This window comes from Canis lupus, chromosome 6, assembly GCF_048164855.1.
Source record: "Canis lupus baileyi chromosome 6, mCanLup2.hap1, whole genome shotgun sequence".
In the NCBI taxonomy this organism is placed as follows: Eukaryota; Metazoa; Chordata; class Mammalia; order Carnivora; family Canidae; genus Canis; species Canis lupus.
The window spans coordinates 22,989,931-23,051,606 of record NC_132843.1 but is presented as its reverse complement, the minus strand read 5'-3'; the positions used below and the strand labels follow the sequence as shown (position 1 = coordinate 23,051,606).

The window sequence follows — 61,676 nt, the reverse complement described above, 5'->3', positions numbered from 1 at the left end:
CCAGCTACACGACACTGAAATATAGCCTTTGATTGTTCTTTTTGTTTTGTTCACTGTTTTTTGTTTTGTTTTTTGTTTTGTTTTGTTTTGTTTTAAGTAATATCTTTGCCCAACTTGGGCCACAACCTCACAACCCTGAAGTCAAGAGTCACATGCTCTACTGACTAATCCAGTCAGGCACCCTTTGAATTCTTGTTATTTTTGAAGTGGTGTTCTTCATTTTACTCATATTGTATTGCTGCCAAAACAATCTCTTTCATTTTGCCTCCACAATAGCCAAGTACAAAGATTTATTGTGAATTTAAGAACATTGTCCCCATTTGTTCAACATTAAAAAAGGAAATTAAGGGAAAGAATGAACCAGAGGCCTTTGGTCAAACTTGGGGAAAAAGCCTTAGCATATTCCTGGCCAATTGCCACAATACTTTCTTCTGTGAATAGATGAATTTGGAAAACTGTCACAGGAGAGCCTGGTAGAGCAAGGCTCAGACCACCTTATCCTCAGGGAATCATTTATATGTTACAACAAAGGAATAGGGCAGAAAGTAAAATGTCCTATGTCTTCCATTATGTCATAAGAATTTGTGTGTGCTTATCACTTTCCAGTATCTCTGTAGAGAGAAAACCTGACTCTCTATTCACTGAGTGAGAAAGGAAAAGCTGAGATTGGGTAACATTGGTGTCCATTATCTTGGAAATGTTACAGAAAGGAAGGTCACAATAAAGGAGAAAAGATGGCATAGCCACATGCATAGTGCTTGTCCCTTCCCAACTTTTTTTTTTGTCCACCCATCCTGGATGAGAGGAGCGTGGGAGACAGTGATGTCCAGTCTCTGCCTAGACCTTTGGAACATTACAGCAGTTGAGATCAGATAATTCATTATTAGATGGTTGAAAAGCTGCCCCAGATAATTCATCATTAGATGGTTGAAAAGCTGCCCCAGATAATACCCAATTGCTACTTAATGTTCTCTTGAAGAGGAAATAAAGAAGTTCTTATGGATGCCTCTGAGTTTGGAATCACTTATTCTGACACTAATCAATAATATTTATTACTTTGGGAGCCTGGCAAGAAGATTTTGGCCCAAGATTCTCATTTTAAAAGTAAAGTATTATAGTTAAGATTAGACCTTCCTCTGACCACCATCTGAACAGAACTTGGAACCTGTGAGAAACAGTCACTTTTATTGAACATGTTGAGAACACTAACTACAAAGTTAGTAGAAAGTGGGGGGGTGCTTAGATGGCTCGGTTGGAAGACCATGTGACCCTTCATCTTGGAATCCTGAGTTTAAGCCCCACGTTGGGTGTAGAGCCTACATAAATGAATGAATGAATGAATGAATGAATTAATTAATTAATTTAAAAAACAAAGTTCGTAGAAAGTGACAACAAAATAGCTTTCCTGGTACCTGACTATATGCCTACTATGAATATTACTAGTTCTTCAGTTTCTGTGTTTTTGTTCTTGTAAATGTTCAGGTGGGATCCTTGCATTAGAGTTGTTTAGAGGAGTAAGAATCTGGCATAACCTTATGTGCAAGTTAAGACTACAGCTTACCAGTTAGGAAAGTGAGTAGCTTGTAACAGTGAAGGACAAACACAAATATGACACTTGAAAAAGTGCAGGAAAAGAACCAATTATTGTTGTGGCATTGGCTAAATAATTTAGTAAACACAAAATAACTTATTGATGGAAAACGTTGTCTAGTGACAGAAAGGCTTGGGAAACTGGGCAGCCTGAAAAGAAAAGACAAATCAAGAATAATAAATTGTGAGTAAGTAAAAATAATGAATAGGTAATTGATAATCAATAAAAAGAGTTAATAGCAATACATCAATAAAGGTTGAAGTAAATAATTTACTGCCTACAGGGAACTGGTGGGAAAAGCTACTTTTCTAGTCCTGAGCTAGTTGACAGGCATCTGATCTGGGGGATATGCTGCTTCCCCAAGCTGGTGTTGAGGGACAGTCCTCCTAAACACGTGGGAGAAAAGAAGGCTGATGGGCCAGTGAATCAGAGGATGACGTGGAGATAAATGACACATGGGATCTGGAAGTCAGCCCACTCACACCTGTAAACCTTCATGCTTGAGCAATGGCCTTTGAACAGACAGATGCATACAATGAGCTCCCGGGGACATGAGAATGTCCAGGAGAAACTACAGCCTCGCCCAGTGGGAGGAGATTTCCATTCTGAAAGAGCCTGAAGCGAAGAATTATGGGATAATTCCACAATGAGAGGGACTAATATTTCACCCTGTGTCAGGGCTTTGTTATACTGCTTTGGGCCGGTTCCTGGGAGAAGTTATCAGCCATACAATGGCATTTTGTTTTCCGTGTAGAAATCACCATTCTTTCCAGTCCAGTGAGAAGTCACTAGAAGACCACTTGCCTGCCTTAAAAAGGACTGTTTGTAAAAGAAATTTGTAAGGGTGTCTGAAGATTTTAGTGGAAGAAGAGTAAATCCATTATACTAGTTCTTGAATCATTAATTAATAAGGAAAGATTACAAGGAGTCTTTCTGAGCCTGGCACATTCTATTTGGATTGGATGATTGTTATGGTGTTACTTATATTGGATAATTCGGAATTGGGGAAATGTACAAATGTCTGAATTTTGTACGATTGCTGCTGAGATTATAGTGAGAAGCCACACCTCTGTGGACAGGAGTGAGTTTTCTCCTGAAGGGAATGTACAGTCCCTCTGTCAATCACTCTGGGTAGAAATTAATCCTAGAGTATCAACCAAGGACCTGACAGACGCAACATAGAAAAGAGGAAGTGGACACTTCTTTGCCCTGTAAGGCCAGAGTCATTTTGATCTAGACTTGAGGTTCTCTTAGTTGCCTGGAGCATTTCCATGGGGAGGGAGAGATTGCTGGGAGGTGTACTTGCCAGGGGAAGACAGGAAGGGAGGGAGGCAGACAGGGATTCTGGGATGGCTCTTATCCTGGGCAGCAGTGCAGCATTAGAGGTTCTTCTTCTCCTTCTCTGCCTCCCTCCCCCCTCTCACCCCGTCCTCTTCCTCCTCCTTCTCCTTCTTCAATTTTATAGGTTATTCTTAACTTCAGTTGTCTATTATCCTCAAGTCTCTAGTAGTTTTTTGAAATGACCCAAAAGTCAAGGCTGTTCTCAGTGGTGTTCTGGGAAATTAGTGGGGAGCCCTAGTCACACTTTGGAAAGATGATACAGAAAAAGCAGTGTCTTCTCTTGGAACCTGAGTGGCTGTAGCAGAGATGGTTACTCTTGGAGGAAAAAGACCACTTGTTTCCCAAGTATGAGGAGGGAGTCTCTCTGAAAGAGTAAGTGGATAGATGAAGGAGGGCTAACTCCCAAAAATAAAGTCTGCGAGAGCTCCTGGCATTTGAGTACACATTTAACACAGTATCCCTCACAGCTGATCCAACAAGTCATTTGTTCAATTACTGTTTATTACTATGACCATTTATTTTAAGCAGTATTCTCAAAGTGCTTCTGAGCTACTGTATCATGCAGAATTGATTTTATGTCTTAAGAAGGACTGTTCAAGATTAATCTTTTACTTGGTTTTAATTTAAGCTTTTCACCATTTCTCTTTCCCTACTAGCAAGTTCATTCCAAACATCATATAGTGGCCTTGGTTGTATTTTATAGGCAGGTTTGAGGAGACCCACACTGGCTATGTCACCGCCTATGTAAGCCACAGAGGTGAGTAGGTGTGTGAGACCAGCACCTGTTGGCATGGAGTTGTTGCAAGGCAGGCTTCTCAGTGGGCCAGGGGTCAGCTCCCACCTCTTAAGGTCATTACCCTTTCTGTGGCCAGAGATTCCTCCTAAGTATACACAACGCTTCTTAATAATCTTAAATTTGCTTTCTTCTGAAAATTTTAGAATTTACTGAAAATTGTAGAAGATAGAATTTACCAGAATGGATTCTTGAAGTTTTGTATTTCAGCCTAAAATCACTTCCCTTTTTGATTCTTTATTATTCCTGCTCTTACCCTTCAAACTGAGAAAGTAACAAGGGAAAATAATACATTTCTTTTCCATTTTTGTACATTATCCTTTTAGGAGTGGCTTCCAACTGTTTTGGTAGTTTGGGAAATGGGATATTAAAATAAAGACATTTCAGAATCACTCTTTATGCTTCATGATGTCTCATGATGACTTAAAGTTAACTTCATCATAGAAGATCCAGTTCTCACTATATTCAAACCAAGGCTCGTATTTTAAATAGATTTTCAACAAACTCATTTTATATTCTAATTTACATAGGAAAAATAAAAGCAATTTTAATTTATCCTCAAGTCACATCTATGTTTTAATTATAACTGCCTACAATGATTCTTCCAATCTATAAAAATATATTTTTCATTAGAACTTAGTCTAATCTACTTATGATGGACAAGCACATGCTAGAGCAAAACAGGACTCCAGTTATAAAGTACTCTTATTGCACCTCAAATTTGCCACATAAATTGAAAACATCCCCAATATGCTTTCTTGCAGTATTTCTGGAACAGACGCCTATGACTTTTATTTTGTAGAAGCTAAAAATGGAAGCTCAGAGTAACTGTTCCATAGTCAGGAGGCTTAGCAATCTCCTCAACTACACAGTATAGCTGAAACAACCAGTTAATAGCTATCTTATGGTTTTAGTCGTTTGGATGACAGTAAAAAAACGGTTAGATTCATTCTAGACGACAAAATCAAAATCATTGAAAAGTAGGGCTACTTAGAATAAAGAAAAACATTTCAAAGACTTTTATTCTGTATGAATTAAGGGAAAGCTATAGGAAGACACAACAGATTACAGATGAAGTTAACCAGTTCATTCACTCACCAAAAATGATGATTCCATAATTGTAGTTAGTAACCATTTTGCAGATTGTGTCCTTCATCTTTTCCAGGATGAGATTCAACTCCTCAGCCTGGTTTGTTTTAAGCCTATCTTTCTAACCTAATTCCCGGTCATAGGACTTCTTCTGAAATCCAGGGGTTCTGAAAAAACTCCCTTTTGGTTTCCATGCTGGAGAAGGCTGTTTAGAAGGGCTTAGAAGATTCTTCTAGTGCTGCAACATGCTCCTGCCCTCTCCTTTTCTCTGTTGATTCTTATCTCAAGCATTAGTTCTCAGTTCTGGAGGCTGAAGGTCCAAAATTAAAGTGCTGGCCTATTTGATTTTTTTTTTCCTATTTGATTTCTAATGAGAACTCTCTGGTTTGTAGACAGCCACCTTCTCACTGTGTCACACATAGAGAGAGATAGAGAGAGACAGAGAGATAGAGACGGAGATGGAGAGAGATAGAGAAAGGGAGCTCTTCTCATAGGGACCCTAATTCCATCGGATCGGGGCCCCACCATCAGAACCTTGTTAATGTTACTTCCTTATAGGCTCTATCTCGAAATGCAGTCATACAGAGGTTAGATCTTCAACACATGAATTTTGAAGGGACACAGTTCAATCCATGGCATCATCTACATTACAGGAAAGCCATGATTCATGTGTTTCTAAAGGCTGGCTGGGGCCAGAGGAATCTCCCATAGACCTTCCCTGAGGACTTGGGTGGGGTGAAAATGACTGAAGCAGAGAGAAGTTTGGAGACCTTTCTTTGAGACAGAGGCCTCTCTGTCATACAGAGGCTTCCAGAGGTGAGACAGGATTTCTGATGTGTGCCCTGGATGCCTCAGAGATGGGACTGGATGCTGAAGTAACCGTCTAAATCCTAAGAGCCTATGAGTTTCAGGGAAGCCCCAGACTTCAGTCCACAAGCCTACTGGGAAGACCAGAGCCGGATGAATGAAGGTGGTGGCATTTTCCATGATTAATCTGGACTATCTGAGGATTCTGATGTTGGAACTCGGTACATCGATCTAAGAAGTTCTTTCTGAATCTTCTAAGGCTGAATCAGCAAGGGGCTTCAAGAACATAAAATTTCATCTAGAGAGAAAGCAACGTGCCTATGTGTTATAAGTGACCTCTCTATTAAAACATTTACCATTTTGGGCTAGGATGCTTGCCTTTACTCTCTTCTAGAATTTGGGTTACTCTGGGCAGGAACTGGGTTTTCTATATTCTCTTCCTCTAGCCCTTCACTCAATGCCTGACCAGTCTTGAGCCCTGATACATGTTTGTCGAGTGATACTGCATTGCAAGCCTCATTTTAGAACAGAGGGTTCCTGTGATACTTTCCTTTTACTGCAAACTGAAAAATGGCACCTTAGTACAACTACCACATAATCACTAAATCAAATATTTACATATAAGCACAAATTCTTTCTTAGAAGGTTCATGTAAGGTCACAAAATTGGCAATAAAGCAAGCTCTGGGGGCCCCTGGGTGGCTCAGTGGTTCAGCGGCTGCCTTCAGCTCAGGTCCTGATCCCCGGGGTGCTGGGACCAAGACTCACATCAGGCTCCCCACAGGGAGCCTAACCTGCCTCTCTCTCTCATTCTCTCTCTCTCTGTTGCTCATGAATATATATATATATTTAAAACAATTTTTTTTTTCTTTAAAGAAGGCTCTGAATGCAATCACTCGAATTTTAGGTACTTAAAACGGTCAGATATCAGAGTTTCTTCTACTTGGTTTTAATTTCTGGTATACCACATGCCAGTTTACTCGCGCCACTTGGGATACCCCCCAACTCCCCCCCCCCCCCCCCCGCCCTTGTTTATCTTCCCAGGGTAGTCCAATTCGGAAAGGGTATATAAATGCTGTATTAACCAGGAGACACTGCCCGGCATTTGATGGGCGCTCCAGGGAGGATCCGGTGATCGGATCACAGAAGCGTTCCCGCCCCCCGGGGCGCCCGCGATTCGGGTCCCGCAGCGGGACTGCGCGCGGAGCAACCTGGCGGCCGAGGCGCGCGGAGGGCGGGGCGGGGCGGGGCGGGGCGGGGCGCGGCGCCGCGGGCGGGCGGGGGGCGTGGGAAAGCCGGCGGGCGGGGAGGGGGGCGGGGGCGGGGGCGGGGGCGGGGGCTGGGAGCGCTTTCTCGCGAGCCAGCGTTCGGCGCGGCCGCCGGGGAGCGGAGGGCAGGCTCGGGCAGCTCCCCGGCTCCCCGCGTGATAAAACTTGGGCAATAAGCAGGAGGGGCGGCTCGGCGTCTCCCGGGTCCAATCCCGTCCGGGGAGCGCACACGCTCCCGGGCAGGCGAGCGCGACAGAGGCCCAGGGAGACTTAAAGAGGAGTGGCGGCGAGGCACCCCGCACCCGCGCGCGCCGCCGCACCCCGTGGGCTCCCGCCTCCCGCCTCCCGCCTCCCGCCTCCCGCCTCCCGCGCGGCGCCCCGATGGCCACGGCCGAGCCCCGGGTCCCCGGGCGCCGAGCGCTGCGCGCGCTGCTGCTGACCGTCGCGGTGAGTGGGCGCCCGCGGGGCGGACCCACAGCTGGGGGCCGCGGCTCCGCTCAGTCCTCCGGGCGGGACCAGCCACATTCGGGCCCGGGCGGGTGAGGGCGGAAAACCAGCCTTGGAGGGACGACTCGGGACTGCGGTTTGCGTTTGGGACGCCGCGTCCGAGTGCTGGAGGCACGGGGGGCGCCGCGGCGTGGCTGCGCCCTCTGAGCCTCCGCGGGCGCCCGGGGCCGTGATGGCATCTGGGGCGCGGCGGGGTGGAGGGGGACGAGCAGTACCGGGGCAGGTATTTCGGGATCCCCGAGTGAGAGTGAGCAAAACAGACGTGAGATGAGGTTCTAGAGGCTGCTCCACCCCAGGGTCGCCTGGGATGGGGACCTTAGTGCGTGGAGGGGCTGGAGCGGTGCCCCAGGGTCCCCGCGTGGAATTCACTCTGAAAACCGGCTTCCAGATTTTGCCTCTGCTGAAGGTTATTCAGAGCCCCCCGCGCGAGCCTCCTGGCCCCGGGGCGACGTGGGCCTCGAGCACGAGGGCGTGCGAAGGCTGGATCGGGGCTGGGGTTGGGGTTACCGGTGTGATGCGGGGAGGGGGGCTGCAGGGGTGGGGCACCCTGTGGGTGGAGGGGGGTAGGCGTGGGTTTGGGGGGTAGATTGTCCGGCCCCGGGAAGGACCACGCGAGCCCGGGGCCCAGGGAAACCCGCGATTCAGGACGAGATTCTCCTGGAGAGGAGACTGGGGACAGTTCTCCGAGAATTTGGGGAGACATTCGGCGAAAAATCCGGAACTCTGATGGCGCGATTAGGCGCGGAGCTTCAGACTGCACCAGGGTTGCTCTCGGGAAGAGGAGAGGAGCCGCAGACCGCGTGCCCGCAGCCAGGCATGGGCGTGGGGTCGGCCGGGGCCCAGCGGACCCAAGTCGGGAGGAGCTTGGCTCTGGCCGCCCGGGTCCCTGCTCCTCCTCTGCCCCAGCAGGACGAGCCGATCAAAACTTTGCCTTGTCCTTGAATCAGCGAGTTATCCGTATTGGGTGGGTATTTATGGACGATGAATGGTACGGAGGAGCGCGGTGATCTGCAGGGCAGCTGTTCCAATCCAGCTGATGAAACGACTCTTGACTAGTGGGAACTGCCCTCAAAGTGTGCCCTTTTGTGATGAATTTGGAAGAGTTTCCAGTTTTTATGTTTAAAAGCGTGGCTTTCCTGTTTTGTGTCGTCTCTGCGAAAGGGATTGGGGAATGGGGGGAAGAAACTGCAGAGGGCCTGTGTTCCCAAGACTTCCTGTGCATTCGCTGGAGGGGAGGGTGTGGAATTCAAGGAGCTGTCTGGGGGACGGGAATGGTGCAGGTGTTAGGGTGTGGCAAGGCAAGAAAGTGCGTGTTAATCTAAATGGAGATCGCGTCACCTCTACTATTTGACATATTCATTTAGGATTATTTTAAAAAGGAATTGCCTAAAGGTTAGACCAACTGGGATATCTGGAGACTTGAGTACTGGAGAGTGTACGTAGAATAATTACTTTCATCCAAAATCCCCAGTCTACAAATACCTTCAGTTTTCTGCCTCCGTAGACCTCTATTGACCATCTTCTGTTTGCATTTCCTTTTGACTCATAGGGCTCTCGGCTTTCTCAGCATAGTATTAATGGCATAACACTTTAGAGACACTTTTCTCATTTTATAGATACTTTCATGGATCTCTGAAAAACAATTCCTTGTTTGAAGTGAGACCTCTTCAAAGCAGGTCTTTAACACAAAATTGAGGCTTTTAACAGGTTAGCCTTCCCATTCGGATGTCCCATAAGCTGAGGAATCTTCTCATTCGTACCCTCCTCCTGCATCTCCTGCATCCCTCTCTATCCTTACACTCTAAACTACTGCTACAAAATACATTCCTAATGACTGCTCCCACCATACACACAAGAAGAAAAAAAAAAAAAAAAGGAAGAAAAAAAGAAGAGGTGTGGGGCCAGGACTAGAAAATAAACATGTCAGTCTGTCCCACAACAGTTGAAAATACTGAATATCTCTTAAAATGTTTATCCTCTGAATGTAACAAAAATTGAAATGAATTTCCATTAGCTCAGTTGTTCAGCTGTCCTGCCACACTACAGATACCGAGTTCCTTTCAAATATGTGTCTAATATTGTTCACTGTATCAAATCCACTTTGGGAATTGTTATTTATTATGTATTTTAAATGGTACATTCTTAGGCATAGTGAACCTTTCATTTTGCTATAAGGACTCTTGAAAAAGAATGAAAAATGTTTTCCTTTCTAGCATAGCATAGTTTTCCCTACCTGCCACCTATGCTGACAAATAGGCATCCTATCTTTTCAGATTTTATAGCATTAATTAACAAGAATAACGTGCCTCCTTTAGCAGACTTCTTTGTTGTTGTTCTTGATAACATTTGACATATTCGTCTTCTAAAATAAGAGTACAAGAATTTCTATTAACTTTTGCATTAGTGACAAAAAGGCTAAGGCCAACAAAGGGAATAAATGAGAACTAGTTTATTTTAAAACCACGATTCTAAGAGAGTCAGAGTTTTGATATATATTTGATGGGTGCATTGACACCTAGCTTTTTAAAAGGAAATCGTTGATGTTCATATTGAGATACAGCTAGATCCTGAAACACTTTCTGAATCACTAAATATATGTAAGCCTATGCACATTTTTTGGTCCTATTGTAATCCCCTTGGCAGCTAGCATTCCATATATGGAATCTGTGGTCACCTGCAGTTAATCATGCTTTCTATTTAACTAGAATTCCTGTCTTACAAAGAGGTTAGAAAGAAATTTATTAGTGTGATCTAAGTACTGAGAGTACAGAGAAGTCAATCTTTTGATTTACCTTTGAGCTGGTAAGAATTTTCAATTCTTTGATTAACACAAAAATCAGCCATTAACGATTATCTGTGTTATAGGGGTAGTGGGAAGGAAGAAAATGCACCTGAGGAGAAGTGTATAGAAACTTTGAAAATAGTGGTAATTTTTTATTTCTTAACTTTGAAGGTGAGCATGTTAGTGTTCATTTTATTATTTTTAAAACATGCTTATATGCTATATATATAGCCTTTTGTATTTATATCTTACAAAGAACGTTAAAAGAAACAAGCAACACAGAGGATCAACAAACCAAAAGCTATTCTTTGAAACAATACATAAACTCTGCTGTGGTTGAACAAGTAAAAAATAGAGAAGGCAAAGATAAAGCAATATTAGGAATAAAAGGAGGCATAGTCAGAGAGGGGACAGATGTTTTAGATAAATAATTTAAATGTGTTATTTCAATTAATTTGAACAGACAGAATGAGAAATTTCCTGCAAAAAAGAAATTACTAACTGACTCAAGGAGATATACAAAACCTAAATAGACTCAAAACCGTTAAAGACAATTGAACTGAAAGTTCAATATCTTGAAACACAGACACCTTCATATCCATCAAGCTCAGTACTGTGATAGGTAAATTCTTCCATAATTATATGGAACAGATAATCTCTACCGTATATAAATTGTTTCCAAGAACAGAAAAAAGTAGAATTGTCTTTAACATTTTACAGGGATTGTATGATATTGAAAAGTAGTAGCCTGATTTCACTTATGGACATATATTTGAAATAATAAAATAAATAGCAAACCAAACCAATAGTGTATTTAAAAAGCTATCGTGTCCATGTAAGATTTGTCTCAGGAATGGGAAGATGGTTTCATATTACAAAATCTATTGATTTTTTTTGTTTTTTGTTTATTTTTGAGAGAGAGAGAGAGAGAGAGAGAGACCAATCATGTGTGTGTGTGCACATATGAGTGGGAGGAGGGGTAGAGAGGGAGAGAGAGAATCCTAAGCAGGTGACATGCCCAGCATAGAGCCCAGTGCATCTCCATCTCGCCACCCTGAGATCATGAGCTGAGTGGAAATCGAGTCGGTCACTTAACTGACTGATCCACCAGGTGCCTTAGAAAACCATTGTTGTATTTTAACATAACATATTCAGAGAGAAAAACTATGTTTCAAAAAAGTGGGAAACTATATTAATTGCTATAAAATATTCTTAGCAGACTGGGAATGTAAGGGAATGAACTTTTTTTTAACACATTAAAGTATGCCTAACAAAAATTAATTAATGAAAAAAGACAGGAAGAAAGAATGGAAAAGAAGAGGAAAGGGAAGGAAGGTTAGAAGGAAGGAAGTCATAATGAATAGTGAAATGGTAAAAGCATTATCTTTAATGTTAGAAAAAAATCCACAATGCCCATTATAGCTGTTCCTATTCAGTATTCTACTGGAGGTCCTGATAAGCACATATATCAGATAAAATATGTAATAGTAATAATGAAAGAGGTTAAGGATTTAAAGAAAGAAATCTGATTGCCATCTTGCCAGCTATAGGATTGGCTACATGGGAGATCCTACACTATCTTGACAGACTACTGGAATTAGTAAAAGTAAACAAGTTTCCTGGATAAAAAACATAGAAAGATTTTTTATGGAATTAGCTGATCATAAGAAATTTTTTAAAGAGTAGGAGGCTAACAAAAGCAAACATAATTTAAAGGAGATAATAGGGATTGGGGTCACCATAACAAACACTAAAGTTTATAATAAAGCTATATTAATGAAAACTATATAGATAGTTGATGTAGAGATAAACATATATATTGATGAAATAATTCAGAGGGTACAGAAAAAGATTCTGTAATTGATGTCCATGCATATGATGTATGCAGCATTATTATTGTGAGTTAAGAACGAAAGAATTGCTCAGTGATGGTTCTAGATAGTTGTCTACCATATGGCAAAAGAGAAGATTAGATATCTACAGTGCATCACACTCTTGATGAGTAAAATATTAAAATGTTGGAAGTAACTTTAAAAATTTTTAAAGAAAATACTAGATAATATATTTATGACAGGGTAGGGGGGAGATATTAATACAAAAAGTATAAGCTAGGAGAAGTGTTTAATAAAATTGACTACTTTAAAAAACTAAAGGAGGGGTGCTGGGTGTCTCAGTGGGTTGAATGTCCCAACTCTTGGTTTTGGCACAGATGATGATCTCATGGGTTTTGAGCTCAAGCTCCGAGTTGGGCTCAGTGGGGCTCAGCAGGGAGGTGGGGATAGGGGGGCATGTATGTGTCTGCTTGAAGATTCTCTCCCTCTACCCCTCTTGTGCTCTCTCTCTCTCTTTCTCAAATAAATAAATAAAATCTTAAAAAAACTGAAGGAAATACTTAATAAATTTGACTACCTTAAAAGTGAAGCACTGTTTATCAGAAAGATACCACTAAAAGAATAAAAAAGCAACCTACATATCTTACAAGTAAAGTGTAATAAAAATAGACGAATAATACATGAAATGATTAAATGAGAGGATTGGATAATTTACAGAAGGTAAAAGGCAAATTAACACAGGAAATTATAATCTCACTAGAAATTAAGAAAGTGCACATTAAATTGATACCTATAGAATGGGCAAAAAATAGAAAAGCCAAGTATAATTAATTGTAGTGGAGGATGTGAGAAATAGAAGGGTCTAATATTCTGGGGGATAGTAATATAAATTGATGTTAGTGATTTGGACAGCAATTTGGCAATAGTTAATGGAATTGTAGTAATATATTTCTAATTTAATATTCTGTACCTGCAAAGCTGTTTATTGCAGTGTCATTTGTAATAGAGAAAATGGAAAATAAGAATACAATCTAAATGACTGTCATAGGGGAATGAGCACAATAAACTGGTATAGTCACAGAAAAATCTTAAATACATTGTTGAGTGAGTATTCATTGTTGAGTGAACAAATTCATTGTTGAGTGAAAAATGCAAGTTGCAAAAGGATGCATAAAGACACTTATCACCTTATATTTTATAAGCACACATATATATAATAATAAGTACAAAAACTTACAGAGGAAGTATAAATGCCAAATTAGAAAAAACTCTTCCTTAAGAGAGAGAAATGGAAATGGAGTAGAACATAGCCATATGTGTACATTTTAATTTAAAAAATGAAGCAAAAAGGCACCTGGATGGCTCTGTTGGAAGAGCATGAAACACTTGATCTCGGGGTCATGAGTTTGAGCCCCATGTTGGATGTAGAGTTTACTAAAAACAACAAACAAAAACAAAAAAAAAATGAAGCAAAAATTGCAAAATATTAATTAAAAAATCTAAATAAATACATGCACATTTATTATAGTATGTTCTATTTGACTTAAATATTTCATATTTAACTTCAAATTCCTTTTTTTAAAAGATTTTATTTTATTTATTCATGAGAGACACAGAGAAGAGAGGCAGAGAGATAGGCAGAGGGAGAAGCAGGCTTCCCATGGGGAGCCTGATGCAGGACTCAATCCCAGGACCCCGGGATCATGACCTGAGCCTAAGGCAGACACTCAACCACTGAGCCACCCAGGTGTCCCTCAAATACTTTTTAAAGAGTTGTGATTAAAATATATTGAACATGGCTTTCTTTTGATAGTCTGAAATACCAACTATAGAGTTCACACATAGTTGGATCAATAGGTGCATTATTAAATAAAACCATTTTTCACCTATGGTGACAACTATATTCTTAGGGATAATATTCAATTGAACATTTATAATATGTTTGAGTTATTTTTAACAGCATATAACTTACTGCTTTATTTTCCCAGCAATCTGATTATGACTCTGTGAAGGTGACTTTTTTGTTATATTTAAATTAAATGACACTGTTATATGTTGAATCTATTTTTGAGTTGTTTTCCTTAACTAATTCAAGCAGGAATAAGATAGATCTTACATTGCAGTAACATTTAGAGCACATATTAGTAAAGATTTGGTTATGCGTATGTATATGCATATATATTTACAGTTTGTTACCACCATGACTTAAAGTCTTTTAATTTTGAAAAGGAATTTGTTTTATATTTGATTATATCAGAAATGAAATAATTTGTAGTTATTATCCAATTTTGTCTTGCTGAAATTATGCAAATTTGTAAATTTGAAAGTGCTTCTCACTGCCAATTTGTAGAGGTGGGCGTGCAAAGAATGCTTTTTATATCAATGACAATGTAATCCATTTTTTAAAACTGTTTTTGATGCTATACTTTATATTCCAAAGGACTTACCTATATTGTAAACAGTTTAATAGCTTTTCACAAATTTACAAACTGTGCAATCATTACCACAATCTAATTTTAGAATATTTCTATCACCTTAAAAAGAAACTTCATGCTCATGTACAGTCACTTGCCAGTCCTACCCCAGCGCTATGCAACTACTCTAGTCTGTTTCTATATATTTGCTTTTTTTGGACATTTAATATAAACAAAATCATACAATATGTACTCGTTTGTGTCATTTCTTTCAATGAGCACGTTTTTAAGGTTTATTTGTGTTGTAGCATTGCATCAGTTCCTTTTCTCTTTTTATGGCTAAATAATATTGCATTTGAATGTGCACATTCTATCTATTTGTAAAAAGATAGCCCCGTGCATTGTTTTCACTCTTTTGCTACTGTAAATAATGTTACTGTGAATATTCATGTCTTAGTTTTTGTGTAGATGTAGGTTTTCATTTCCTGTCAGTAGGAGTGAAATTTCTGGATTATATGTTAATTATGTGATTAGCTTTTTAAGAAACTGCCCAACTATGTTCCAAATTTGCTGCACCATTTTATGTTTCCACTAGTAGTGCATGAAGGTTCCAGTTTTCTTACATCCTTGGCAACACTTGTTATTTTTCTATCTTGTTTATTTTGGCCATCCTAGTGGGTATCTCATTGTGATTTAAGTTTGCATGACTATAGTGCCTAATGATGTTTGGCATCTTTTCATCCACTTATTGACTATTTATGTATTTTCTTTGGATAACATCTATTCAAATCCTTTGCCCCCTTTTTTTTCTGGTGTTTGTCTTTTTATTATTGAGTTTTAAATGTTTTTAATTTTTTTTGGTATAAGTCCTTATTATGTGATTAGAAAATATTTTCTCTCATTATGTAGGCTGTAATTTCATTTTCTGTATGGTATTTTTTAAAGAGCAAAAGTTTTAAATTTGATTAGTAAGTTACATTAATTTTTCTTTCATCATTTATGCTTTTGGTGTTAGAAGACATCATTGCCTGACCCAAGATCATGAAGATTTATTCTACAGTTTTCCTATAAATAGTTTTAGTTCCTTAGGTCTGTGATCCACTTTGAATTAATCTTATATAATATGAGGTATGAGGTAAGGGTACAAATTCATTTTTTATTGAGGATATTTAATTGTCTCAGTACCCTTGAAAAGACTATTTATTTCTCTTGGAACTTTCTGAAGTCTGCTCAAAATTGGCTAGCCACAAATGTAAAGGCTAATTTATGGGATTTCAGTCCTATATATGTTTATCCTTATGCCAGTCCACTCTGTCTTGATTGTTGTATCTTTGGTAAATTTTGAAATTGGGAAATGTAAGTCCTACAACTTTGTTGCTTTTCAAGTTTATGTGGGTCTTTAGGTCCCTTGCATTTCTATAAGGATTAGTTTTTAATTTCTGAGAAAAAGCTTTTTGGGATTTTAATAGAGATTACATTGACTCTGGTGAATTTTGGAAATTTATCTTCTGATCCATGAAGATGGTACATCTATTATGAATGGAAATAGTTGCTTACTGTTGTTTTCAGATTTTTTTTTTTTATTACTGGTATATAGAGATGCATTTGGCTTTTGTATGTTGATCTTGTATCTTGGAACCTTACTGAATTCATTTATTTTTGATAGTTCTCTTTGTGGATTCCTTAGGATTTTCTATGTACAAGATCAAATCATCTACAAATAGAGACTCTTGCTCCTTCCTTCCCAATCTAGAAACCTTTAGTTTGTGTGTGCACATGTGCAATTGCCCTGTCTAGAAGCCCCTGTATAATGTTGAATTGAACTGGTGAGAGAGGGCATCATTGTTTTGTTCCTGATGTCCAAGGAAAGCATTCAGTCTTTCTCCATTAAGTATGATGTTGCTTGTAAGTTTTTCATAGATGCCCTTTATCATGTTGACCAAGTTCCTTTCTATTCCTAGCTTGTTGATGGCTTTTAATTGTAAATAGAGGTTAGATTTTGTTAATTGCTTGCATCTATTGAGATAATCATGTGTTTTGTTCTTTATTATTATTTTTTTAAAAACCACTTTATTGAAGTAAGATTGACATACAAAAAGCTGTACATATTTAACATATACAACTTGATGAGTATGAGTAAGTATACATCTGTGAAATCATCACCACGATCTATGACAAATCTATCCATCATGTCTAAAAGTTTCCTTTCATCCTTTTTATTTATTTGTATTATTTTCTTATGATAAGAGCACCTAACATAGGATCTACCCTGTTAGCAAAAATTTTAAGTATATAATATAGTATTGTTAACTATAGGCAGTATGCTACATAGATCTCTAGGACTTATTTTTCTTGTTTATTTTATACTATATTAATGTGACTTTTTTTTTTTAATTCTAGGTCTTCAGTTTTGCTTGTGATGCCTGCAAAAAGGTGATATTTAATGTACCTCCCAAGCTAGAGGCAGACAAAATAGTTGGCAGAGGTGAGAAATTTCAAAATAAGTGTTTTTAAAACAGAAGTTTAGTTTACTTATGCAGAAGAGTGCATGTTATCCAATTTTTGCCTTTTGGTTTTACCCTTAATCTATTTATTCTTAAATACAATTCAAGATAGTTTTAAATTCTATCCTGTTCTTTATAAGTCCATTGAATCCTGCTCCAAATGTTCTAATCTACATTTTTGTAGTTGTTTATGTTTTAATAGCTTAAGGATTACATAAAGAGTTACATGTAGGGGGCACCTGGGTGGCTCAGGTCGTGATCCTGGGGTCCTGAGATCTAGCCCCACATTGGTCTCTGTGCTGGCTGTAGGATCTGCTTGGGATTCCCTCTCTTCCTCTGCCCCTCCCTCCACTCACCCATGCTGTAAATAAGTAAGTAAATAAATAAATAAATAAATAAAATCTATAAAAAAAATAAAATGTAGAACATAACCCTTTCATTATCCTAGTATTCTAAGCATTAGAGAAGTAGAGATAAGTTGCTGAGAAAATCAGCAGGTTTTGTTTACTTTTTTTTTTTTTTTATCAGTACTAATGCTGCATTGAGGAATGTCACAAGATGAGCCATTCCATTCAAAACTGAACTTAATCAACCATTTCAACATGGAGAAATTAGAGAACTTTATAAACTTTCCCAACAGCTGGGAAACTCTACCTGGGTGGACTTTACATGTGATGTAGGGAATGTAAGAGGAAAGCATCTTGTTTTGTTTTATTTAAAAGGATATAGCTTATCCCAGACATACCAAATTCACCTTTTCAGCAAAGTGTCCCATTTTCTGGTTAAGTGTCTCATTTGATTTTTATTAAGCAAAGGTCACTTTAATTCCTATGGGAAGGAAGAAAAAAGAGGATGTAAAAAAGAGGACAGGGAGAGACCAAGAGGTTCACATTATGCTAAACATGGGAAGATGAGAGAAATATGTCATCATTCCTAAAGATGTTCACTTCTTTTTGATCCAATGTTTCCATCTGTGACAGATTGGGATTAAAGTGACAAGGCTTTACATGGGTAACCATAATCCCTTGAGAGGTTATTAAGTGAGCATTCATGTATCAGTTTGGTTGTTGTTAAAACTGAATGTTGAAGAATGAGATGAATTTGATACTCTTGATAGGAGTTTTGAACTGCTTAAATTGATATTTATGTTGTATTATTTTTGCTAGGGAAAACTCCAAGGAGAGAAGACACACGCTAGAGTTTGAGTGAGGGGTCCTGGAAGGTCAGGAATAGGAACACACAGAACTGTGGGTGGAAGGGGAGCTGATGACTGGCAGGAGGCCTGTAACAGAAAAGTGCCAGTGGGAAGATTTCAGTGATAGACTTTTCTTATTGGACTATTTGCCAAATTCATACCCTCTGTTCCTCTTTGGGCTCATGTCTGTAACTTCTGGTTGAGTCCTAAAGGACTCAGACTATAGTGTTAAGGAAAACTACTCTGTTTGTTTATTCAGCTGTGCGTGGGGGGTAGCACAGCTTTGTCATGATTGCAACACACACGCCTTTGTGATAGGGACATCATTTCATTAACTTTTAGAAGCATATAAAGGTATAAAAACACCTTACTCAATACTCTTGACTTTGTATAAAGTCAAGAATTATTTTTTAACTGAAAGACAATTATCATTTATTTATTTCTTTATTTTATTTTTTTTAATTTTTATTTATTTATGATAGTCAGAGAGAGAGAGAGAGAGAGGCAGAGACATAGGCAGAGGGAGAAGCGGGCTCCATGCACCGGGAGCCTGACGTGGAATTCGATCCCGGGTCTCCAGGATCGCGCCCTGGGCCAAAGGCAGGCGCCAAACTGCTGCCCCACCCAGGGATCTCTATTTTATTATTTTTTAAAGATTTTATTATTTATTCATGAGAAACACACAGAGCGGAGACATAGGCAGAGGGAGAAGCAGGCTCCCCAAAGGGAGCTCAATGTGGGACTCGATCCCAGGACCTTGGAATCACACCCTGAGCCAAAGGCAGATGCTCTCAACCACTGAGCTACTCAGATGTCCCAGTTAATCATTTTTTTATACATGTAAAGAAATGGGTTCAGATATTTGGTGAATGCAGAGGACTTGGTTTATTTTATTCTACTTCATGATTTTGAAGAAAATGTATACATTGTTTTCACACTTCTTTTTTCTTTTTTGCTTGTGTTTCTACTTTACTGCTTGGAAACTTTTGCTTGCAGTGAATTTGAAAGAGTGTCTCAGGTCTGCAGACCTCATCCAGTCGGGTGACCCTGATTTCAGAGTTCTAGATGATGGATCAGTCTACACAGCCAGCCCTGTGGTGTTGTCTGATGAGAAAAGATCCTTCACCATATGGCTTTCTGACACTAAGACACAGACACAGAAAGAGATTAAGGTGCTCCTGGAACATCAGAAGAAGGTATTCAAAATACAGTGATATTTCTAGGCATGTTTTTCTTTTCATTTAAATACTTTTAAAAAAAGATTTTATTTATGTATTCATGAGAGACACACAGAGAGAGGCAGAGACATAGGCAGAGGGAGAAGCAGGCTCCATGCGGGAACCCAATGTGGGACTCGATCCTGGGACCCCAGATCACTACCTGAGCTAAAGGCAGACGCTCAACCACTGAACCATCCAGGTGCCCCTCATTTTAAATACTTTCATTAAAAATTGCCAAGAGGACAGAGGGATAAATCAGTTTTTATCCTCTTCTTTTCCTTCCCGTTCAGTTTGCTTTCCCTTCCTCCGTCTCCCCCATCTACCCCACCAACACTGGCTAAACATTGGCTGTGGGTTTTGCTTTGTTAAATCTAAATGGCACCTTCTTTGGGTCTTCAACCCCCCGAGTCTAACTAATTGCTTTTGTGTGTCATTGTCAGTTTGGTTACCCCTCTTTTATAAGCATTTGGATTTTTTAAATTTGTGCAAACAATTTATCTATTGTTATGTCAGGGCATGAATTGATTGATCCCTTTTGTGCTTATAGCCCCAGTAATACCTAACTCAAGTCAGTAGGTATATGTTAATGTTAAGAACAGGGTTTCCAGTGCCTAAGAGGTTGATTTCAAGTGTCACAGTGACTGTGATGTTAAAATCCTGAAGTGTGGATAAGTATGAATGAACGTATATTTGGCATAGTATTGGCTGTCATTCATGGCAGTTCTAGATTCTACATCTTGAGTCCATAAGGAATGCCATTAGGAAAGTAGTCACAAAAATGATTAAATATTTAGGCTGGATTACAATGAATGGATGCTAAGTGAATTCATGACAAAATTAATTTAAATGACTATTTAGCCCATTAATAAATATTCAAGAAAATTATTTATTGATTAATTGTCAGGAAATAAAGCGGCTTTCTTGCAACACCATGAAATAAGATGGAAATCGCTGAAAAGTCCAATGGGACTTTTTTGTGGGAATGGAAGTGTTCTGTAATCTGCACTACCTGATATGATAGCCTAATATTAATGGTTAATGAGCACTAGACATGCGGCTACTACAAACGAAGGGTGGTACTTTATATTTTATTTAATTATAATCATTTTAAGTTTAAATAGTCACATATGTCTAGAGCTACCATGTTGGAGAGCACAGATGCGAGTGTTAAGGGAATGAAGAACATGCCTTTTCTTGCTCTGGTTCTCCTGAGAGCATGAGGTTTTAGTAGAAAGAACAGGCTGTCTTTAGAGTGTTCTAAAGAGGACGTGTTCCCTATCTCTATGAAGGAAAGAAGAAAATCTAAGAGTGCAGTGATGATTTTCCTCACCTGAAATTTTGGTCAGGTTAGAAAGGTATACAAAATGAAATTCTTCAGTATGAAACCTTTAAAATGTGACTACATTCTTTCTTCCCCATCTAATCAAAAAGACCTTATTATTTGGCCTGTAGCTTCAGTGTGGAAACTCCCCAGACTGAGCCTCCAGGGAGGCATGAGCTTTATGGACTGTCCACTTCTTTTCAGATAAAGTCTGCTGGGGTGCTTTTATTTATTTAATTTTCTTTCTCTAAATTCAGGTGCTGAGGAAAAGACATACTAAAGAAGCCGTTCTCAGGCGTTCCAAGAGGAGATGGGCTCCTATTCCCTGCTCAATGCTAGAGAATTCATTGGGCCCATTCCCATTATTTCTTCAACAAGTAGGTTTTACAATCTTTCTTTTGATTGGGTGTGTTTTAATTCCTAGATTTTGTTTTTGTCCAGGTTTCATAACTCTTTAGACATTTAAAAAGAAAGAGATTTGATTGAAGATATTCAGGAAGTATAATAAAAGTGAGTAAAATGAGAAAATCACTAAAAAACTACTACTAATAATTTGAGAAGGAAATTATCCTTTAAATTATCTTTATGACTTTATTCATTCATTTAGCAGCTGGCTATTGAGCACCTACTATGTCCCATCAGAGGCACTGCTCAAAGTACAACACTAGAAATAAATTTAGCCATACCCTGACTCTCATGTACGTCATCAGCCTAGTAAGGAAGACAGAGGTAGGCACACGGTTCTGATACTGAGAGATAGGTGCTGTATTAGAGACGATTTGGGTGATCTGAGAATTCATGGGATCAGCACCAAGTTCTGGGATGAAGTGTGGTACAAATCAAGAAAAGACTTTGAGGAGGAGACATCTGAGCTAGGACCTAAAGGATGGCGAAGTGTTGTTCATGTAGATAATTGTAGAAGAAGAAGAGGGAGGTACAGAGGTGAAGGCGAACACCTTAGCAGCCCCCCTGGGTAGCTTAGTCCTCCTGGGTATGATGGGGGTTGGGGCAGGGAGATGAGGCACAAGAGGCAAGTAGAGGTCAAACCATAACGGGCCATGTGTGTCCTGTTAGAGAATTTAACTGTTTCCTAAAAACCAGGAGAAATTTTTAACCAGGTCAGGTTTACTTTGCATAAAGATCTAAATGGAACATAGACACTGAAAGCAGTTGTTGAGGTAGGGCTCTGGTTGCTTGCTTGCCTTTTTCTATCACTGTACTTGAGGTTTCATTCCAGTGGTGTGACTGACCCCTTCTTGTTAATGTTTTTAACTATCCTTTCAGTTTCTTTCATATTTCATACTTTCATACTTCAGTGGTATACCTTTTTTCTTCTTTTCAAATTTTGTACTTTAACCACTCTGGAGGCATATTAAGAAACGACTCCCGATTTCCGGAGTTGTATGGATCATAACTAATTTTAGCCTGTGCCTTGCTAAGCCAGTCACTATATCTCAGTCCTTACTTCCTTGACATGTGTACATTTGACATAGCTGACCCTTCCCTCCTTCTCCCAATACTTTCTTCACTGGCTTGTAAGACGCCACTCACCTAGTTTTCTGCTTACCTCACTGGCCACTTGTAGGCTGTTTTGCTGGCTCTTCCTCATTGCTATGTGCCTACCCCCTCCAAACTTTGGACAGAGTTCTGGGCTCAGCCCATGAATCTTGTCTCTTGTTTATTTATATTCACTCTAGTGGTAATTGCATCCAGTCTCATAGCTTTAAGTACTGTTGTCTGTTGGAGACTTAAGACCTCATATTTCTGGAACAGACTTCCTAATTAATATTTCTACTTGGAAACTTAATGGACATTTCAAACTTGACATACGCAGCACCAAAAGTTTGTGGATTTTCTCTTAAACACATCCTCCTGTCCCAGTTAATGACACCTCCATTCTTTCAGTTGTGGAGTATTAGAGTTTGTTAGGTAAGGTTTTGCTTGTGGAGAACATACTTGTAAGTAGTTAACAGATGGAGATTTATTACAGTGTATAAGTAGTTTACAGAATTGTTGGAGGGACTGAAGAAACAAACTTTAGTTGAACTTTCAAGAGTGAATCCAGGCTACGCTCCAGAATCCATAACCAAGGGACATGTTTTCTCCATGATGGGGTAGCCACTAATTCATTAGTAACCAAAGTGCCACTGAGTGGCTTAAGCATGACAAGAGATTTATTTATGTTCTGTGAAAGTAGGAGCTGGTAAAGAGATTCTAATTTGAAAAATCACCAAGGACCTAGACTTCTTTCTTTTTTAGCTTAGCCATCTCTGCAGGTTTAAGATGGCTCATTGTTGTGTCCAAATGGAGGAACACATTCCTTCACTTTCCAGGGTACAGTCTAGATCTTGCATATATAATTTTTGCTCATATCCCATTGACCCGGTCTTTTCATGTGCCATACCTAATTGTAAAGGAACCTGAGAAATGTCTTTCTTTTGGGCAATCATGCACTCAGCTATAAATTCTAATACAAAGGAACATGGGAAGAGTAGATATTAGGAGATACTCGCACTCTCTGACATAATGTCATCTTCATAGCACACATCCAACCCATCAGCAAATCCTGTTGGCTGTACCTTCAAATTATATCCAGAATCTAAGCATTTCTCAGCACCTCTACTGCTGCCATGAATTCTTGCAGTAACTAATGGTCTTCTGCATTTTGCTTACCCATCCACCCATTTTTAGTCTTAACAAAACACCAAGTATTATCATTTTAAAATATCAGTTACATATATTACTCTTGTCTCAATTTTCCAATGGATTCCCACCTGACTACAGGGAATAGTCAACACCATTGGAATCACTTACATGATGTGGCCTCATCTCCTACTTCTTGCCTGCTAGCTTTCTCTGCTCCAACCACAGTGGCCTCTTTACTGCTCCTTGAACACTCCAGGCAAAACTTTGTTTCCTAGGCCAGGAAGAGCCTTCCTTGTTTATTCTTCTGTGTCATTCTTTTAATTTTTGCCAGTTTTCCTCCCTAAGGAACATTCAAATTAGTATTTCCTTTACCAGTATATGAGAGTCCCACATGACATGGGTCCTGCTAACAATGGGTATTATTGTTCTTTTGTATCTTTGCCAAATCTCTAGATGGGAAATTATGGTTTATTGTTTTTAATTACATTTCCTTTGGTTACTCTTTCTGTTGAACATATTTTCTTTAAATCTGAGCAGTTTAAAAAAATCTTTTGCCAAATGCTCCTTATTGTTTTGGGTGTTGATGAAGTGATAAATGTGATTGTAATTTTACTAAAGGCTCTTTAGTAAAATTTAAAAAAAACTATAAATGCATAAGCTACATTTTAAAAAAATAGCATTTTAACAGATTTTAACTTAAAATTTTTACATATATATTCTTTTCCTTTTAGGTTCAATCTGATGCAGCACAGAACTATACTATCTTCTACTCAATAAGTGGGCGTGGAGTTGACCAAGAACCTTTAAATTTATTTTTCATAGAAAGAGACACTGGAAATCTGTATTGTACCCGGCCTGTGGACCGTGAAGAATATGATGTTTTTGATGTAGGAGCTTTATTGATATACATGATTTTAAATGATTAAGCTATGTTTCCTTTGCTACTCCATGTACTCTTTCCTATATTCTTACATTCTTTTCTTAGACTCAAAGGAAATAGATTGTGCTATTTTGGAATATTTGATCTGCTCTTTATCTTAACTTCTGTTAGATACGCCTAAAATGAAGCAGAGAGGTTTATTTGCATTTGTATGTAAATTCTAGTACATTTCCAGGAGTTAGTTTTGTTTATGAGTTTTGTTTATGTTTCTCTCTCTGGTCATGCTATATTTTTTTCCAGGATGTAGCCACCATTGATTAGATGGGTCTTCTTCCCTCTTCTGCTCTGGGTTTTTTCTTTAATTTTTGTTGTTTTTGTTGTTGTTCTTCCTTCCATTTGTGTGATCCTCTGATCATGTCTGAGAACTAAATAAGGAAACAAAAGTGGGAGACCAAACCCAAACAAGGTCAATAAGCCAGCCTTCTGAAATGGATAAGCTAGCTTATGGTCAATGAGGAGTAACTCAGTTTTCAGTGTAATATGGTAGATTCTCTGGGGTCATGTGGTCATCCCAGTGGTACAGGGGGGTGATGTTTCTCCATAAGAAAGAGGGATTCTCTTCTTAGAAGAAGGAAAAAATGCTGGTCAGCAAATGTGACTGATGTTTACCACATGACATTTCATTGATTTTGAGTGGAAAATTTTCAACTTGGTGTTGTAATCACATGCTGAATAGAAGTACATTCTATTTGCCATTACATTGCCCTTTGATTAATTGGCAATGCAGAAACTGGTAAACGTGTTTTGTTAGAAAAATCTCTTACAAATATGTGATCTATGAGGTAAAACAATTAAAAGGGCTTGTTAGTTACAGGATGGAGAATCATGGCTCTAAGTAGATGATGTAGTAGGGATCTTTCCAATTGCAGTGAGTTTAATTATTCTCCCCAATATAGCTTTCTGATTATGGAGAGAATAAGTCTATAATCTGAGTCTAATGGACAGAGTTGTCTCTGACTTTACTGTACTCTGGAGTTTTATTTGAAGTGTAGCCATTTCTACCAAATGCTGGATGCCTCTTACTGTGTTTTCAGTATTTTTCAATTTGATGCTTTGATGATTAAAAATAATTGAATAGAAATTTTAAGTGGTCGATTACTGAAAAGATTTTCAAAGAGGGTAGCAGATGAAACACAGAGTTCCCTCTTGCTAAAATCTAATATCAATCGACTACTGGTCTTGCTTTTTCCTGTTTTCCAGTTGATTGCTTATGCCTCAACTGCAGATGGGTATTCAGCAGACTTACCTCTTCCACTGCCCATCAGAGTGGAGGATGAAAATGACAACCACCCTATTTTCACAGAAGCTATTTATAATTTTGAAGTTCCAGAAAGTAGCAAACTTGGTAAGACCATTTTTTTAAATTGAACTTTTTTGCATGTGTTTTCCTTTTTTTTGTTATTTGTATTTTTTCTTCTAGGAAATGTATATTCATTTCCTTTGTTTTCACTTTCCTTGGTGTTTATCTTGCTCTTAACTGGTTTTTTTAAAATCTACTTAAAAAATGCTTTTTACATATTAAGGATACTAACTTGTTGTCACACTGCAAATATTTTCACAGTGTATTGTCACTTTTCAGTTTTCTTAAAGCTACTTTTTGAGGTAAAGAAGCTCAGAACTTCCATTTAGTTAAATCTATCCTTACTAGACTCATAGAGGCCTTTTCCTTTCATACTTTATGGTAAGGAAACTTTCAAAAATAAAATGTATTATGGTAAGTATGTTTATGTACATTTTTTGAGACATTGGACTTTTTATGCCTAAGACCAGATTATCCTGATGATATTGAACCAGTCAGTATTTATTTACCAGAATACACTTATCCTATCATGTCCAAACAGAATATAACCTACAGATTATTACAGGAATTTGGTGTTGTCAATATGATACCAATTAATTATACAAGCAGGTAACAGGTTTTCAAGCTTTGAATTATATTTAGTTTATATACTCTATCATTTTGTGGGTTTGTCACTGTTCTCATCTCTTAGAGAGGACATACAGAATAGAATTACAATAAAATTAAAATCAATACTGATATTTTTATTAGGTTTTCTTTAGAGAGGTATTAAACAAAATTACTGAAAACGTAATTTTTTTAAAGCTCTTATTTGTATTATTTTTTTTTTTCTTAAAACTACCACTTTACTGCTTCCAATTTAGAATGAATACAGGGATAAATTTAGGAACATCACACTTGTTCAGACACTTGGAAAACCAAGTGTTCAGGTTAGTTGGCCCTTAAAATGGTGGCATACATGATGTCTTCTAAGACTTAAAAAAATGGAAAATAACCATTCACATAAAGTTGAAAGAATGTGAACTCATTCATAAAGGATGGTTTTGGTCACTTGCTTATTAAAGTTTCTAGTAGTTACTTAGATCTTCACTAGATTTTAATATCTGCTATTCCCCTTTATATTTGACATTGATGATTTGATGTGAGAGATGTTAGCCTCTTTATTACTCATATGGTACAATTAAAAAAATAAAAGTTGTGCATTTGGAGTTTAAGAAACCTAGTTTTTGATTCGGGGTCTGTTATTAATTCACTGTGGGAAATGGTGGCAGTCCCTTTGAGTTCCCTGGCCTGTAAAAGGAGTTAATTGCATTAGATGACCTATAATATTTTTAGCTTCACAGCGACTATGACTCTTGTACAACTTTTCTTTTTTTCAAAGAGAGATCATTGGTTTTAAAGTCTTTCTTGAGGATTCTGTTCTCTGTGATCGTGACAGACAATAATCCAGGGCAAATACTTTGATGGCCTGACTAACCGGAGGCACTGGAAGCATCCCATGTAAGAAGGTTCAGACCAGTTTGGGCTGTGATACTCTGGACTACTAGGTGTGCTTGAATTTGCCATAACTCACACACAGAAGTTTGGACAAAGGGTGCTCAACTAACATTTAAGTATAGCACTCATAAAAGGTTCTGAAGTCAAGATTTTAGGAAGATTTTCTGTGATAAGTAAAGCCGTTCTTATCCAGAGATTTAAAATAATGTTTGTGTCCTGTTGGTAAAATTTCAGAAAGAAGATACTCTGCCTTACAAAGATCGGTAACTTTTTTTATGCGAACATAGATGAATATCATTTGTTTTCTTACCATTACATGATTACTTCATGTCTTCATATTGATCCACTGCAAAAATCTTGTCATTAGTTATAAATATCTAATTGGACATTCTCTCTTTCTTTTTATATATATGTGTGTACATATATTCATTTATTTACACACATACATATATACATATATTAAAGACATGTTATGGTGAAAAATTATTTAAAACTAATATTTTCTTGCATTAATTGGTTTTTATTTCCTTTAAATACAGTATTTCAACAAATATATAAACATATGTGTGTGTGAGTTTGTATATGTGTTGCTTCTCAGGCTGGCCTTACAGGGCCATAGGCAAAGTGGATCTATGGATGACATTTTCATGGGCACTGGAACATTGTCCTTACACTATATAATACCACCTATTTGTACTCTTTGATACCTATAATCCTTTACCAGAGCAATGATCTTATATTCCATACAGATGACAAATATTAATAGTTTCACCTGAAGAAACAGCTGACTTAAATTCTCCCTGGAGGGTGAATCGTCTGAAAACTTTTCTTGAGGATTAAGTGGGGCTGAGAGCAGTGGGGTATGGATACTAAGTGGGTGAAAGAGAGACTAGCAAAAACCATTAGAGAGTGGAGACTAGACTACGAAAGGTCAACTTGATCATTTATTCAGTTATACCCCAACTCAGTCTTGATTTACCTATTAATCAGAAATTAAGTTAAAAAATCTGATTTACTTAGGAACCAGCTAGGTTTGTTATTGCAGTTTGTGTCTGGAAATATGTATTGTAATTATTCTTGATTGCCATTTAAATAAGTTTTTAGGATTTACTATCAAACATTTTTTTAAGGACTTATTTATTTGTTTATCTATTTATTTGACAGAGAGATAGAGAGAGAGAGAGAGAGAGAGAGAGAGAGTGCTTACATGAGCAGAGAGGGGCAGAGGGAGAGGGAGAAGCAGGCTCCCTGCTAAGCAGGGAGCCTGACAAAGGGCTCCATCCCAGGACCCTAGGATTAGGACCTGAGCTGAAGGCAGATGCTTAGCCAACTAAGCCACCCAGGTGCCCCAGTATCAGACATTCTTAACAGTGAGCAAAGTAAAGGTGTACCTTGATTCCCAGTATCATAGTGTTTTAAATTATAAATTTGAAGTCTTCTTCATTGATGCTATCTAAAGATGGAACACCTCTGAGAAGAAATAACATTTAAAATTATATTGCCACTGTCATTGTTAAAATTTGAAAAATAGGGGTGCCTGGGAGGCTCAGTGGTTGAGTGTCTACCTTTGGCTCAGGTTGTGACCCTGAGGTTCTGGGATCAAGTCTCACATCAGGCTCTCTGCAGGGAGCCTACTTCTCTCTCTGCCTATGTCTCTGCTTCTCTCTATGTGTCTCTCATGAATAAATAAATAAAATCTTTTAAAATTTGTAAAATGTAATACTCCTAACTGTGTTTTGCACTTCTGGAAATTAAAGACTCTTTTTTTTTTTTTTTTAAACATGTAGGTACTACAGTGGGAGTGGTTTGTGCCACAGACAGAGATGAACCGGACACGATGCATACACGCCTGAAGTACAGCATTTTGGAGCAGACCCCTAGATCCCCTGGGCTCTTCTCTGTGCATCCCAGCACAGGTGTCATCACCACAGTCACTCATTATTTGGACAGAGAGGTAGCTTTCCATTCCATAGAACATCATTTTTCTGGAGCTGAGACCCATACCCCATTTACTGTAGTTTGCTCTCCTTTAATCTTAGGCATTTCTATTTTACTTTATTTTATTTAGATGTAAGACAATAAGACTTCTGGTAATATTACCTATTGTTTTTTTTTAAAAAATTAATTTATTTTTTATTTTATTATTATTTTTTAAAGATTGGTGTTTAGAAGGAATGGGAACAATATATATTTCTTATGAAAGTTGCTATTGTTAAATATTATTCTATTCTTACATGTGGCTAGTTGATTCCAGTTCAGTAAAGGCTTCAGTTCTCATGTAGGACAATTAATTTCCTTGTTTCAGAGTTCAGATCATACACTGATCCCTATTTAGTTATTATTGATATGTGTTTTTTATCAGGAATGAATGAGTTGATGAATTATTACAAAATCTATAACACTGTTTGGATGATAGTACTAGAATATTGTCAGGTATGTTCAAATTCTTTATGCATAATTGTATTTGGTCTATATAATTTCCTCGTTTGACTAGATGGGTATTCCATCCAATCTATAGAGGACAAACATGACAGAAAGATTGATTGACTCACCTAAGTCAAATTAATGCACTGAATCTCCTAATTTTTATTATTGTTGCTCTTTTTTGTCAGCCTATGTTTAACTCAGAGCCCTGAACTATTGACTGAGGCAGATTAATCAATTTCATGTGTACAAAATAGCTCTTTTAGAACACTTCAGTGGTTCCCACTGCAACTAGAATAACACAAATAAAGGGATCAATATGACTTGGAGAAATAATGTACAGAAGAAATCCATGGAATTTGATGCCAAAGAAAAGGAAAAGATGATGAGAACCCATAAAAAGGGATAAAAATTTGTACAAAGGTTTTATTTGTCATTTTTTTTATTTGTGTGGTCAGGATATTTTAGGTGAGAAAGCACATGATGGTAATAATAAATGGCAGAGGTTGAGGGAGGGCCTGTATGAGCATGTTTTTGTATATGTGCAATAGGTAGAGTATGTAGTTAATCAAATGAAAACAAGCATTTTCCCTCATTTTTTACACACTGACAAATGAGGCTTAGAAAAATTAAATACTTTGAGAATACACAACTTGTACAGATTTGTGGTCAGACCCACATCTCTTTTCCTTTTTTTTTTTTTTTTAAGATTTTATTCCTTTTATTCATGAGAGATGCAGAGAGAGAGGGGCAGAGACACAAGCAGAGGGAGAAGCTCCCCATCCGCATGGGGAGCACGATATGGGACTTGATCCCAGGACTCCAGGATCATGCCCTGAGCAGAAAGCAGATGCTCAACCACTGAGCCACTCAGGTGTCCCCATGTCTGTTTTCCTGATCAAAAAAAGTCAACAGGATTTTTCAAGGAACAACCACAAAATGTGTTGTGGGGACAACACAGGAAATAAATGAACAAGGGAGATAAAAAAGCAAAACAAAACACTCAGTGTATTTAGAGGAAGAGAAAGAAAGATATCAGTGAGTGAGCCTAAAAGAGGAGCATTTCAGGGTGGGAATATTTGTTGCCAATGTGGAAGGGGGATGGGGAAAATGAACGCTGGAGGAAGAAATAGGAAGTTGAAAATGGAGAAAAGTAAAAAAAGCAAAAACAAAAGGAGTGGCTTAAAAAATAGAAGAGAAGGGCAACACAGGTAATTGTGTCATAACATAATGAGTTCATTTCATCATCACTCTACCATTTGCAAAAACTCTCTTCACTGAAGTCAATAGTGACCTCTTAATTGCCACATTCACCTGTTGCCTGAAGCCTCTGTCTATTGTTGGCACTTAACTAAAACTCATCTCTTCCTTGGTTCTGTTCCTGTTTCTCTGGTCTTTCTTTTTTTTTGTGTCGTTTCCTAGTCTTACTTCCCCATGCTTGAAATGCTGCTGTTCTTAAATCTTCAGCTCTCCTCATCCTTTAACCTCTTCTAGATAATCTGATTCCTGCTGTAATTTCAACCACCATCTACATACTAATGACCCCCAGATTGGTATTTCTGGCTATGAACTCTCTTGTAGTATGGGGCCAAACATCCAAGTGCCTTCTGAACCTTTCTCCTTAGATTTGCCATGGGCACATACAATCCAGTATATCCAAAACACAAGTCATTCCTTTTGGCCCTGCTTCCTAATTTTGCTAGTGTTCACTTCCTCAGAGAACTAGCTCTCCTTCTGCATTTGCTGCAATGATTGATAATACATCCTCTGCCTATTCAAATAGGATGGCTAAGCATCATTCTCAGCTCTGTCTTTTCTCTTACATTTTATATAGAATCTACCATCATATCTTATTAAATGTTAACGCCCAGGGAACTTGCCTGTTACCCTTTCTCTGTGTCCTCATGGCCATTGTGTCAGATTTGCATCACCTGTCTCACACCATTTCAAGAGTTCTTTAACGGATTTCTTTGACTTTCAGCTCAGTTTACTGCAAATTATGGTAAATCTTCTTTAAGAAACTTCTTTTTAACACTTAGGTGTTCTTATTTTCTGCCCCCCCCCCCCATGACTCCCATAAAACTTTTCCTTATTACCTGCTACTTAACATATAAATCTAAATTCTTAGTATGGTTCTTTGTAATTTAACCTGTTTACCCTTTTGGCTTCTCCCTGTCTACCAAATTCTTAAAATAGTATGCAAATATAGAATCAAATAAAAGCATGGATACACATAAATAGAAGAGGGTACAATTGAAATTTCATTTGTGGAGATCCCTGGGTGGCTCAGCGGTTTAGCACCTGCCATTGGCTCAGGGCGTGATCCTGGAGTCAAGGATTGAGTCTCGCATCAGGCTCCCTGCATGGAGCCTGCTTCTCTCTCAGCCTGTGTCTGTGCTTCTCTCTCTCTCTCTCTCTCTCTCTGTGCCTTTCATTAATAGATAAATAAAATCTTAAAAAAATTCATTTGTGAGTCAAAGCAAATGTTTTTGAGACTAATTAAATACTTGTTTTGTTTTCAGACTGTAGATAAGTACTCACTGATAATGAAAGTACAAGACATGGATGGTCAGAATTTTGGATTGGTGGGTACATCAACTTGCATCATAACGGTAAAAGATTCAAATGACAACGCACCTACTTTCAAACAAAATACTGTAAGTGCACAGTTTCAAAATCTATCTCTTGTTAACCAGGATTGGTTATTTAATATGAATTAATAAAATACATCCCATACTTTGAGGTATGTATGTTTATTTTATAAATAAAATTAAATGGCTGACATAGAAATTTCTTTTACTTATTCATTGTAGTATTTATATTATCTCCTTCTTGTTAAAGACAAACAACATTTGCCCTCATTTATAATGAAGTTCTTTCATTTCAAAGATAACCCTTAATGAGACAGTACTTGTGATTTATGGCTTTAAAATAAACTAGATAAAAAGTGTAAGAACCAATACTCTTGGAGTGGAAAAAATATTTTGCTTTCTTTGTAGAAGTTCTCTTTATAAAGTAAGTTTTTAATGAGTTCTTTCTGTTTCAGTATGAAGCATCAGTAGAGGAAAATGCGTACAATGTGGAGATCTTACGAATACCTATAGAAGATAAGGATTTAATTAACACTGCCAATTGGAGAGCCAATTTTACCATTTTGAAGGGCAATGAAAATGAACATTTCAAAATCAGCACAGACAAAGAGACTAATGAAGGTGTCTTGTATGTTGTAAAGGTACAGTAATAATGAATAATTGACAACTTGGCAAGCTAACAAGTTCTGTTCACCTAATGGTTTAATCAACTAAATAGTTTCAGATCAAAGACTCCACAAGTTGGAATAGAGCTTTGTTTAGTCCAATTGTTCCCATCTAATGCAGTCTTTCTTCTATAATTTTGCTGCCAGTCATTAGTCACCTAGCTTATGCTTGAACATTCTTAGTTCTAAGGATCTCTGTATCTCCATTGGCAGCTGATTCCATATTTGGAGAGCTCTCATTCTCACAAGTCCTTATTTCTACCGTGCCCAAATTATTCTCCATATATATATATTCCCCAAATTATTCTCCATATATATATTCCATGGCTGGATTCTGCCTTTAATGGTCTAGGTTCCATCGCTAATGGAAGAACTAGAATTCGTTTGAAAAGATTGCTATTTTCATTTGAAACTTATCTTCTCTAGGATAAATATTCCTAATTCCTTTATTCCTTGCATGACATAATTTAGAAGCCCATAATCTTCTCTCTCTTTCTCTCTCTCTCTTTCTCTGGAATATATGCCTGGTTGTATCTGATCTTTTATAGGTGATAATTGAGGGTGAAATATAGTGTTATATCAGACAGCACTGAAGGAGCTGACTCTTTATCCCGTATATTATATTTTTGGTTGCATTGTTTTATTCTAGGGTCCAGGTTATGAGGGCAGAAAAGGCCCTATTTGGGAAGGACCCTTGGTTTTACTACGTAACCCAGAATAAGAGAGGAAATGTCCTATGGACAGGTGAAGCAGTCATCCATTGAATAAAGGAAGTTTTCCTGCCAACAACAATGTGGAGACTTTGATACATAAATATCTAGTTATAATTATTTGCTCTGTAAAAATTTCCAGAGATTACATAATAAGACTTGGCAAGTTCTACTTGGATGTGAATAGTCAAATGTATTTGTTCCAATTACTCTCAACATTAAACTTCTATTTCAGTTTTCTCTAATATGATATGCTCAAATTGAATACTAAAACCAACTACTTAAGAAAAATGAAACTTTTAACTGATAATAGTAGGAAAAGAAATAAGCAGATGATACTGATCATTGTTCCTCTTCATTGGTACACCTCAATCCAGTCTTATTTGGACTCTCCAGAAAGCAGAACCCAAGACAAGTACCTCAATGAAAGGAATTATTTAGGAAGTGGATTCCAGGAAGCCAGAGTAAAAATGGAAAAGTAAGACAGGAAAGAATGAAAAGCCAATCAAGTCTGCATTATTGACCTAGTCCCCTCTGGTGTTCAGTCATACAATAAACCACGTAGAATGTACTTCGGAATTATCTCCTCCAAAAGTGGTACCTGGAACATTTATCCATCAACTCCATTGATACCCATGCCTCATTGGTGGAAGGCTGCCTTAAGGGAACCTCAGCTCTTCCTGCACTTCTGGCTTGGCTGTGTCTGCTAGGGGGAGAGCACTCTGGCTTTGGAGAGACTTTGAATGTGGAGAGCTGAATCTTTGTGTGCTTGAGATGTGAGTCTATCAGCATAAATGGGGGAGTGTCCACCAAGCTGCAGCTGAAGTTGGGTAGGCTAAAGGTCTGTGGTGTATAATTCTTATGAAAAGTGCAGCTATGCATCAATTTGCAAAGTTAGGCATACCTATGTAGTCAGGCATCAATTTTGATGTGTTTGGCAACAGATACTCTGTAAAAGATTTCTCCTGGACACCTCTTTTGCCCCCCTCACCGCCATCTTAACTTCTTTCTAGAAGGAAGTCAAAGGAGTAGTTTGAATTCTAAGATGGAAAGATTATGCCAACTGCAGTAGCTCAAGTCAAAGACCCAAGCTCAGACCTTTTAGAGCGTTCTGTATCTGCTGCTTGATTAGAAGACTAATCCTCACTTCTCTCTCATTCAAGTCCATTATTAAAGTCCTATTATTATTATTTTTTAAATCTCAGTGATTTCATCTTGCTTTGGAAGGCAAAATTTAAGTAACACTGGGAATTAAATTTTTTGAGTTTTTTTAAAGCAATACAAAATGAATTTTAATAAACTTTCTCAAAAGAATATATTCTAAAAAAATGTAGTACATTCCATTTTTTCATATTCAGAGTGGATTTTTTTCCCTCAAAGAATGTTGATCACATTAAGAAAAATGTTTCCAAATATTTTCAGAAATTATAGCCTATAATATCCTAGAATATTTCCCACTCTGGGTGACTAATAAACATGTTTTATTTTTATTATTATTTTTTAAAGATTTTATTTATTTATTCATGAGAGACACAGAGAGAGGAGAGAGAGGCAGAGACACAGGCGGAGGGAGAAACAGGCCCCATGCAGGGAACCCGACTTGGGACTCGATCCTGGGTCTCCAGGATCAGGCCCTGGGCCAAAGGCGGCACTAAACCGCTGAGCCACCCGGGCTGCCCCTCCCCCCCGCAATCTGTTTTATTTTTGATGAACAACTTCTGGTTACCATCTCAGGATTCCCCAGTAGGGAGAGCAATTATATGGTGATACTTTACTTTTTTGTCTTTGGTTCAGCTTAAGTTAATTTCACATATGAAGAATAAAGAAAATCCCCACCATAAAATTTATGTACATTTATTCCCATTATCTTTAAACAGAAGATAGTTGCACTTATATTTTATAATTACATCCTAGTTCTTATATCTAGGAAATTTTTTCAGAATTTTAAAAGCAATTATCAAGTACTGATCACCTTTCATGTCAAGGGAATGACATAAGTACCTTATGTAGTTTATAACTAATTGTTGCATCCTCTTTAGGATAAGATATTATTATTATCCCCATTTTACAACTTATAAAGATACTTATAATTTTCTTCTTTTGCACAATTCCTATTAAGTTTTTATATTGGTATTTGACTTGGCTTATAAAAATAATTTATTTTGTTTCTTTTCCCACATTCTGAAATTGTAAACAAAACAAAAAATGCTAGATTCAAAAGATTTATTTTTAACCTTTCTAACAACCGTGTGGTTGTTCCTCTCATTCTTCCCATTTCCAGATGAGGAGGCTAAGTAGAAAGAAGTGAAGTCACCTGCCCCAGTTCACATAGATAGGAAGTGATAGAACCAAGATGCCAACTCAGACATTCCTGAAGAAGAACCCTTCCTCACAACCACTGTACTGCTCTTCCAGCTGGAGACTCTTGGGTCACATTCCCTTTCTCTCTCCTCTTTTCCATATGTGGGTTACTTAGCTTGATAAAACCATGACTTGCACAAGGGGGTCTTTTTTTTAAACTTGAATTAATTTCTATTTCTATGTATTTATTTCTTGTTATCTCCTTCCTCTCTTCATCTCTCCTTATTAGCTCCTCTCAGAATTTTACCATCTCTCTTTCTTTGAGCCATTCATAATAGTCTCTACCATGTTGGTCAATAAAATGTGCGTTTTCCATGGTATACTTTCTTTTCTATATTTTATGCAAACCCTGAGAAAACTTGAATTCATCACATAGCTCCTTTGGTAGCCACACTGGTCTTTAAAGATATCTTAATCCTTTTCCGTGCTCAAGATTTGTGTTTGTGTACCTAAGTTCTATCTTTAAGTACTTTCTAACCTTGATGAGGCATCTTTTATTTTAAAATCAAACACTGTATAATCAAGGCATTTTGAAATCCATCATTCTTTCAGTAGGCTACTTACATAATGATGGCTGGGAATGAACTTTTTTTATTCCTTTATACCAAAAAGAGTTAAAGAATCAGAAGTTAAACCAAAGATTGCTTATATGTACTTCTTTTATCTGAACAAAGCTTCCAAACATTGCCTTGCTAGTTGATGTCTCCTATTATTGCATTAAATTGGCTGTTAACAAAAAATGTCACTGTTTTCTTTCAATTGTTTATGTGGCAGCCTGAGAGATTATTATATCCTATAGTATAAAACACTCACTATGGGCTTACAATATTAAATCTTGTTCTTGTAACAGTTGTGCAGAAGACAAAACTGAATTTCAGAGAGATTAAGACACTTACCCAAAGTGATGCAGCTAGGATGCAGTAGGACAGGATCTGAACCTAGATCTCTTTTATTCCAAGTACCACGCTCTTAAGCACCATATTAAATTGCTTTGCATAGTTATGTGATGGAAAGTTAGCCTCTGTATTATCTATAAATCATAAATACTTCTCTCTGTCTCCCTAATAGCTATTCAATTATAACAATGAAAATGAAAACACTTGGTAAACTATAGGATATTATTATTATATTTTTAGAAGTCTTACATGTGTGTGGGGCTAGTGTTACACCTTTCTATATTGGATAGCTTTTCTGGAACTGTAGAGCATGAGCTGATACAGTCTTTAGTAGCTCAATCCTGAGTGATCTTTCCATCCCTACATTTCATTTCCATTTGAGCAGCAGCAGTAGTGCACATTGGTTTGAGTGAAGAAGATATTGTTGTTGATCATTCTCAATGTAGAAGGTCCACCACAAAGCAGCACTTCATCTTCTAGGGAGTTCATAGCATCTCAGTGCAGATATAGGATATTTTTGCACTTTTAAAAAAAAATAATTAAAACATAAAGCTTACCCTATGGTGGAAGAGAATTCTTGTTTTTTCATTAATCATTCATTTCACATCCCACCAGATTTTCAGTCTTGTGGAGTTTTAAGCCTCTAAAACAATATCCAGTATAAGCCTTGAAAAATTACATAAAGAAATTCTAAGGCTTTTTAGCAAGTGGTCCTGGATGGAATAACTGCACCTCCTCCAGAGCAGCAGCTGTTTTGTGAATTTCCATCCATGGCTCATTGCCAGTGGATACTCTCATTCTCTACATGTTCATACCAACACATGTAATTTGTGAGGTAGTGTTCATTAGCAATAGATAAACAGATATTAATTCATTTACCCCCTTGACCCTCCATTTTCAGGAATATTTATATAAACTAAAAAAGAATTTCACAGACATTTTGTGGATTCTATGATTCACTCCTTCCTTAATGGACTCATGATACTATATCTCAGCTTGATAATAGCTAGGTATGGGGAAAGGTTTAAAGTAAAATTTTTACTCATCTGTTTTCATTTCGTTCAATGGTCAGCCAATGATGATTTTGATAAGCAGGAAGAGAATCAAGGAAAAAAATGCTTCCAATTTGCAGTACAGTGTGAAATAATGTCTTTATGGGTTTTGCTTGATTTGTTGTCTGAAAATCAATTACAATCAAAGGATTCACTTAAATATTTTTGGAGGCTGATGAATCATTTAAGTAGAATTGTGTAGCAGAGGGATTATAGTACAGTGGTTGAGGAAATGGACATAGTCAATAGGAAGTAGTAAGTCAAACAAAGTTGGATTCATTTGGAGTTAGATGCCCCTCAGGCTGGTCCTTCAGTGCTATAAGACAGGGCCGTAAAAACACTGTTATCTTTTTGCATTATCTCCAGATTCAGAATAATTTTCCTCAGTAAGAATGAACTATAGAAATATTTTAGGAATTGTTTTCTGCAACTCCATAAAACCACCTGCAGAAACTTTCAGATCACTCTTGCTAAAGGCTTAGTGAAGAATCATCTCTCTGTTGAAGTCAGTACTGATTGAAAAGGAAGAGAGAACTCATGAAGCACTGTTCTTATTTAAAGAAGGTCCCCCCCCCATAAAAAAGAAGGTCCCTTGCTATTTGAAATGCCAAATGTATTTTACACCGATACTGTTATACATGTGCTTCTTTAAAAAGCCACTGAATTATGAAGAAAACCATCAGGTGATTCTGGAAATTGGAGTAGGCAACGAAGCTCCATTTACCAGAGATGTCGCACTCAGAATGACAACCATGAATAGAGCCTTGGTGACAGTTCACGTGAGAGATCAGGATGAAGGACCTGAATGCAGCCCTGCAGCCCAATACATACGGATTACAGAAAATGCAGCAGTGGGGTCAAAGATCAATGGCTATAAGGCGTATGACCCTGAAACTAAAAGTAGCAACCACTTAAGGTACGGAGAAGTCTGTAACCACATACAGATAATGTATTTGTGATAGTTGAGATAGTAATTTATTTTTATACATTTTGTATCGCTAAAGACTTTTCATTTTATATTAATAGGTACAAAAAATTGAATGATCCTAAAGGATGGATCACCATTGATGAGATTTCAGGGTCGATCATAACTTCCAAAATCCTGGACCGGGAGGCCATGGCTCCAAGAAATGAGTTATATAATATTACAGTCCTAGCAATAGACCAAGGTAAAAAGAAAAAAACAACTTTTTTTTTAAGTTTTAATATGATATTTTAGAAAGGAATTGGAAAATAAACTGCATTTATTATTGTGCAGAATTTTTTATGATAAGTATTTGGAATTGTTAGGAATTATTTTGGAGACTACCTATTTCTCTTGATTGTCTAACAAGGTGAACTTTCACAGCAACAAGAAGCCATGTCATATTTATCTTTATATCCGCAGTATGGGGGAACGTCAAATGCCTATAGATGCCTATGTTAGAGGGCAAAGATGAAACTTAAGTTTGGGATCAGATGAAATGTTCTCACCAGGCTCTTCTACATCTCTTTATTACACTTAAAATAGAATCTTTAAATAACTCAGCTGATTATTAGGGCAAAGTGGTCCTTTCCTTGAATTCTGTTCCTTAAAACAACCCAGGGGTTCTACTCAGGCTTCATATTATTATTAGAATAATTAATGATTAGAATAATAATAATTAATTTGGGGCACTTAAAAAACCATTTTGTAGATGTGACTTAGACACACTGAATCAGAATCCTAGATTGGGGACTTGAGCATCATATATTTTGAAAATCTCCCTAAGTGTATCCATCATACCCCTAAATACTCCCTAAATATGTATCGGGATTGGAATAACTCTTTGTAGCCTCTTTACTGCTCATTAACATCTGCACCAGAAGGAACTCCCCCAAAATACAGAGCTTGAAATTCACACATTGATTTTTATTATTTGATAATAATCCTGGCGTAAGGTTTATTGGGTTTATTGGCAGTTGTAGCTGATATTGTCCATGACGTACTCATTTTAGATGATCTGCAGGTTTCACTTATCCTTCTACATTCTTACATCCTATTTTCTGTAGTAATCAGCTTATTTAAGAAAACATATATCTTATGTAGAATGTAGTTAATTTTATTGGAAAACTGTAAGAGAATGCAAAAAACTATGCTAAGCTTTTTTTCCTTCTTTCATAGATGGTAAATCATGTACTGGAACACTTGCTGTTAGCATTGAAGATATGAATGATAATCCACCAGAAGTACTTCAAAGTTATGTAACAGTTTGCAAACCCAAGATGAAGTATACAGACATTTCAGCTGTTGATCCTGATGAACCTATCCATGGTGCTCCATTTTATTTCAGCTTGGCAAACACTTCTCCAGAAACGAACAAAATATGGACCCTCACCAAAGTTAATGGTATTTATTTATTTTTAAAGATTTCTTTCTTTCTTTCTTTCTTTCTTTCTTTCTTTCTTTCTTTCTTTCTTTCTTTCTTTCAGAGAGAGCTGAGAGGGAGAGAGCACACATGTGTGTAGGTGAGGGGAGGGTCAGAGGGAGAGAATCTTTAAGCAGATTCCCCACTGAGCACAGAGCCCTCACATAGAGCTGGATCTCACGACCCGTGAGATCATGACGTGAGCTGAAACCAAGAGTCGGATACTTAACTGAGCCACCCAGGCACACTGAAGTATTTAATAAAAAGTAATGCTTTATATGCTCTAAAATAACTGAGAGTAGATTTTGTTGTTTAGTGTAATAGTCTCATTAATATATTTTAGAAGACTAACTCAGTCTTTTACAAATACTGTATGTGGTCTGTTATTTATTGCATATAAAATGAAAAAAAATAATTTTTATTAAGGCAAACTTCCATTTACAACAAAGACAAAGCTTTGTTAAAATATTGGGCAGCTTATCATTAAGATAAATTGTTTTTGGTGTATTATTATTATTTTTTTTAAGAGAAAGAGGATGGGGTAGGGGTAGAGGGAAGGAGAGAATCTTAAGCAGACTCCATGCCCAGTGTGTAGCCCAGCATGGAGCCCAATGTGGGCCTCTCATGACCCTGAGATCATGACCTGAGCTAAAATCCAGAGTCCAATGTAATTCACTAAGCCACCCAGGTTCCCCTGATGTATTTTTAAAGTGACTCCAGTGAGGTGAGGGGAGAACAGAGATGGACAGTTTAAATTCTAGTATAAATTTTAGTTTAAATTTTAGTATAAGAAAACTGGAAATGAGGAATCTGGTTGTATGAGACAAGGACTCAATAGTATTCTGGAAGGAAACATATTGGAGTATGGACAGGGATATAGCATTGGAGCAATCAGGACAGCCTCCTATGATAGTGGTTCCTGGGGAAATAGAATATTCTATATTTTAGCCACCATTCACTGCTGTTTTGTTACTGTATTATGCTCTTTCATGTAAGTGGAATTTTGTGTATGCTGACCCTTCTGCTCTGAATACTTTTCCCATTTCATAGTTCGATACTAATTCATGATACTTGGGGAGCACCTGCCATCTATCATGCATTGTTCTAACCCTGGGTATGTATGTAGAGATTAACAAGACAGACATGACTGCAGCTCTGTTGCTCACGTCAATGAAGCCTTTTTCAAAATAGAAGGAGTAGCACCATGACCTTTTCTACCTTTATTATAGCTCCTTTCATGTTGTATTATCATCTGTTTACCTTTCTCCTCCAATATATGAGTTTCTCAGTATATTTGTGATTCTTCTGTGTATTTCCAGCACATAGCCTAGAGCTTAGTTGATACTAACTGCTTAATAAGTGTTTGTTTAATCAGTAATCGATTAGTATATTTGCACAAAGAAGGAAAATTCTAGAAGAATAAGTAAACTGGTGCTGTTAGAGTTCAGGTTTTAGCAGAACTGCTGAGAGACTGGGTGGGACAATGGGTGGAGTTTGGGGATGCAGGGCCTATCTATGACTGAAGAGACTGACTTATATTCAGTAGGTGACAGCAGGTGTGCACTGGGAGTGTGCCAGTAAGGGATGCTGTGCCCAGATTTGTGTCTTAACAAGGTGACACTGGTGACAGGATTGAGGAGGGCAAGAGTTGAGTGGCAGGGTCATCAGAGGCTGCTGCACTTGTATGAACAAACAAGATGTGACCAGAGCTGAGCATGTCTTGAGGGAAGAGAGGAATTTGAAGGATTTTACCTTAACCACAATATGATCTGGGAGGGTTCCATCTAAACCTTAGTAGTAATCCACATTCCTCCAGGGAGCTTTGCATTTGAAGTGCAGCCAAAAGTCTTTGAAGTTCTCATCAGTTGTAACAGTACATTTAAGAAAGGCTTAAAAGTTACAGATGACTTCCAGGGTATGCATTGTGCTACTTTGTCATTTCACTTACTGCAAGACTCAGAAGGCTGTAATTGGCATTAAAAGTGGGCAGAGCTTTTGGTAAGTTGATAATCAAGTCATTAAAATAGGTATCAAGACTATTGGGGAAATATAGTTGATAAAAATGTTTTTTTTTATGATACAGATACATTTGTTTTTATGTAAACCTTATACCTAGCCTGGGTGACATTAATTAGCTTTCTGGTATTGAGATCACTTCTGTAGGGAAGGCATAATAACAAAGGGTCTATTGTATTTTGAAAATTTACTTTATATGTAAAGATAATGGGGGGATCCCTGGATGGCTCAGCAGTTTAGCACCTGCCTTCGGCCCAGGGTGTGATCCTGGAGTCCCGGGATCGAGTCCCACGTCGGGCTCCCTGCATGGAGCTTGCTTCTCCCTCTGCCTGTGTCTCTGCCTCTCTCTGTGTGTATCTCTCATGAATAAATAAATAAAATTGTTAAAAAAAAAATAATGGACAGATACCAGAAAGTAAATAGATAAGAGAAGGTCAACTGAAGACATACTTTGTGCCTAACAATTGGCATTAATTCTTTATGAATACCAAAAACTGGTACTGTAGAAAAATGTTTGAAGTGCATGTCAGGGGCCAATCTAGCATCATTGGTTTGCAGATAAGGGAAAAGTAAAGGAATATTAAATATTACTGAAATGCTACTGGGTCACTCCAATGTCGAATTATGTCTTTAATCCTTTCGTGCAAAAAGTTACAATGGACAACACATACATGGTAGTGTTCTTGCTGAAAAGGTTGTAGGCAGTTGTCCATTTTTATTCATTTTCATGTGGCAGGTGGTTCCTTGAGAATAATATGTTTAGAAGCAAGTGTGGCAAAACAAATGGTAAGAGAGAAATACATGTCCATTAAAGATATAATTCTTTCATTTTCTTTCAGATACAGCTGCCCGTCTTTCATATTGGAAAAATGCTGAATCTCAGGAATATAGTGTTCCTATTACTGTAAAGGATAGAGAAGGTCAATCTACAACAAAAATCCTGACAGTTAATCTGTGTGATTGCACTCATCCAAGTCAATGTCGGGCAGCTCGAAGGAGTGCAGGAGTAATACTCGGAAAATGGGCGATCCTAGCAATACTGCTGGGTATAGCATTACTATTTTGTAAGTCCTTTTACTTACTGAAAGTTAAAATGGATCATAAATATGTGAGTGCAGGAAAAGTTCTTTAAAAAGTAATCTTGTCCAACTATCCATCAGGAGTGTCCTCTTTATAAATTGCTTTTGTGTTACCTGAGTTCTGATGGAATATTTTTGGGGAGAGGGAGAAGCTAGATCCTTTTTAAGATATGATTTCATACTTGGACAGAGCTGGTTAAAATTCCTTAGACCATACCAAATCTGTCAATATATAGTTTTCATTTCTTGGTCCTGGTACTACCCCTATTAGGGCTAAATAAAACAATCAAAACTTTTGCAATATAAAAGTCCACTATGAGCCACTGTGACCTCTTCTCGCCATTCAGCCCAGGGCTTCTGGGAATCACCCAGATCACAGCAATATCCCATCTTGCGTGTATCTTGTCTGTTTTGAATTCTTTTAACCCTCTCCTTGCCAGTTGTGTAGTTCCCAATGGCACCATATTTTCCCCTCTATTTCCATCTACTCCTACAGTCTAGATGAGCCATGGTTTCTTTGTTCTGTGATAGCCCTAGGGTTAAGAGCAAGACTCTGGAACCAAATTATCTGGATTTGTAACCCTGCTCTACCATTTGCAACCCATGCACCCTGGGGCGAGTTACTTAATTAATGGTGCTTCAGTTTCCTCAACTATAAGAGGGAATAATTGGAGTAGCCTACGTTAGGGGGCAGCACTGAGCATTAATTGCTTTAACGCATGTAAAGAGCTTAGAATAGTACAGTGTTCAATATTTTTCTGCAAGTCAACAAAATAAATATGCCACTATATGCCAGAAACTGGCTAGGTGTTGGGAGTCATCAGAGAACAAAACAGACAAAACCAAACACAAACAGTGTGCCTTGTGACAGTGAACTAATAAATAAATGAAATGCCGTGGAGGGAAAAATAGAGCAAAAGAATTAGGAGCTGTAGTGCTGTGGAGCACGTGTGAGTGAGTATGAGGGATCAGTGCAAGTGACAGCAGCTGTCTGCGGATGGTTTGGTCAGGGCTAACTGACAAGGCTGTCTGACGATTTGGGGGAAAGGTGAAAGAGCCAAGTACAGTACTTGGGGGAAAGGTTTTCATTCAGAGGGGAAAATCAGCTCGAAGGCTCTTAGGTGAAAGGGAGGCTGGAGAAGTCAAGGCATGGCAGGGATGCCAGTGTGGCTGGACTGGAGTGGATCAGGAGAGTGGGGTTGGACATGGAACCAGAAAGGTAACAAGGGACCACATAGAGGAGGCGGGGATTGGCACCCTTTTTCTGTCAAGCGCTAGTTAGTATATATTTTATATTTTGCAGACCCTGTGATTTCACTTGTAACCAATGAAATCTACCCTTCTAGTAGGAAAGTAGCCATAGAAAACATTTCAGTGATGGGCATGGCTGGGCTCCGGTAGAATGTTATGGAGGCTAAAATTTGAATGACGTATTATTTCCACATGCACTGAACTTCTATTCTTTTGATTTTAAAAACCATAACTCATGAATGATACAAAAACATGTGGTGGGCTGGATTTGGGGCTGTAGTTTGGCCACCCTTGATAGAGGGGCTTGTAGGACATTGTGAGAACTGTCGTTATTATTACTGCTAATTTAATTATCACATATTTAAAACTCCCACAGGTATGCTGAATTTTCTTTTTAGAAAGAAAATTTTGAATAGACAAAATACAGAGTAGTTTTAATGAAGATACTTGGAGATAAATCTGTTCTGGGGAGAAAAGTCTGTCATGTTTTCATATAGGCAAATCAGTGTTTTGGGAATCAGTAAATCTCTTTAAAGTCTCTGTCTTAAATAAATGTCATTGAATTTTTTGAAAATGTATGACTTAACTTACAATTGTAAATATTTTAAAATTACGGATTGAATTCAAACTCTTAAAAAGAGCTATAATAAAAATATACATATAATTCAGATTTGAAAGTCTAAGCTAAATCACAGCCTATTAATTTAGAAAGGCCAAGGTAATTCACAGGACCATGTTTACTGGCTTGGTTTTCCTCCTGTGTAGCTGAGGTAATAAAAAATAAGAGATGATTATTTTGTTAAACTTTTTTTTCAATGCAGCTGTATTGCTAACTTTGGTATGTGGAGTTGTTGGTGCCAAAAAAAGAAAAGGTTTTCCTGAAGATTTAGCACAGCAAAACTTAATTATATCAAACACAGAAGCTCCTGGAGATGATAAGGTGGTAAGTAATTTTTTAAAATGAGTATTTATCTCTGAGTATCTCCCTTAATTTCTTTTACTGATTCTCATGAAGTTATTTTGTAATTTAGGAGTTAATATTTATATTTTTAGTTTGGTCAGATTTTGTAGGCATAAGTATTTTATCTGTCAATATTCAAATATTTATGTAGGTGGCATTTATTGAACTTCTTAAATCAGATGCGTTGTTTTCATTCTTATTCTTCCACTCTCTAGTGTTATGATTTAAAACTTGCTCTTTGATGTTGTGAAATTATTATAATACCAATCTTCTAGCTGTTCTCCACAATGTACATTTCCAGATATTATTTGTTTTTCTGACTCTTGACCACTGATAATAGGGAAAAAAAAACTTACTAAAAGTTTTCAAGATCAACTAAGAAAATACCAAAGAGATACATATTTTTAATAAAAGTATGTGGGGGGAGGATAGATTACTTGGAAGATTATTGCCACTTTCTTTCCGTATAGATTTCTTGAGACCGCTGAGGTGTTTTGTACTAGGCTTCTTGTCTGGGGAGATGTATATTTAAAAAGTTCTTACAAGGCATGTTCTTCCCTCAAAAAGATTTCAAAGTATTGATGAGAAATGGAATCTATTTTTATGGGAAAAATAAGTAGGAACATGCCAGTAAACTATCAGCACCAATATGATAGAAAACTGTTGTCTTTCAAAGGTGCTTGTGATACTTAGGTGCATTCGTGTTGTCTGGATCAACTGGAAAGGCTTGGTGAAAGCCTTGGTAACTTAAAGAATAGGAAGGGTTTGAAAGTAGAAAGATGGTGGGCTTGGTGAAAGCCTTGGTAACTTAAAGAATAGGAAGGGTTTGAAAGTAGAAAGATGGTGGGAATAGCTATAGAGGTGGAAAACAGCCTTATGAATAAAAAAGGAGATGACAAAGTTTAGGGATTCTTCAACAAATAGTAAAGAAATCGATTTGAAATGGAAGAAATGCTGTTTTGCAGTAGAAGCTTGAAACTCATTAGGCATTTGGAAGAGAGGAGTAGGAGATGGGGCTGTTGTTAAGGACTTGGGATTTATTCTCTTGGTAAGGAAGAGCAGGTGATGGTTTTTCTGCACAGAAGTGGCATAATGGGAGCAGTGTGATGCTGAGTCAGTAGGATGATCAGTGAGAATAGGAAGATATTAGGGATAGGGAAGAGAAAGGATTAGAATCTTTCAGTAGTTGAAGCAGGAGGTAACTCTACGAGAATGGATAATGGTCACTGGAAAATTAAAATAAGGATAATAAATATTTTAAATGTGTAAATGATAAGGTTGTTAGCTTTTGAGTAACAAAATAAAAAATGAAGTCAAAGCAACAGAGGCCATAACCAAGGACAAGGACTTTACATTAAGCCTTTCAAGCCTTTTCTGTATCTCTGTGTTAGGATACCTTTCTTAACGACTTTGCCTCTTTCACCTCCTTCCACCATCACGTAAAATCATAGCCCACTATGCTTGACATGCCTCCATGTGGAACCTTGTAATTATTTCTCCATTCAGAAAATACATTGAGTCCCTTGATAGTCTTTAACTCCTAGTAAATTCTTATCTTATACCTGAGAAGGGAATGATGGAGATATTTGTAATACTTGTTCTTTGCCAATCGATACTAGAGCTGCTGGCATTAATTGGCAATTTCACCATAACATACTCAGACCTACCTTTGCCTGTTCTCTGTTAGGAACACTTTTCAAAATTCTCAGAATTATTAATTTATACTGCAGTTTAATTTAGGTATATTTTTACAAAATGTAACAGAATTTCATAGTGAATGTGTAAGCTCATTTTAGTACAGTGAGTACAGGTGATGACTTTAGTTCTGGACTTAAGTTGAAGTCAAAGGGGTTCAGAAGAGGTTAGGCGCTGGTTGAAAAGTCAGGACTAGAGAAGTTAAATCTGGAAATCATGGGTGTGGAAAAGGAGTATATGATACCCTGTGAGAATGTACATGGTGACAGGAAGGAACAGAAAATAGAATGTGAAACATGGCATTGTGGGCTAGGCCTTGGTTTTAGTTTAGTTTGAATTCTCCTGGTATTAGCTTGCATGATCTCTGAGCATGTATGTATAATGACAAAAACTATACCATCAAGGAGATTTGATAATCAGGATTATTTTTTTTTTCTTGTGTAATAGAATTTCACTGTAGGAGCAATCCAAGCCAAAAATATGGGGTAGCAGTGCCACCAAATGGCTACTTTCAGTTCTCTTCTCTGGTATAATTTTCTAAGGCAGTGAGACACTATGTATGACATTTATAGGGACATTTCAGGTTCTGAAATATCCAAAACTCCAAATCATCTGAACTTGAAAATCTTCCAGTTTAGTTAGAGACTCTGCATATTAAATAGAAGAAAAGCAAATTGGTAAGAAGATGGCACAATGGAGCCTGATTTTAATGGAGGTCTTGTCTGAAAGTAACAGTTTATAATTAAAATTGACATGCTTGAGGTTACCGCTCTAACTAGACTTCCCACCTACAGCCCAGAGTTCCATATAAGGTTCCGGCCTTCGTCAATGCTTAGCCAAGTCTTTTTATCTTCAAACATTCCCTTGACTCTGTTCTCCTCTAGTTCCCTCCTTATCTCTTTTTCTTTGAAACAGCTTTTTGAGAGATTATACTTGATTTGTCCATGGCATTACTTCCTGTTCATTCAGCACTTCTTGGAAATTCTTTTGACAGAGGTCACCAATGGCCACCTTTTTACTTGAATCTAATAGGTGGATTACTTTATTTGAACCAGTTCTTAAACTACTTTGATGTTTTCTCCTTACACTAATCCTCTCGGCATGACTTCAGAGTTGTGCCTCTTGGGTTCCTCTGTTCTCTCAATAGCTATTTCAGATCAGTTCTGTCCTCTAATTCCCTTATCCACCCTTAAAACATGTTTTTTTTTGTTTTGTTTTCCTTGTGGTTCTATTCTTTTTAAAAAAATTTTTATTAGAGTTCAATTTGCCAACATACCGCGTAACACCCAGTGCTCATCCTGCCAAGTGCCTCCCTCAGTGCCCATCACCCAGTCACCCCAACCCCCTGCCGACCTCCCCTTCTACTATCCCTTGTTCATTTCCCAGAGTTAGGAGTCTCTCATGTTTTGTCACCCTTTCTGATATTTTCACTCATTTTCTCTCATTTCCCTTTATTCCCTTTCACTAATTTTTATATTCCCCAAATGAATGAGACCATATAATGTTTGTCCTTTTCTGATTGACTTACTTCACTCACCATAATACCCTCCAGGTCCATCCACGTCGAAGCAAATGGTGGGTATTTGTCGTTTCTAATGGCTGAGTAATATTCCATTGTATACATAGACCACAGCTTCTTTATCCATTCAACTTTTGATGGACACCGAGGCTCCTTCCACAGTTTGGCTATTGTGGACATTGCTGCTAGAAACATTGGGGTGCAGGTGTCCTGGTGTTTCGCTGCATCTGTAGCTTTGGGGTAAATCCCCAGCAGTGCAATTGCTGGGTCGTAGGGCAGATCTATTTTTAACTCTTTGAGGAACCTCCACACAGTTTTCCAGAGTGGCACCAGGTCACATTCCCACCAGCAGTGCATGAGGGTTCCCCTTTCTCCACATCCTCTCCAACATTTGTGATTTCCTGTCTTGTTAATTTTCCCAATTCTCACTGGTGTGAGGTGGTATCTCAGTGTGGTTTTGTTTGTGTTTCCCTGATGGCCAGTAAAGTGGAGCATTTCCTCATGTGCTTGTTGGCCATGTCTATGTCTTCCTCTGTGAAATTTCTGTTCATGTCTTTTGCCCATTTCATGATTGTGGTTCTATTCTTAGCCTTCTTTTTGTTTAGTCTACCATTTTCTCTGGGAGTTATAATTTATTCCCATGGCTTCAACTACCTCTTAAATGGTGATGACTTCCAGTGTTATAGCTCCAGCTCAGCTCCCCCACCTGAACTCCAGGCTCACATATTAATCAATTCATATCCATGTAGTTATTTTGGGCATCCATAGGTTTCTCAAATTTCTTAAAGTAATTATGTATAAAACTGAATTGTTCACCCTCCTCTCACCCATGAGTGCATCCTTCATCACTAGATGGTATAGTGATTTATACCATCTATCTAGTTGCACAAGCAAGCAGAGCACTCAGGAATAACTCCTGACTCTTCCCTTTGATGTTTCATCCATCTGACCACCAGTAAACTTTGTATGGGATCCAACTACTTTGAATCATCATTGCTTCTACTTTGGCTTAGGTCCTTATCATGTTTCACCTAGTGAAACCTCTCTGGTATCCATGATATTCAACTTGTCTTCTTATTTGTCTTTTAAATTATTGCCCAGAATTATTGTAAAAAATATGTCCCTTACCTGTTATTAAAATCCTTCTTTGAGTCCCCATGATCTTCATGATAGTCTAAGTTTTTTTTGCATGGCATATGGATCTTTATGTTCTCTGGCCTTTTGTGACCTCTCCACTTTCTCTCTCACTGTGAACTCTATGTGGTAGCCATTCTCAACAGGCTGAAAGTTGAAGGCCCCCAAAGTACTCCATTGCCTTTACGTGTAGGCCTTCCTGCAGGTAGTGCTTTCTTTTTCCCATTTCTCAAGTAGGAGTCCAGAAGTCCCTCAGTGTAGTATTTTCTAGTCTTCTCCACTTATTCTCTCTGGGCTTGGATTTTTTTTTTTTTAAAGATTTTATTTATTTGTTCATGAGAGACCAGAGAGAGACACAGAGAGAGAGAGAGGCAGAGACACAGGCAGAGGGAGAACCAGGCTCCATGCAGGGAGCCCAATGTGGGACTCAATCCCCGGTCTCCAGGATCACACCCTGAGCTGAAGGTAGCACTAAACTGCTGAGCCACCTGGGCTGCCCGGGGCTTGGATTTTAAGGCTCTTCTTCTATGTTCCTATAGCACTCTGTGTTTGTGTGTGTGTGTGTGTATATTTAAAGTAATTATCTGTTTTTCTGCCTCATTGGAATAAGAACTTCTTGGAGCCACTGAGGTATCATGTCCATCTTTGCATCCTACACTGGGCACATAATTAGAAAACAAAAATGTCTGTTAATGAATGGATGAATTAATAAAAGGCTAAATAAACATCCTCTCTCCCTTGTCTTCTTACAACTTTATTTGGAATCTGTTTCCTCGATACAAATGGTCTTATTTTATTTCATTTCAGTGTTCTGCCAATGGGTTTATGACCCAGACAGTCAACAACTCTGGCCAAGGCTTTTGCGGTACTATGGGATCAGGAGTGAAAAATGGAGGTCAGGAGACCATTGAAATGGTGAAAGGCGGACACCAGACACTGGAATCGTGCCGGGGGACCGGGCATCATCACACCCTGGATTCCTGCAGAGGAGGACCCACAGAGGTGGACAACTGCAGATACACCTACTCCGAGTGGCATAGTTTCACTCAGCCCCGTCTTGGTGAAGTGAGTTTTCCTGAATGTTTTGCATCTGCAATTTAAATGAACAATAGGAAATTGAAGTTAACATAGAGTTTCCACAGATGTTTTTGCATATTTTTCAATGTATCCTTTCTCTTCCACTCTCTGGTCATTCCCTGCATGGCCCCCACCAACCGTGCTTCGATGTTGTCACATTGTTTAACATAAGAGAGATCTAATCCCATCTGTCCCATTTCTTTTAATTTCTAAAATCTCATGAGAATTGGAAATTTCTAATATCCCCACTAAAGTTGCATGCTGTTTATAGATGTTGTTTACCTCCTGAACTATTTTAATATAGAGAAATGTGAAAAAAAATCTCATTCCCTCTAATCACAAAACTCCCCCAATCAACTCTGCATTTCTCTCTGAAAACAAAACGTCTGTACACAATTCTAGGGGGTATGTTAAGTAATGTGAGTTATAGGAACTATACTTAATGTAAAAAGCACTATTCAAATATAAAGTGTTTTTATTCAGAGGAAAGCAAGGATATAAAAGAAAAGAGGGATTAAATCATGGATTTTGTCCTGGCAACACATCAAAATCCCCTGGGAAGCTTTTAAATGCTCCACCTTGAAAGATTTGCATTTAATTGGTTTGGCTTTTTATTATTATTGTTATTTTTAAAGCTCCTCAGGTGATGCACATGTACCACCTGGGTAGAGAAAGCACTGGATTAAATATTCTATCTGGGACTAAATTTTCTTTTTATCAGAGTTTACTGATACTATTGTAACACCTACAGTGGACCAGAACCCTTAATCCTTTAATGGACTGCAGATAGCATCATTCTGTGCTGCAGCTGTAGCTTATCACATGTCCATAGCATTTTTTTTCCCCGTCAAATTCAAGTGTTCATCTCTTTTCTAAAAGTTTCTATTCAATATTCATGTAAGGTCAGGTTGGGAAATAGTGGAGCCTAAGAAGTGCTCTTAAGGGTGTCCTTTAATGTGCACAGCAGATAATGGGATATGAGGCTGGAATGGTTGTGAAGAAAAGCACTTGGTAACATAAGCCAAAGAAAGAAACTGTAGTTAGGGAGGGAGTGAGGAGGAAGGAGCCAAAGGAGTTCAATAGGGCAAGGAGGCAGGTAGCAGCCAGTGAGGATGGCTGTAGCTGAATGCTTGTCTGCTCCATTCCCAAGGCCTGGTTTTTGCAATGTGGGTGATGTTGATTCTTTGTAATTTCACTAAAATGCTTTGTGCATCTCTCTACTTTTGTCACGTTTGGGCTGTCTTGGAAACTTGATTCTGAACCCAATGTGGTAATTCTTGCCTACTTTATTAATTGCACGTTTATTGAATATTTACTATGTGCTGGGCAAAATTCTATTTCATCCGTATTGTGAGATAGTCACTGTGTATATTCCTGTTTTAGACATAAGGAGAGTTAGAAGTAAGACTTCAAGATGTGTAGTAACTTGCCCAAAGTCATATACATAGTGATTAAGCAGAGATATGACTCAGAGTCAGGACTGTTAAAATATCCAGAATCAAATTCTTAACTGCCTGCCATGCATACTGTCACCATTTTGTGGGTTAGCCTCCCCTCTCGGTACAAAATTTAGATTAAGCATTTAATGGTGATTTAAATGTACTTAAATATAACATTTGTATATATGTAATTTTTAAAATTTATATTGATTATTAGAAATGTAAAATATACTGACTTTATGGTACGGTTGTGATATCAACCAATCATGTGCATTTTTTGTATGTAGGACTCCATTAGAGGACACACTGGTTAGAAATTAAACATAAAAGGTAAATAAAAAAATAAATTTTATGTTCATATGTTTAAGAGTGTTTAAAACAATAATAGAATCCTTTTTTTTTTATTTTATAGAAATTGCATCTGTGTAACCAGAATGAAGACCACGTGCCATCTCAAGATTATGTCCTTACATATAACTATGAAGGAAGAGGATCTCCAGCTGGTTCTGTGGGTTGCTGCAGTGAAAAACAGGAAGAAGATGGCCTTGACTTTTTAAATAATTTGGGAGCCAAATTTACTACATTAGCAGAGACATGCACAAAGAGATAATGTTAAAGTGCTACAATTAGACGTGTATTTGCCAAATATTCTGGAGGTTTCCAAAAGCAAAGGGATATTGTAAAGTTCAATTTCAATTTCTAATATATATAAAGATACATATAGATATATTTCTAATATATCTATACATTAGAAAAGAATATATAACTTTCTAAATTTTGGATTGTACTATTTACCAAGTTGTATTTTTATAGCAATTTGTTGCTAATGTTTTCCAAGGAATTTGAAATGTTAAAATGTCTCTTGTCTTCTTTACTGCCAAGTAAATAGACAGCTAGTAGATCTCATGCTGTAGCATTTGAATTAAGGTCTATAAAGGACCTGCCATTCTTCATAGACACTTTACCAATAAATGTGTTAGGTTAATATTAGTCCAATGATAGCTAAGCTGTACTTGATTGAATATAGAATAGCTATGTGGGCTAGAAATTCTGTTCTTTTTCCAGATTTAGATTTAAGTCGAATAGGATTATATCAAACATTTTGTTAAATTATATTGCATTTTTTAGCTCTTTAAAGAATCAGTACCACCAAGCTGGTAGCTCCAGAGAGTGCTAGAATTTCATTTTCCTTCTGGCTAGCAACTAGATCATGAAGAGCAGGTCTATCTACTTGACTGCCCCAATAAGGTCTTAAAAAATATGATGTTAGACTACACTGTAATCATATTTTTAATGAAAAATACCAAAGACCTATTGAGATTGTAATCACAAGTCTTAACATCTTTTTCCCTGAGATTCAGGACTACTATTGGTAATGTGCAGTGATGAACATTATGCTGAGAAAAAAGTTGTTTTTCTTCTTTTTAATATCGTACTTTCATGATTTTATTTGCAAGTTTAGCACATCTGGCTTTTTATTTTCTTTCAATAGTAGTTATTTGCAATTAGAATATGTTCTCCTTAGACAGAGTATGCCGCACCACACATTCTGAAGAAACAGACCTTGTCATAGTTATGCGTAGCAATGAGGGCTGAGTGTGCATTTCCTTTCACTATCATTTTCACATAAATTGTTCCTTATTAAAGCAGATAAACATTTTAAAATGCTATAAACAATCAAAAGAACCCCTCGGAGCATTTTAATATCTTTCAAACTGTTGCTTAAAATTTTGTGCTGCTCAGCTTTGTTCATGTGATAGAGCCCCTGCAAAGGACTTGCAAAAAAACTCTAAAGAGAGGGTGTTTAAACTTAAAATAATTAACACCTAATCTTTTGCAGAATCTCATATCACATTGTTGTATACTCACTTCATGCGTTAGCTTAAAAAATAGAGAAGAAATATTATGTATCACCAATTGAAGAAAATTTTGGAAGAGAAACAAAACTAAATTAACTTAAAAATTTTGCAGCTGTGACGAATTGGTACATTGCCACTACATGGGCTAACTCACAAAGTGAGCCTCACAGTCAAATAAAGAATGGGGGGCAATGTTCAATATGAATATAGGCTTACCTGACTTTTTCTTTTTCTTTTTCTTTTTCTTTTTCTTTTTCTTTTTCTTTTTCTTTTTCTTTTTCTTTTTTTTTCTTTCTCTTTCTCTCTCTCTCTCTCTCTATATATATATATAGAGAGAGAGAGAGAGGAGAGACAGTGGTATCCCCTGCTTTTCAAAAGTTTGTGTTTCACAAAGACCTACATTAGCAACTGTTTTTGCTAACCTAATGATACCTGAAGAAGATTTGCACTTATATGAATAAAGGCAAAAAGTGAAAATAGCATTTAGGGCTTGTCTTGCAGTGAGCCTTAGGGAGGCAAGCGTGCACCCAGAGCAGAGAGCCGCCTTGCCAAGCGCCTTCCCCAGGAACTGTACTGTTTCTCAGCATCCACTGCCAGGGCTTTGAATGGCATCTGCAAGCGTCTGTGCTTGATCTCCATTTATTTTGTGCATCCCTTAGTAAAATGTGTCCTAAGGTATCAGAAAAGCCGAAGAACGGTTAATTTTTGGATCTGACAACACTAAAAAGATTTCCATATAAATGAATGGTGATTGTTTCTTTGCTCTCTGCCATTTTGGCTTAGAAAGTTTTCATAGAAATGCTATAAGGGTAAACACACACACACATGCACACAAATAGATAAATATATATTTATATAAAACTATTAGTGCAACGTTTAAAATAAAATGAAAACCAAAGGGGAATCTGATAAAATAAGGTAGGTGTGTCCTACAGTAGGAATCCAGGATTTTAAAAAGAGAGCCTCTTAGCCTTTGGTCTGTGCTGCAGAGCTGAGCATATCAGAAGATAGTTCACGTACATTTGCATAATTTCTTTAAAATCGTATACAGCTAATTAACCTTCTCTGGTTTCAGTGGAAAGGAAGGAGGCAAGTAGGTGGAACAGTAGCTTTGCTTTGCAGTTTGGTTCTGCATGCACAAACTGGCAAAAGCTGTTAGAGCTAGGGCTGCCTGACTTCCAGTGGCAAAGTTCCAGAGATGCAGTGCTTTTCTTGGAGCTAATACTGAAAGCTTTTTAAAAACCAATTCTGGAAAAAGGATTCTATCACCATTTTCTTTTTCTCTCTTTTCTACCAACATTTTAAAACTTCAGAGCCAAATAGCCATATTCCGCTGGTCAGATTTTAGGGGATAAAGGGAACAGGGTGAGAGCACAAATCTTACTGAAGGGACCAAGAGGGGCATGACCATCCTAAGACTCCTTGCCATTTGCTGTGTTCTAATTTGAGCCTGGAAATTGTAAAATGCCATTTCCCCACTCACTTCCCTGTTTTAAACTGGCGTAGTGAATCAGACATCTAGCCCTCCCATCAGTCCCCATTCTTTAACCTCTCTCCCAGTGTTGCCAGTAACACTTAGGTGGCAAATGCTCCAGGCTGTCAATCACCCTATAGTTTGACTTAATTTTTATGCGATTTCTTTCTTACAAGGATTTTTCAAGTTAATAGAAGAAACAAGCATTTTGAATACAGGAAAGAAAAAACTTAGTCATCATTTGAGAACACAGGGAGCTTAGGGAGAGTGCAAGCCCAAGTAGGATATTTGGACAGTCAGCAACATGAAAACCCAGGCCTTGAAGGGCAAGTAGAGAGCCAACAAAGGGACACTGATAGTAAAGACAACACTGCTACTTAAGTTTTCTTAGGCCAGACCCTCCCTTTTGCTGCTTTTCTCAGGCCAAAGGCAGCTCCCATTTGAATTTAGGGGAATATCACCAACCCTTTCTCCATACCTCACCTTATTTGGAGTGTGGAATCAAGGGAAGGGCTTACATGACTGCGTGATGCATCTGCAGGCATTTACAGGATGGGCCCGAACTGGCTGTGCAGAACAATCAAGGCATTCATGGGGAATACTTTCTTCCTTATGCAGTCCTCTGGGCACTGAGATAGAAGGTGTTCAGTTAAGTGTGTATCTAAATTGTTTACCTGATGCCACATTTCCTGTTTTCTAATTTTCCCCCTGAAATCTAGATTTTCAGACCTAGGCTTTTAAAAGGGTGCTTTTCCTTTTAAAGTCTTATGTTTAATGTAAACATTTTTAACATGTGGTATTCTTTCCTTTTATGTGTAAGGGGGAAATTATGTTATTTCAGTGTGAAAATAGCTTTCATTTTTTTCCAGTGAATATTCTTGAATTTTTAATGTAAATGTACAGATTGTTTTTTCATATTTTTATAAGGAAGCAGTTAAATGTCTAAAATGCAGTGAGGTTTGGTTTGCAGCATTTTTAATAGAACTTTAAGTATGCTATTAAGAGAAGTTACTTTGCTTTTAAAGAAACCTGGCAGGTTAAAATAAGTAAAAAGGGGATGTGTAAAGTAATAGATGCAGATGCAGGATGTAATAAAACTGTTAACTCCGTATCTTGTCTTTGCTATCTTTAATGATTAAATGATTCCAAGATGAACTGTTATAAAATTGTGCTTAAGACTGGCAGGAAAATAGATCCTTGATAATGTCTTCCTTATATTCCTGGGGAATATTTTAGAGAATGAATCATTACCAAGTTGTCAGCATTATCTGTATATTAAACTATGTGTGGGGGGATATCACTATTTGGGGCACAGCTTTCCAAATTATATCAAAAATCTGTACCTCTCTCTCTGTCTGATTTTTATTGGGTAAAGAAGTATTGGAAGGTAGTTGTAATTGTAGAGTGTTCCAGAAATAAAATGCTGTCATAGCATTCTTACTTGGAGCAGCATATTCAAGGGGAAACATTAGGAGTTAACAACAACAAAAAAAAGGGCAAGAGGTATTCAAGTCTTTGTTCTGTCACTTACAGAATATATGACCTTTTAACTGTGTTCACAACCAAATTATGGTGCTGTGTATTTCACAGTGAATCTTTTCCCTGGGTGTGTGAGTGCTTTCCCACAAAGGTAAGGCTGCTGACCCATTTAAAAATAGACGCGTATCAAAAGCTTTACACTGTAGTGTAACTTGAACAACAATCTCAATTTCAGGAACTTTTATTGTGATTATTATTTTTATGTGTAAATATTTGTTTTAAAAAATGTTTATTGACATTTTGTTTCTGATATCAAACAATTCAGAAAATTCCAAGCATCCAGGAGAATTGACTTGGTTAAATATTGGCTCATAGCGGTTGAGAAGGGAAACGGTCTAGTCTAGAGTCAGACTGTTTGCGTTTGAATCCTGGCTCGGCCACTTACTATCTGTGTGACTTTAGAAAGGCTACTTATTACCCTTCTTAGTCTGAATTTTTCCATCTTTAAAATTAAATAACAGTACCAACCTCAAGGGATAGTTGGCATGATTAAGTGAGTTACTATATTTATAGCACATAGAATACTGCCTGTACATAGTAAAAGATATGTTTCAGGTATATAGGCAATAAAATCATGTAGTTGAATATACTGTAACATCTAATCTGTCTTTAGGGAAGAGTTTATGCATATATATATATATATAAGTATATATATATAAAGATCTGAACAGATTCTTTTCAGATAATGGAATTATGGTAGATTTGTATTTTGTATTCTTTTTCTATGATGAGCAGTGATAACATTTTTAAAAATTTTTAAGGGTTAATCCAGGCTCCAGACAATTTCTTTATGGCTCTTGTATTAGGATTAAGGTTGGCTGCGTGGACAGAAAACAAGATGGCCAGTGACTTAAATGAATAGGATCCAGATTAAGTTTGCAGGTCTCGCTATTCCGATTGCTTATTTTGATGCCATCAATTTGAGCCTCAGAATTTTTGTTTCCTCTTTCCTGCTGTTTTCCCTTCAATTATGGTAAAATTCACATAGCATAAAATTCACCTGCTCAAGCCATTTTAACAATTCGATTTTTAAGTAATCTCTACCCAACGTGGGGCTCAAATATACAACCCTGAGATCAAGAGTCACATTGCTGCGGGGACCCAGCCAGCCAGGTGCCTCTACTTGAACCATTTGAAAGTGTACAGTTCAGTGACATTCATTCGGAATGCTGTGCAAGCAGAACATTTTTATCCTTCAGTTTCCAAAAAGCAAACCTTTTAAGCTGCCTTTCCCCTTTCCCCACTCCCTTCGCTCTTGGCAACCACTAATCAGCAGGCAGGAGAATGGTGGTTGCCAGGGGCTGGGTGGGGGGAACCGGGGAGTCACTGTTCCATATGGATAGTTTGTCATGTACGATGAGAAGGCGACGCCGTGCTTATGGTTAACAACACCGTCCTGGACGCGCCAACCTTGGTTAAGAGCAGGTCTCAGGTTAAGTGTGTTTCACCACAATGGAAAATAACACCAATAAAAGGAAAATAGTTCCCTTCAAGATAAACTGGTTTTGCAGTGTTCTTTGGGCGTTGCCAGAAGTCCTCGAGGTGGAAGGGGCTGGGTGCCCTTGCCTGCACCTCCCCAGCTCCCAGTGCCTTGCTGCCTTCGCGTGGAGGAGCGTGGAGGACGCGCCCTTAAGCTGTGCTTGAGCGTGAGCAGGTAGAGACACCGGCGCTGCACAAACATGTGGCCAGTGCCAGGCTCTGGCACTGCCGTTGTTCATGTGACTCCAAGAGCAGAAGGATCTTTGGAAGCCAGTTTGAAAAAAGCCCAACATTGGCAGAAATACCTGCAGCCTATCTCGTCCACAATCGTTCTCTGTCTCCTGTGTACTGTGCAGCCTCCCACAGTGGGAGGTTAATCTGCACTGTGAGCACGATGAGCCAGTAGTTCACATCCCTGGAAGCGAACAGATACAATATGATGCCCGCAGACACCTGAATAAATTACTAAACTGTTAAATTCCCACATAATTTGTATTGAGTTCCTTGTTTTCTTTTCAATGTACATTAAGGGAAATATATGCTGCGTGATGTTAGTGTATTTACATTTCATTTATTAAAAGATCGATTTAAAAATAAAATAAAATAAAATAAAAGATCGATTTACATTTGAACTTTAATAGATTCACTTCCTGTGTAGAAGTAAACCTGAATCTGTGGAGTTAAAGTGCATACTGGCTGTAGAGTTCTGCTGAGACTGGCATTCTGGCTCATAGACTATGCAAGTTTTCTCTGACAGGATGTGACAGGTTCCAAGCTAAAGGGCATTTCACAGAAATTCCTAATTTCAATTTCTCACTGAAATTTGTTTTTTTTTTTTTTTTTTCTCAATATGGATCATCACAGACAAGTTAAAGCAAATATATAATCATATAAGGTTACTTGGGGAGAGGCAAGTATGGCCTCAAGTATGTTAGGCAAAGGGAGAGCAAAAAGTAGAAAAAAAAAAGTGATGTGAATTTTATTGGAATCAAACCAGGTTAGTCACATTTCTGTTCTGTGATTCTAACTTGGTGAGGCTGGATGCATCTGATCCACCAGGGCAATGTGTCTCAGAGTGAAGCAAAAATACCATTTCTAGTCCAGTTTTCAAAACACTGTATTCTTTACAAGAGGCCCTCACTTCCTCACACTCTCTTGATTCAGAAAGATTATATATCATTTCTGAGGAATTCTGTTATATATGTGTTTACTTAGGCTATAAATTATATCCATGATCACAAAATCAGATGAAGAAAATGTCAATATTTTTTTCATAACTTAATTTGTCTTTGTCTTGACATCCTCAATCACCCCCCATTCAGCTGGGTGGCAAAAATGAAATAAAAAAGTAAATTTCTGGGGCACCTGGGTGGCTCAGTGGTTGAGCATCTGCCTTTGGCTCAGGTTGTGATTCCAAGATCCTGGGATCGATTCCTGCATCAGGCTCCCTGTAGGGAGCCTGCTTCTCCCTCTGCCTATGTCTCTGCTTTTTTCTCTCTGTCTTTCATGAATAAATAAATAAGATATTTTTAAAAATCTAAATTAAATCAGTCAGCTTAAACTTAAGGTTTTCCCTCAGTCTCTATTCTTGGATTATGTCTGAGTTTCAGAGAGTTTATACCACTTATAGTAATTGGGGATCAGAGTGCAGGGTTTCTATTCCTGAGATCTTGAGAACCAAGGTCCCCCCACCCCCCTCAACTTTTTTCACGGTATTTGATGACTCTTGAAAAACTTGTATGCTCCTCAAGCCCATCTTTCTGACCAGATTTACCAAGTAATCTAAGAATTTGAATCAATTCAAATTATTGAATCAGAGTATTATCTCAGGCAATTAGTCTAATTTCGTATCTCCAGTCTACACACCAACACACATACCAAGCATATAATAATAGAATAAGACTATTATCTTGATAGATGGGGCTAAGACAACATAAGAACAATGCTTTAAAGAGAAGAACAATGAAACAAACCAAAACAGAAAAAACCCACGGATAACACAACCAGAACTTTCAAATTTGAATGGAATTTCTGTTCTAAAGAGGCACAAGATTTGTTGGGCTTGGCAGGGAAAAGTATTTAACCTGCCAAGTAACCTGGAGAAGCTCGGTAGTCTTTCTGTGCTTCAATTTATTGTCTAAAGCAAGGCTCTTCAGTGAGTTGGCCAGTCAGTGAGTTAATCAGTCGTGGACAATTATTTCTTGGTCACTTAAGCACATGATGAGCCTATTTCTTGATGCTGAAGACACAGCAGTGGGGGGTGCTTGGGTGGCTCGATCGGTTAAGCATCCAACTCTTGATTTTGGCTCAGGTCATGATCTCAGGATTATGGGATTGAACCCCACGTTTGGCTCTGCTCTGGGCATGGAGACTTCCTGAGATTCTCTCCCTCTCCCTTTACCCCTCCCACCACTTGAAAGAAGAAAGAAAGAAAGAAAGAAAGAAAGAAAGAAAGAAAGAAAGAAAGAAAGAAAGAAAGAAAGAAAGAAGGAAGGAAGGAAGGAAGGAAGGAAGGAAGGAAGAAAGAGAAAGAAAGAAAGAAAGAAAGAAAGAAAGAAAGAAAGAAAGAAAGAAAAAGAAAGAAAAAAAGTTGACTTATTATTGTGTGTGTACTTAATTGGTTCTCCAACTGTATCATACATTTCTTGGGATCAAACACTCATACTGTTTTCTTTAAAGACTAAGTTCTGATCCCAAAGTGTATTAGGTATTCAATAATGGAGTATCACAAGAAAAAGATTGAGAGAAAGGAAGGGAGATAAAGAAGAAAGAAAGAAAGAAAGAAAGAAAGAAAGAAAGAAAGAAAGAAAGAAAGAAAGAAAGAAAGAAAAAGAAAGAAAAGGAAAGAAAGAAAGAAGAAAGAAAGAAAGAAAGAAAGAAAGAAAGAAAGAAAGAAAGAAAGAAAGAAAGAAAGAAAGAAAGAAAGAAAGGAAGGAAGAAAAAAGAAGGAAAGAAAGAAAGAAAGAAAGAAAGAAAGAAAGAAAGAAAGAAAGATGCAGCAGTGAATAAAATAGCCAAAGTC

General features: G+C 37.7%; 1 protein-coding gene across 2 annotated transcripts; it reads left to right on the top strand.

Moving 5' to 3' along the window:
- The first annotated feature begins 7,077 nt into the window (after positions 1–7,077).
- Positions 7,078–56,747, top strand: DSC3 (desmocollin 3). Of its 2 annotated transcripts, XM_072829118.1 has the most exons (17): positions 7,234–7,335; positions 16,824–16,908; positions 19,119–19,318; positions 20,921–21,040; positions 24,041–24,196; positions 25,450–25,594; positions 28,834–29,000; positions 31,993–32,127; positions 32,517–32,702; positions 38,402–38,661; positions 38,772–38,914; positions 39,889–40,113; positions 42,988–43,212; positions 45,300–45,421; positions 50,595–50,852; positions 52,591–52,633; positions 52,716–52,853. In XM_072829118.1, exons 1-16 carry the CDS (start codon positions 7,270–7,272, stop codon positions 52,615–52,617), a joined length of 2,520 nt encoding a protein of 839 aa, XP_072685219.1. In that variant the 5' UTR covers positions 7,234–7,269; the 3' UTR covers positions 52,618–52,633; positions 52,716–52,853. The 2 variants fall into 2 exon arrangements, with proteins under 2 accessions (XP_072685220.1, XP_072685219.1); XM_072829119.1 differs by lacking the exon at positions 52,591–52,633 and having other exon boundaries at positions 7,078–7,335; positions 52,716–56,747.
- The last annotated feature ends 4,929 nt before the right edge of the window (positions 56,748–61,676 follow it).

Coding starts and splice junctions, on each gene's coding strand:
- DSC3 (XM_072829119.1), top strand. CDS start 7,270: ATGGCCACGGCCGAGCCCCGGGTCCCCGGGCGCCGAGCGCTGCGCGCG. Junction 16,909..19,118: donor AGACAAAATAGTTGGCAGAG/GTGAGAAATTTC, acceptor TTTTGCTTGCAG/TGAATTTGAAAGAGTGTCTC. Junction 24,197..25,449: donor AAGAATATGATGTTTTTGAT/GTAGGAGCTTTA, acceptor CCTGTTTTCCAG/TTGATTGCTTATGCCTCAAC.